The sequence below is a fragment of the Cupressus sempervirens genome, chromosome 2, assembly GCF_028749045.1.
Source record: "Cupressus sempervirens isolate cs-2001-9-10 chromosome 2, ASM2874904v1, whole genome shotgun sequence".
Lineage (NCBI taxonomy): Eukaryota > Viridiplantae > Streptophyta > Pinopsida > Cupressales > Cupressaceae > Cupressus > Cupressus sempervirens.
Window position 1 is genome coordinate 615,943,176 of NC_143119.1, and position 72,089 is coordinate 616,015,264.

Consider the following 72,089-nt stretch of genomic DNA (forward strand, 5'->3'; position numbering starts at 1 on the left):
AGGTTCATCCTCAAACCTACCAATTCTCAAATATGCAAACCTAGGGAACTATATAAAGTAGCTTTTGTATTACTAAATTAACCTTTGAGCTTCAAGGGATAGTATAGGCATGGGCACTTCCTTCAAAGACATATAAACCCTTTCTATTAGTAGGTCATGAACTTTCTTGAAATCTTCCAAGACTCTATCTTTCTGTAGTAGAGGGCAATACTGGAAAACTATCATTTCTTCACTCCACACTCCTTGAGGAAGAGGGGTAAGATCACAAGTACAGGAAATGTAATAAGTTAAATAGGAAGCCATATAAAAATCCTCTCAGAATTCCTTTGCATGTTTGAGTTGAGACCTCATTAAACTGGCAATAATATCTGCCCAGTCCATCCATTTTTCACCCTTCATAATGATTTCTATATACCTATACATCCATTCTTCAAAAAGAAGTACATGAGCTAAACCTTTTACCCTATGCAATAACACCACTAGATCATGAATATGGAGTTTTAGGTGATCTTTAGTGATGACCTTGGGTAGCCTGGAACCTCCACCATACATGGTTTCAATCCATTTCCTAGCCATGTTATTGTAGAATTAATTTGGGGTCTCTTGGTATTCGACTTGGGCTTGAACAAGGGAGAATGCAACATAGGTATTTTTTGGCAAACACAATATAGAGGCTATAGTGTCTCTTGAAATCATGAGTATCACGTTGCCATTTTTACTTACAATACTCTTTCTTTTAACATCATAGTGATCAATACAGATTTGTAAGAGTTCAAGACTCACAAAGGCTGAGGGGAAAGTGGCAGCCTCAACCAACCCACTAGTTAAGACTTCCATACATCCATTCACTTCATTAGCATATTCAAGAAAATTTACCTATAAATTCTCCAACTTCACCCCTTGCAAATTTGTATCATAGATGATTGGTTTTCTACATTCTAGGCTTGAGACATTACCGAAGAAATGTAATACTAACCTCATTCTCAACCAAACAACAAGGCTTTGAATAGATAAAGCTTGGAAAATATAAATATTTATAGAACAAAACAAGGATTGCTAAGTTCTCACCTTTATTTTGCTAAGAAATCAACAATTTTCTCTATCTCCCTTAACAGCTCCTTCTCCACACTTTCAATTCTTTGCATGATAATTAAAAAGGAAATTGAACTAGTTTTTCTAAAAAGAAATTGTTTACATGTGGAAGTATAGGATGATTATTAGGCATTAATAACACATCACCTCTTGTTAACCTTCACACATTCGAAAGCCTTGTTGCATGAATTTCTATTTAATGATTTCTTTTTTAGATTTATTGATAATGATTAGCTTAATGCGACATCCAATCACTTTTTTGGCTAAAGATTTCCCACTTTCTCAATAATGATGACTTCCTTCCTTGGAAATAGAAATGTCCTTTTTATCATTATTCTCTAACAAGATCATTAATTATCTCATGGGATGACAATGCATCATACTTTAGGATTTGAAATTGCCAAACACCTTCTCCATTGAACAACTTTGAACTACTTCGAACCAAGGTTTGAAGTGGTTCAAAGTGATTCAAGGGAAGGGACATGACCATAGGCACTAGTTACTTCAACCATTCACTTTGGGAGACGATGAATACATGGGCAACGAAAAAAGGACTTCAATAATCGAATGGGAAAACATTTGAAGGAAAAAACTTTGGAAATTTGTGACTCTATATGCAATAATAAAAGGTTACCCATAGCAAGAAGTAATAGACTATGATGAGACCTATGCTCTAGTGGCTAGAATAGAAGGAGTAAGATTATTCTTAGCCTATTCAACACAAAATAAATTCAAAGTGTATCAAACGGATGTCAAGTCATCATTTCTAAATGGAGAACTTGAAGAAGAAGTGTACATAGAATAACCTAAAGGTTGTCCTTTGACAAATGATAAGGATGTAGCATAACCTAGTATGCAAGGTTGGACAAGAATTTGACAATTAGGGGTTATAATTCCTACCAAATAAATAACTACAAATAAATATTTTTCCATCTAAATCTAGAGTATTTTATTGATGACATATGTATGTGGAACTATCAAAAAGAATTTTTCAAAAATATTGTATGTTTTGTCAATTATAGCTATTTAAAATTAAACTATTCATAATTTAATTTTTGTTCTCATTCCTACCATCTTTTCCCTAGTAAATCCACATTAACCATTACAAATAGTAATATGTATTGGAAAGAAATTGATGATGGTTTGATGACTTTGGTAATATTTGTTGATGATATCATTTTGGAGGAAATGATGAGGAAAGTAAGAAGTTTTTAGAAGAAATGAAGAAAGAATTTGAGATGAGTATGATAAGAGAAATGAAATATTTTCTAGGATTGTAGATTGTATAGAATAAAGAAGAAATCTTTATTTCTCAGAATAAGCATTTGAAGGATTTACTGAAAAGGCTTGGCTTGGAAACATGAAAACCTATTGGAACACCTATGGTAATTGGACATAAGTTATCTACAAAAGATGAGACACCTACTATTGAGTAGAAGAATTACAAATCTATGATCAAAGGATTGCAAGATCTGACTCACACAAGGCCAAATATAGAAAATGCTATTAGAATTGTTGCAAGATTCCAAGCTAATCCCATAGAAGCACATTATGCAGTAGTCAAAAGGATATTTAGATATCTAAAAGGAACATTTGAGTTAAGATTATGGTATGACAGATCTAATGATTTTACCCTAAGTGCTTATACTGATGTTGATTGGGTAGGTAGTATGGATGATAGAAAAAGAACTAGTGGTGGAGCCTTCTTTCTTGGAGGAATATCAATTTCTTGGCTAAGAAATAATTAGGATTGTACATAACAAAGTGCAACGAAGGTAGAATATGTTGCAACAACAAACAATTGCAATCAAGTTGTTTGGATGAAGTAGATGCTGAAGAATATAAGGATAGAAATTAGTGAACCTATTGTCATACATTGTGACAAGACAAGCATGGTAAATATGTCTAAGAATCTAGTATTGCATTGGAAGACTAAGCACATTTCTATTAACTATCACATGTTGGGAGAGAAAGTTGCATAAAAGGAAATTGGATTGGAGTATGTGAGCACAAAAGAGAAGATTGTAGATATATTCACTAAGCCTCTTACCAAAGAGACTTTTGAGTATTTTTTAGGTATGCTAGGTGTTATGCCCCTTCCTCAATCAGAGTAAGTGATGCAAGAGTGCATCAATCCATTTTAACAGAGCACCATTTTTTTCTGGACTAAATGTTGATGCTTCTTGTATGGGGGGTATCTATGATGGACACAGTCATCTAGGACTCTTGTCAGATGTTATATTGAAGAGTGTCTTTGGACACTTGAGCTAGCTAAAACCTTTGACATTGATGTTAATGGGGGAGAAGTTTGACATGAAAAAGATCATGAGAAGATCATGAGGAAGAACAACATGTTTGGAAGATGTATAGTATGGGATGACAGTTTAATAGAAAGCACGTTGAAGTATATTAATGGGGGAGAATGATTGATGAAGAGGATTTGAAAAGTAAGATGAATAGTCTTTTGTTGGTATTCTTGGAACTAGATGTTTTTCATCTATGTTGACATCAATGCCAAAGGGGGTGATTATTGAGAGATTTTTGAATGCATGAATGGTAATGATATTCCTATAGGTGAGTATTGTAGATATGTTACTATGATGATATGTTACATTCATGGCTAAGTTTTTCATTGATGTCAATATAGTAGTTTTCTATGGTATCTGACAAAAGAACAGTAGAAAGATCAAGTTGGCACGAATGGCTAGTTGAGTATTCTCACTATCCAAGGTTATGAGAGATACATCTAAGTATATAGTATATGCAATTAACATTAGAATAAGAAATGATAATTATTTATATAAGTTTTGGTGATGTCTATTCTAAGATAGAGTTTACAGAGGCATATTTTGGTTGCAATACCCCAAAATTGGCACATTGCCATATTAACCAACTTTGGTTTATTTTCTTACTCCTAAGTCCTATTTTACTAGGCAATTCTAATGTTGATAATCACTACTTGACCTAGGTGTCAAAATGTAGAAAACCCTGATCTGCATTAATCATATTACTTATTTAATTCCTAAGTATCAACTCAAATTAGCTACATAAACCTATTGATTTAATTTAGTTTAATTATAAGTGTTCTAATTTAATTTAATTAAAATTACCTTTTAAGATAATATACAAAGGAATTAAATATATTTGATTTAATAAGATATCTCCTCTTTTTAATTATTGAATTTAATTATTCAATTAATTAAAGTTTATCTATTTATGAGGTTATATTCTATTTTATTAAATTAAATGTTCTCTCCAAATCTTCTCTTCAATTCAGAAATGGAAAATTTGGGTGAACTAAAATTAAAAAAAAAGGAGTTAAATTAGTTAACTCCTTTTTCAACTCAAAATTAAATCAATCAACTCCTTTTTCCACTGAAAGGCAACCAGTTAACACCCTTTTCATGAGGAAGTTTCCTTATGACTAGCTCTCCTCTTCAATCTTGATTGTCCATTTTTATTAATCTCAACCATCGATCACCTCTTAGATTCTATAAAAGAAGCCTTCCATTCCTCATTACAAGGGGAAGAATTTTGGAATTTGCGTTGAACTTATGCTAGAATTCTTGCTCATCTTGCTCACATTGTCATAGCTTTATTTGATTTCATGTCTTCCTCTACACTTTCTCATACAAAGAAGTGCATAAAGGCATGTTTTCTCATGCAGTGTACCATGTTTCTTCATGTGGGTCTGTGTAAGATTTCACACAAAATTCTACAACAACATAGTTTCCCAGATTATAGTTAATGATGTTTGACTAACAGTTTTCATTTGAAGCATATCTTTTTTATTTCTATTTTTCTACAGCATAGTTGTGGTTTGTAGGATGCTTGACAAAGACATCTTTTTATCTAAAACATTTCAAACACATATTGAATATGTGAATGTAGGACACTTGTCAAAGACACACATGACAAAGACTTATTTCAAACACACATAAACATTGTGTCTTCTTTTATTGTTTTCCACACATAGTATAAATAGGGCTTGTGAACTTCATATGGTGCAAGATAGGGAAATAGGGGAGTATGCTCTTTAGCACTTGGAGGTCATGACCAAGGGTAAATTAGAAACCCAGAAGCCTCTAAAAGACAACATCCAAGGGAGGCAAGCAAGTTAGTGGTTCTCCCACATGAAGCCTTTAATGAAGAGATGATGATTTCCTTTTAGGGGATCAAAGTCTTGGAATAGGCCAAGGTCGGATCAATTAAACTAACTCGGTGATTAACATGTCTTACATGTTTGGGAAAGGAAATGAGGTAGAAGAGTATGCTCTTTCTCCTTGAGGGAAATAAAAAACTTTGACCCTTAGATCTGAACCACCGATTTGAGTCAACCTTTAGAGGGCCTACTGGAGTTATCCAACCTCTAGGAATGACCCAAGTGAGCACCCTCCTTTTGCTGGAGATTCCACCTCACTCTAATAAAGAAGCTTTGTTAAGAAAAAGACTCCAAAGCCATATTAATTCCCTCTTCTTCATTCTAATATCACATATTAAGAAGAGGCTCTGTAAACTGCACTAGTCGGCACCGACGCCAATCTTGCTTATCAAGTGTGTGCACTTACAAATGTTGGTATGGGCTATCGGTCTCAAATTTTCTTGTGAAGCCACAAGGGATTAGTATGAATGGAAGCCAAGTAAAAACTTCTTAGTTAGTTGCTACCTACTTCACCTCTAAAAGTAGGCATAATCTTTGTGCAAGGAGGGGGAAGAATCTCTCTTGTAGAACTCACCATAGGCATGTAACTAGGTGTTGGAAGGTGGCATACATGCCTGACCCCTACCACAAGGGTGTTCATTTAATGTATATATTACTGAGCCCTTTGAATACACCAAAAATATGGGCACCCTTTAGCGGGTGACATAGCTGTGTGAGGTGCACGCATTCACATAAGTTGTGGGACATAGGTTTTTCCTTATCTATCATTTTTTCCATTTTAGGGATAAAAGTGTGTTTGTTATTGAGTATTAAACTTATCCAAATCCATCAAAACAAACTAAATGTCAAGATTCCCCCACCCCTCCAAGTTTCTTTGTCCTTAGTTGGGTTGTTTGAGATTACTACTTGCTTCTCGTGTTTATCTAAAAAATAACCATTTTGTTCAAAACAACCAAAATGCTATCCAAAACTTGAAAATAGTCTTACTACTTGTCTAAAGTTTGTTCAAAACAACCAACAATCTATCTAGAATTATCTGAAACTTGCAAAAATCTTTTTGAGATTCAGTATCTTGTCAGTCTGGTCTCTATTTAAATGCCCATTTTTCCAAAATCTTGTGCAAAATTCTTTTGTTATGCATTTCTTTGCATGGCCCTACCTATGTTTTTACATGGTCCTATGAGGATCTCCACATGAGATCTTATAGATTTATCCTATTGTCAAAAACATGTATTACTATCAGCTTAGTACATCCTGCACAACTTTAAACAAGTCTTTGCATGAGAAACCTTTGCAAAATTTGTTGTTTTAAGTCCTCACTTGGTTCTTTGAACTTTCTCATGCGCATCCCTTGGAATATTCACACGTGATATTGCCTTAAAATTATCAAAACTATCTTTTAGAACTATTTGTGCTCTAAGTCTGGTCTATACCTACAACTTGTTACCTCTTTTCTAGCTACAAAGAATCTCAAATAGCGGCATCTCACTTAGCTAACCACTTGTGACCTACACTTAAACTGGTCTCATCTCTCAGTTATCTTGTTCTTGTCATTTAGTGCTTGTTATACTCTGTGTCATGATAGTCATAATCTTTGGTTGTTCTAGCCCTTACTTAGACTACTCATACCTTAGTATACAAAACTCTTATCTTGTTTCCTTGAGACTACATTACCACATTCTAAGCTTTTTCTTTTCATCATTATCTATGGCTATAAACATTATGCTATTCCTCTATCTATTATTGGCTTATGTTCCAAAACTTGATTGTCACTACTTGAAACATAGTACATCAAAATGGCTAGTAATAAATAAACTCAGTCTAACATTCTTAGTGAGGAAGAAGGGATTCTAATCACAAATATGAAGAAACAAGTCAAAACAATAAGTGCTCAGCTTAAAAGACTAAAAGAAGAGGAAAACGCATCATCAAACACTTACTCCTTGCAAGGTTATTCCAGTTCCTCTAATGATAATGAGCTGTCAAATTCTTACGATGTTGAAACCAAACCCTTAGAAAGTAGTGTACCCATGAAATCTAAAGGTATCTTTGAAAACAAAGTTTGGGAATTTAAACCAAAGTGTGATTTCACACCTTTGGGAAAATATTACGAATTAACCTTGGAAGAACTTCTTAAAGAAAAACTTGTTATTTTACCTAAGATTACATTGGCAGGAGTTTCCTTTATGATAACTATTGTGCCTATCATAGACATAACTTACATAAAACTTCACATCATAAGGAGCTAAAAAACATGATCCAAGATCTCTTTGATAATGGCATAATTCAAAAATCTAAGCTCTCATCTATTAGAGATTCTACTCTCAAGAAGGATCAACATCATGAAACCAAGTCTAGTAATGGTTCAAATGCAACTTTTATTTCTTCCAACATGCCATCACCTTCTAAGCATCTGAGCTTTCCAACATACCTCCACCACACAAAGCACCTACTACTTTTTCTATTGACTATGTGTACCCTCAAGTGTTGCCTCTAAAAGAAACTGTAACGCCCGCCAAGGGATCCAAAAGAATTAACCTAAAGTTTCACTAAGTTTGTTAAACATTTTTTTTTTTATAAAAAAAATAAGAAAGTATAACATACACATCAAACACATAGTAACGGAAGCAATAACATGTACTCATCAACAATCATACATCACAAGTTACACCTTAAGGATCCCAAGACGTTGAGTCACATTTAAATTTAATTAACTCTAAGTCTAACAACCACCACATACATATGAAAGAATAATTAGAAAACTCCAATGTCCATAATATACATTTTTTCCGAATGCTCCTTGGCAAATTAATTCAGAATGCTCAATCATCCATTGTACATGTCACAGGGTATGAAAGGCTTAAAAGAATATACATATGTAAAGATAAAGATAGATCATCCTCAAATCCATGATACAAAGTACAGTAAAATAAATGAAATCATCCACCATACATGATACATCAATACATCCATAATGATAAAACATCCATGTACAGAATGAAGGTAAATGCCAACCAAGAAAACTCCAGTCATGGTGACCACAAAACGAATCTCAATGGTAAGAGTAAAAAGCACTACCACCTGACCGCATGGAACCTAAATGGTCCACTCCCACCACACTGAGGAGATAGTCTCAAGTCCCAAATAGGATAATGAAACCTATAATCATAAATACTCTCTAAGTCCAAGAAATCCTATAAGTATGCTAACTCAAAGGTTCCTAAAAAGATCGACATCTAAACCCAGAGGCACCACAAAGACACGTAGGAAACCTACTATGCAAGCGGGAAAGTGTCATCGCAAAAGTCACGTTAGAAGTTACTCGAGAAATCCCTTAGGAATCTCGGGTCCCCTGTAATCCTGCGACCACTAGTATCCTCTCATACTGACGAGGCATACTACAAAATGCAAGGTCGTAACCAAGCATTCTCTCTACCCCATCCTAGTCTGTAGTAGCACTCAAGGCATGGGAGAGAACATACAATTATCTTATTAGGTTTATTTAAGTCAGTATTTAGGTGAGATGTTTTCACTTATTAAAAAAACTTATAATGGGTTACCCTGACAGCCACTTAGGGCCCCGACCCCCATTGCAAGCCACTTCCCGACACTACACATAGATAACCTACCCTAGGCTTATGAAATCACAAATCACAAATATCACCTCAGCCCTATACAAGCGACTGAAAAAATATCAAATGATAATCATAATGATCACAACAGTTCTCTATCAGCAACTGAAGGCATCAATAATAAATCACAATATCCCATGGTTCTCCAACGAGCAACCAGAAAGAATCCCAATAATAGAACACAAAACTGATCGAAGACTCCAAAAATGGTCAAGTCAGATAACTCAAATACGTACACCTCAACTTCACACAAGGAAATTGGAAAGCAATAACAAATAGTAAAACATCCATATCATAGAGCATACCATCACATTACCATGGTTGGGTAAAAAAGATCGAGATCCAATCATCATAACATCACATTCACAATCCCTAGCCTCTGGTACAACCTAAAACTGGTCAACACTCTAGGACCATCCAAAACCCCACAAGCATTAATAGTATAACAAAATAATATAGTTCATATTCTCACTGCTAGATTGATTTGAACATATTTAATCAGGTTAAGTGTAATATTTTTGTTTCTAGTTTAATGTATGTTCTCAAGAAAATAAGTTCACAGTTTAATCTACACGTTAACCCATTTGCCTCACAATTAACATATAAATATATCCCATATAAATATATTCAAATAAAACTGTATAGTTACTTCACTTATGACTCTAAGTCAATTAATCAATATAATTAAAGGGTAATTATTAAAATAATAACCTATATTTTTAAATAAGACATTTCAATTTAACTTAAATCAATGCTATATAAATCTTCAATTCTATTAACAATTCTCATTATTAATTAAGTTTAATTAAACTAATTTTAATTAAATTGATTAATAATTATCTCACTAAGCACTCCCTTTTATATCTTATTAACTATCAATTTATTAATGTTAAACAAAACTATTAATAAATTATTAATTTCAAATAACTATGCATTAATATTTAATTATTACATATTAATAAAAGTTATTATTAAAACATTATTAAATAAAATTTATTAAAAATTTATTAATTAAAATTTTAAATAATAATAAAAAAAAAATTTGTAAATAATACAATTTTTTTAAAAAATGAATTAAAACAATTATAAAAAAATGCATGTATTAACTAAGTCGTCGGCTTAGTACAGGCCTGCGGCCTGCCGCAATCTTGCAGTCGCAGGGCCTGCGACGGCAGGTACCCTGTACCTGACATCGCAGTACCTGCGACGCAGGTACTGTCGACAGAGCCGACAGTGGGGGTGGGTACAGGGTAATTCCCTCCCCCCCACTATTAACATATGTATATTTTTTTTTATAATAAATTTTTTTTGATATATAAATCTGTTTGAAGATATATATATATATAAATTTATAAATATGCTAAAATAATTCTTCTTAATATATATAATATATTGAAAAATTGTCTCCTTCTTTATATTGACAGAGAAAATATAGTCAACCATCCGAACTTCTAATTTAGAATTTCAGTCTTAGATTCAACCCTCCCCATTTAAATACTATGTATTTAGAAGTTAATTGACAAGCATTTGATAAATTCCAATATTGTAATGTTTAAACATTCATCATAGAGAATTCGGTTATACAATTCGTAGGCACGAAGAAGACAGGAAAGGATAATTGCATATTTAAATCGATGATCAAAACACAAGACCCAACCTGATCCTGATGCTAATATGCAATCCCCAGGAGCTGTAAGAGAATTCGCTCCTCTTCAATAATCTTCTTTCGAAAAACTTTCTTGGAATTAGCCTTCTGAAATTCGCTTCCAAAAGTTGTCTCCCAAAAATTCCCATCCAAATTCGTGTCCCCCCAAAAATGAACCCCCCAAAAGTTGTGATAAGAAGTTTTCTCCTCAAATCGGGGTACTAATTGTGCGTTCACCTGAGAAGACTCTTTGCACAACTAAGTTAACTCCCAATTAACCTTTATTATCTTTTCTTTTATTTTGCATTCATCTTTTCATGCACATTAAGTTGAATTATTAAATAACTTTATTTAATATTCCACTTGACTTCTATTTTAAATTAATTTATTACTTTAATCTCATGTGCACTTTATGAAATTAAAATAACATTATTATTTTCTATTATTTTATCTTTTAATTTATTTCTCATATTTAAACTCATGCTTAGATCATGAAATCTAGAATCCTTAATAATTTAATATCTTTCAACTTTTAATTTATTTTAGAAACTTAATTGATAACATATTTAATTAATTTAAATAACAATAATATTTAGCATTTATTTAAAAATGAACTCCAAATATATTATTATTAAATTAAATTAATATTATCATGTTCTAAATTTATCTTTGAACTTTTATCTCCAAATTTAATTCTTTTATTTAATTAATTTCTCAATTAATTAAATATTAAAGATATCATATTAATTCTCCATTAAATTAAATCATTAATTAATCTTTTTAATTAGACTTAATTAATAGAAAACACATCAAGGACTCATATAACAACATACGAAAACCCATCATAGAAAAATGCATACTAAATCAAACAAAAAGGGTTATAATCACGAATTTACATCCTTTGATGTATTCGGAGGGTACTTAACTTAGATACTTGCCCTAATTATCAATTAGGACAATTGGCTAAAGGGTTTAGGAATTGGACTTAAGAGTTTATCTCCCCTCTTACCATTGAGACAATGTGATAGGGTACGCTCATCTTGGCAATTCAGGGAAGTCGATACCCGGTACCTGCAACCTGCATAAAATCCACACATGTACAAACACAATATTCTAAGCTAAACAAACAATGGCAGGAAGTGGTGCATCGTGTAGATCCTGACTAGCAGGTGACTACGAGTCCCTTCCTTAACCACATCAAAAACACCATACATAAATAAAACAAACATGCACACCATACACATGCAGTATGGGGTAAGTATCCATAAGAAAGCACATGTGATAATAAACCATCTAACTAATCATCATTGATAACTAAAAACATTGAATAATCATCATACATGCATGAAATATAGAGTACCAAGTAATCTCATCATATAATAAACTGAGTGTAAAAAAACATCTGATAATCTCTACAATAATAATACTAATCATCAAACATAAATTGGCCTAAAAGAGTTTGGCAATGATATCAGGAATGCAACTAGAAAAATGTAAACTAGGGGCAGGCACTATAGAAACCCAAGCTAATCTTGACTTAGCTATAAACCTCTCCCATAATACTAAAACTAAAGATCCAAAACCTTCATTCACTTCTACTCCAATTATTCCCACTCCATCCCTGTACTATCTCTTCAAGAGCCTACCATGCAAACTCGACATTCTACCTCGTCCTTGAAAGTGGATCCATGTCAAGAAGATTTTAAAAAATCTAAAAATCAAGATCAAGAACCCTCGCATATCCCTCAAGATGTCATCCTTCCATGTCAAGAGCCACATAGTCCTCCATCTCCCATATCATGCCTCTCTACTAGGAAAGACCATGATATTCCTTCCACCATCCCTAATGATATTAGTGAAGATCATGAGAAAAATGCTTTTCCTATACTATCCAAAAATCCTTGTCGGGATCAAAATATCCCATCTTGTTCTACTTCTCCACATCCACTTCAAAATTATACTCAAGCTTTAAGTTCTCCTATCAAAGGTGTTGCTCCTATTAAAGTTATTCATGAGTCTCTTAATGGCCTAGGTCATGTTGCTCACTATAAGGATGTTGATATCCCTATCCACTATCCATTTGTATCTTCTAAATCTATTCTTGGTCCTTATCCATCTAAGCCTTCAAACCTTCCATCTATTTTGGGACCTTATGTTCCTCTATCTCCTACCCTACCTCAAGATCAACAAAGGCACAAATCCTTGAGTCCTTTGCATAAAGCTTTCCATCTAAACCTTCCATATCAACCTTCTTCATCCACAAGTCCCAAGCCTCTTGGAAGTAATTTGGATGATCAACTTTAAAATAAACATGAGAATCCATTTACAAATGATCACCATGTCTCCTCTAATTGATATGTGAATCCAAAAATAGAACTATTCAAGAGACCACAAAGGTCCACCAGCAAAAGAACAAAATTGAAGAAAATATGAGTTCCTAAATCCATCATTGAAAAAATATTCTCTAAAGCATCCAAGAGTGAAGAAAACTCTAAATCCATATGGATTCCCAAGTCTCTCTTGAAAGACCTGGATATTGAAAAAAAATAAAAGTTGACATTCCAACTTCCTAAGACTTTCACTTCATCTTCTTCTAGACATCTTTCTCAAAGGATTTTGAATCCTTCTACTCCATCTTCCTCCAAAAAAATTTCTACCACCTCATACATCTAAACCTCAAACTATTTCATCCATATTTCCGCCATCATTCCACTACCCTTCATGGTGTGTGTCAATGTTGATCTTGCCCACTTTTTCTTCTACCCTTGTGCATCCCTTTCAATATCCTATCCACTCCACCTATCCTCCCACATTTTATCCTTTCAACCCATTTATCTCATCCAAAGCCTAAAACCTTATCCTCTCATTTTCCTATCATTTCCCTTCCATTACCTTATTGGAATTTTTGAGCATACCTTGCTATGGCCTTGGCTTCTCATAACTTATCTTTCTTATAGGTGTGCTATCTAACTTGAGAAAGCTTGAGCTCTTTCCAAAAAAAAAGAAAAAGAAGAAGAAGAAAAAGTGCCTCAGTGAAAACCTGGAAATAGGCATCTTGGTAGAAAAAGTAAAGAAAAATAAATCCATCCTATGGTGAAAACCACTTCTTGTGTCACCTTGGATAAATACCATGATGAAAACTTGGTAAATAGGAACCATTTTTAATTCTTCCATTCATGGCATCCTATCATTATCTTGTTTATCCTTCAAATGTCCTCATTCCCAAAGTCATTCACCCATAACCTTCATAACAAACTTTGCTATCCTATTCAGTTAACCCTTTGGTCTTGATCAATGAAAGAAAGAAGAAAACTCAGTTCTTACCAATCTCTTGACATGGTCATTTTCTTGGATTACTTACATGACACTCTTCATTACACCATGAGCTTATATTGTTATATCTTTTTCCCTAGCTTGTGTAATCTTGTGAAGACTTTTCTTGAGGGTAACGTTCACTGCTTCATAATCCTTTTCTATCCATCTCCACTTATCCACCAACTTGCTACTATATCTCATCCTAAACCTTGCTAGACACTAGAACAAGATCAAGGTAATCCTTCTTGAGAGCTAGTAATCTCTAAAAAGGTTCTAAAATTTTGAAAATATCCTTAAAAAATCTAAAAATTTCAAAAAGACCTGAAAAAAATTATTATCTTGGTGAAAACCTAGCAATAGGTGCCTTGCTAATAACAAAAAATATAGAAAATTCCAAAAACATTTGAAAAATTCAAAAATACAAAAAAATTGAAAAATAGGAAAAAGTGTCATTCCTCTTGTAGAAGATCTCTTAATCTTCAGTCACCAGTATTTCTAATTGTGTCTGTCCATTATCGCTTACTTTTCTTTTGAGATTCCTCTCATGGAAGATCTCTTCTACAATAGTCACTAGTTGTTCTAACTACATCTTCTTATTGTCACTCAGTTTCCTACTAAGGATCTTCTTACTAAAGATTCCTCCTTAACTTCAGTCACTAGTTGTTCTAGCTGTGTTTGTATACTACTGTCACCCTACTAAAGAGATTTCTTTCAAACATATTCTAAACATTGACACTTGATATCGATCCTATAACACAAAAAATTGAACTCAAAATGATGAATTTGTTTGGATGTAATCAGTTTTTTCTTTTTTTGTTTTGATTTTTTTTTATCATGTCTCTTTGAGCAACTTGATGATGTCAGCTTTGATTAGAGAAGCGAGGACTAGAGTGAATAATCTTTTCTTTGCTTTATGTATGTGGTTTAGTTCTAATGATCTAAAGCAACCATATAAGAGGGTTGTCCACTATAAGAGCCTCCATCTCATATTGGATGGCCATGTGTACCTCGACTCCTCTTATATGGATAAATCAGAAAAGTTGGTTCTTCTCCTTGCTTGTTGGAGTGAACTTTTCATGCTATAGTAAATACTTGTACTTGTCCTACTAAGTGAACATACGAGTCATTGTGAGTACATACAAAAAACTTAAAGTCTTAGGTTACGGATGCAAGGGCCATTGTGAAACAAAATATTTACTAATTAATTAGCATAAGAAAGATCTCTCATGTGTCTGGTGTGTCTTCATGCAAGAAAATTTTTGGTCATCCTAGCATTTATTCTTTGATTCTTATGTTCACTTGCTATATTAAAAGGGACAAATGTTCTGGTCATTCTGGCTTCTTGTGCTCAAATGCTTACATTTAATCCTAAAAAAATAGAACATATGTCCTATTCATATTTCCATGATTGCAATGTCAGTGGAAATTGTATGACATATGGGGTTTCACTATATGATCAATGATGGAAATTTTTGAAGCTTGGTAACTAGACCTAGGGTCATGTCTAGTTTAAGAATGCATCTAGCATAGGATTGCATTGCATAGACACATGGTCTGATTGCACCTTTACTTACTTCCTTCATGATGAGGAATTATTGACTTCTTCAAAGTATCATGTTTCTACATGACTATACAAATGATCAATTAATCATCCTCTTGGCTAGTTTGGTTGCTCTAAACTCATTTTTGAGATTAGATTCGAAATCTAACATGCTTAAATAGCTCAAAATTGCATTTTAAAGTTTTGGGACCAATGTGATCGAACACTTGTGGAGTCAAAACTTTATGATACTTTGTGACTTACAATCTTTTCAAATCACAATTTTTTCACAATTTCAATAAATCTGTAAAATAAAGCCAACTCAAGTCAACTATGGTCAAATATGGTCAAACTTGGTCTTCTGGACCTCAAAATCACTCTGAATTGACTCCAAATTTTATTCTAATCATTTTGATCTTTTCTATATTCTTTTGAATAAAAAATTACTTCTATTTCTCTTGCTATACTATGCTATATCACATTTCTGGTGTGTCATCTTATTACTCGGGGCATCTCACTCCCCTCTATCTAGCATCTATGTCATTTATCTTATCTTTTGATCAGCTGATCACATCTTATAACATTTTTGGTCAAAGTTTGATGGACAAGTATGGAGATAGTCTAAACCCAATTTCTATGGATCAAGCCTCATTCTAGGGATCATTCTATGACTCATGATTAGATCTTACTATCTTTTGTGGACTACCATTCAAGTGTTCTACCTAGACTCTAGGGATTAAGCTTTGATCTGGAGATAATCCTAACTTTTGTTGAGAACTAAGCCTCATTCTGGGGATAATTCTATAAATCATCTTTAATCTTTTCATCTTTTAATGAACAAGTATCATGATAGTCTAAACCCTAACTCTTGAGAGTTGAGTCTCATTCTAAGAATAATTCTATGAAATCTGACAATCTTTGTGCTATCAACTTTGGTATCTAGGTCTTCTATCTAGATCCCTTAAGGTTAAGCTTCATTCTAGAGATAGCCTTTAAAAGCTTATCGATCTTGGTATCTAGGTGTTCTATCTAGATCTCCTAAGGTTAAGCTTCGTTCTAAAGATAACCTTCAAAATCTTATCAATTGGTCTCTGTATTATCAATTTTGGAACCAATTTCATTTCTTTATCTTTGCATCATAATTTTGATTTCTTTGAATCGAACATACTGCTCATACATTCATTCAAAAGAGGGGCAAATGTAATACCCCAAAATGAGCACATTTCCATATTAACCAACTTTGGTTTATTCGCTTACTCCTAAGTCATATTTTACTAGGAAATTCTAATGTTAATAATTGCTACTTGACCTAGGTGTCAAAATGTAGAAAACCCTAATTTGCATTAATCATATTACTTATGTAATTCCTAAGTATCAACTCAAATTATCTACATAAACCTATTGATTTAATTTAATTTAATTATAAGTAATCTACTATAATTAAATTAAAATGACCTCTTAAGCTAATTTACAAAGGAATTAAATATATTTGATTTAATAAGATATTTCCTCTTTTTAATTATTGAATTTAATTATTCAATTAATTAAATTTTATCCATTTATGAGGTCATATTCTATTTTATTAAATTAAATATTCCCTCCAAATCTTCTCTTCAATTCAAAAATGGAAACTCTAGGTGAACTAAAATTAGAAAATGAATTAAATCAGTTAACTTCTTTTTCAACTCAAAATTAAATCAATTAACTCCTTTTTCCACTCAAAGGAAACTAATTAACTCCCTTTTCATGAGGAAGTTTCCTTTATGACTGGCTCTCCTCTTGAATCTTGATTGTCCATTTTGATTAATCTTAGTTGTCGATCGCCTCTTAGATTCTATAAAAGAAGCCCTTCATTCCTCATTACAAGGGGGAGAATTTGTGTCAAACTTATGCTGGAATTCTTGCTCATCTTCCTCACATTTTCATAGCTTTATTTCTTGCATTGTAATATCATTTAGATTTTAAATATGCATCTATTTAGCATAGTATGTTATTTCATTTCTTAGATTAGTAATTGCACCTCTCATCTAGGTTAATTGCACTTTCATCTAGCTTCATAAATCCTTTGTTCTAGATGTTTGGTTGCCCACTTCTCATTCTAAGAGAAAAAGCATAATTTTTCTAGTTAGAAGGCAATAGGTCTCTTTGTTAGACTTTTCAGATAAAGAATACAATGTTTATTCTGGGATGATCTCGTAGGTAATGATCATGTTGAAGTGTGTGTGAGGATCTAAGAATCAAGGTTGAGGATGTGAACAAGGCATGTTGATGATGATGTGGCTAAGTTCACTCATCATAATATTATGTGTACACAAAGATATTCAAGTTGCAAGGCAGAAGATTAATGATATCACTAAGTGTAACATGTTTTTAATGTGGTCTTATAATGATTAATTGAGAAGGTCTAACAATCAACTTAGGGAATCATTTTATGGACTTGGTATAAAGGAAGGACATTTTAGTTTATCATGATATGGATATTAAGAAGTATTTTGTAAGTGCCACAAGAGTGGAATGTGAAGTTGAGAAGAGCAGAATGGAAGTAAAGGAAACTTCATTAGTGAGGTTTTGCTAAGTGATCCAAGGTTTTATATTTAGATCTGAGGTTCATGACCTAGTCTACAACATCTAATAGTGATGGGTTTTTTTAATAGAAAAAAGGAAAGAGGAACATAATAGTAAATTACTTGTTTGAGCAATGATTTCTTCTTGTAGTTGAAATTTCATGTTTGGATAGTGGGTTCATCTTTCATACATTGTACTACAACTCCTAATAGTGTTGGAATCTCCTAACAGGGATTCAATGTCTCCTAATAGGAACTCATATGTACTAAATATTTTAATAGACTCCTATTAGGGTTCATCCTCTAACAAGGAATATTTATATTAGTACATCATCTTGTGGGGATCATTCCTACCTAGGTTTTCCCTCTTATTGAGGGTTTCCCTAGTCAACACATCTGATGTAATTGTCTATGTGCATCTTTGTATAGTTGTTGTTTACTTTGGTAGAATCTTTAAGTTTTTTTAAAGAAGATAAATGTTTTAATTGTTGGATTACTGATTCACACCACCACCCCCAAATTATCCTTGTGCACTATTTTTTCTAAAACAACACACTTTTCCATTATCTGTAGAACATAAGATCTTTACTTATATCTTACACATTCATAAATTTTTTCTCAATTGGCTTCAAATAATATCCACATTGTCAATTTAACATGACTTAGTAATTATTTTGAATAAAAAATAATTCCTAAAGCCATACAGAATTGTTTTTTGCTATGCTTTGTTCTGCATTGTTAAATACCAACATAGTTAAATTTATTGTAACGTGCGTCATACTAACTATACACACATGAACATTTGTACACATTACCATGAAGGTATCATGAAGATTTCCTCAACTATGCATAAGAAAATTCTCTGTACATCATCCATATTGTTAAGATTTGTTCATTGTACCCTTGCAAAGTGTCTAATACTTCAAAAAAATTCTTTCTCTAAATGCATAAATGAGATGTTGAGTATACGTTTCCATAAATGACAGCTTGCATCAAGACATCTAACTGACCATATTTCCAATAATCTCCCCCTTTGGCATTGATGGAAAAGTTTGGAAAAATTGGATAAGTCCCAAAATGATGTCATACAAAAAAAAAAAACAACTATACAAAAATTGCCTTCAAAACATAACAATTTTATTCATGCTTTGATGGATTATTACATTCCTTATCACTCCTTTACATTGATACATACATAATATCCCCCTTACAGATACATTAATATCTATACAATTTTTCTCTATATAACAACACAATAGTCCCCCTTTGACATCAATGGAAAAGGTGTCAAAAACTATATCACAAAAAAATGTTGTCTTCTATTGATCAACTCATCATTCTGGATATGAAATCTACAAAATCAATCTTCAGTTTGTCAAAGTCCTTCCAATTGCCTTTGACTATATATGATATATTGATGAGTGTGAAAAGTGCATAGGATGTCACTTCAATTGTGCTCAAGTCAGTATAGGAAAATTTGTCATAGGATCTATTTGTTGAAAGACATTCCTCCAATTGCCTCTACAAAATTACAACCTTGGGTGCCAGATATTCTCTAAAAATAGAGAATCTTCTTATTACCTCCTCCTTGTAAAATTCAATGCTTCTGACAGCATTATGGATCTTGTCAATCTCATTCTTTGAATCTTCAATTTTGATCTTTGGTTGTTGTAATCTTGTAGTGAGTGATTGAAGTTCACTCATATGGTCTTTGATCTTTGCACCAAAACCAAAGAAGTATAGGACATTGTAGACTATCCATACAACTTCTTACCTTCAGCAATACATTGTCTCAATTTTTTGATGTTTCCATCAAGTGCCTTCAAATAATTATGCACAATAGTGCACACTATATATAATATGGTTGCATCATGATTATTTTGTGCTTGCACTACTGTTACTTCAGCCAAGGTTGTGAATTCCCCATCAAAGGTCTTCACCAACTCTTTTTCCTTGGCTTGCAAGTCTAGATTAGCTAAATTTATGGAAACTGTCTTCTACATGTTCTTTAAGACTTCAGTAAGAGTCTTCTCCAAAGACTTTACAAATGTGTTTTTCTCAAACAATTTGATCAAAGTTCCCTTAGCTCTTTCTGATCTTCATCATTAGATGAAATAGGTATTGATGTTCCAACTGCTAATACTAATGAAGATATAGTAGTCATTTTCATCTGTTCCTTTGCACTCTTCTTTTTCTTAGCCTCTTTCTTCTTCTTCCCTTCTTCTTCTATCCTTTTCTTTTCCTCTTCTTCTTTCTGATTCTTTTCCTATTCTTCTTTCCTCTTCTTTCCTTCATCTTTTCTTAATTTATTTTCTTCTTCTTCCTTCTTCTTTTTCTCTTCTTTTTCATCATTAAAACTAGTATAGGCCATGATATTTCCAACAATATTTTCCCCATATGCTACAAATGGATTCTCCTTTGTATCCATAGTTATGTGCATACTATCCACTTGCATGGATTCAATACCCATAACAATGTGAGGTGGAGATAGTGCTTGTTGTGTCCCTTCTACTTCTTCCTCTTCATTGGAAGGTGTATCTACCTGTACATATACTGGACTATCAACCTTTTCTTGTGCACTCTCCTTAGGTAATGAGGACATATATTTCACTATAGCCTTCTCTGTTTCTTGCCTTACCTCCTCATAATTGCCCCCCATCAAAAGAATTGCTCTTCTTTTGTTCCTTAGCAAGGTCTTAATACCCTTCAAGATTCTCAAGTTCCTCTTTTGATCCAACATCACATAACTTATTTATGGATGTGATCCTCATATTTAGGTCTTCTTCTACTACCCTTCTCTTTCTATTGATCAACCTATTATATAGGTCTTTAGGAATCTTATTGTAAACACTATCAAATCTCTTATTCCTCATAGTCATATTTCTTATTAAAAATTTCTCTAATTGCCTCCTATCCATGTTGGAATATTCAAATATGGAAAGAGTACTTATGAGAGGGGGGGGCGGGGGGGGGGTGAATCATAAGTATCATATTTTATCCAATCAAACTTTTAACTGAAAATAAATTGCATGCATGTAAATACATCAAGTAAACATGAAATTTAACACATGCATCAACAACTCATAACACTAGAATTTGGTAACCCAGAAACCCTCCAAGAATAAGAAGGTAAAACCGGGGTGGGGATGATACCCACAAAAATTATTGCAGCAATATTGTTCAACCACTTCTGATGGTCTACCCTGTTCAAGGCTTTACACTGTGTCAATAGTGACCTGGTTAGAGGATTTCAAACACTTAACATGAAGTGTCACATTGTTAAAGGATTTAGTCACCTAATTAAGGATTTGCAAAATAGTTGTTAAGCTAACCTATCACCATAGGATTTTCATTCTAATACAATTGCTAGAGAGTATTAGGTATCATGAACCTGATAGATTACAATCCTTGATTGCTGAATGCAGGCACCTGTTTCACTTTCTCTGATCTTGATCCTTTAGTGATCTGATAATCCTCACTTTTGAAAATAGAATTCCTTGTGCACCCTTGTATGTCTTTTTACACCTCTACTTTACAATGAAATTTTGTCTTCCTTATAAAGACATTTGAGAATTTAGGGTTAGGTATGGATCTACGATCCATATTCAATCTTCATTTTTTGCTTATTGTTTGCACTTCTTCTCTCGGTTGCATGCCTTCATCATTTTTCTTATTGGCTGCATGTAGATTGCATAGGTAAAATAAAAGATTTAATCTAATCATTAAATCCTTCAAGATTTACCTTATGTCAGCTACAAAAACTATTTACATCATAGTTTGTGCAATCACAAACTCTTATGCTGATATACTGAGTTACTCGGTTCATGAAGTATTGCTGATACTCGGCACTTGTTGTTTCCTGGATAGCTCGGCACCTAAAAAGAACTGTATCACTCGGCACCTTAAGTTACTTGGCACTTGTTAACACTCGGTACTTTGTGTTGCTTGGCACTTGTTAACACTTGACACTTGTGTTACTTGGTACTTATACTTCACTCGGTATCTGTTGTGCAGCTTGGCATGCATGGTGTACTTGATTCCAATGTGGAATGTGATTAAGTGTGTTGGCACTCAAGTGTCAAAAACCATTATGAGGTTAACAATCTCCCCCTTTGACATGAGTGAAAAAAACACTTAACTGACCTTATAAGTACATTTACTAATCTGATTGGTATGTACAGACTTTAAAGAAAACTTGATCAAAATTTTTAACTTACAATCTTACAATATATACCTCAAAATTTTTGTAACTCCCCCTGAGTTGATTGCGCCTTATTTTTATATCAAGCTCCTCCTTTGTATCTTTTCTCCCCCATTAATTCATCTTCTAATATCTATATCTCCCCTTATTATGTGTATTTTCTCCCCCTTTTTTTGACACTTATGTCAAAGAATGTTTAAGGGTTAAGACCATATTTAGCAAAAAATGTGTTGTTTACCTCCATAATCATCCTGAGAGCTACATCCCAATTGTTCAAAGAAATTTCCAGTGACTTATGCTGGATGGCAATCTCAGCAGCAAGATGAATAAGTCCATCTAATGTAGAAATATTTGAGTCTTTCTTGAGAATGGTTTCAGCATATACTTGCTTTTTATGGAGTATCTCTAAATGTGGGGTAATGGAGGACTGGAGCTGTATTAATTTGGCCTTGATATTAGCCTCATCTGCTATTAATATAGCTATTTCTTTGTGAGTGTGAAGCGATTGAGCAAAATGCTTCTCACCTTAAGCTGGATCATTTGGTAGTTGCATGCTTGAAATGTTTAAGTTTCTTTCCAGGCTAAGTATCTTTTGGCTTGTTTCTTGTGTGAAGTATGAAAAATCACACAACTTTTTGTACAGTGAGAATATATTCTCAAGTACCTTTTTCACTTTGTCAATAAGTTTTGCCAATTCAACTTGTGAAAGTGCAATTTGACTTGATATTTTCTCATTCACTTTCCCTTGAAATTTTCTTTCTGACCATTCCATAAGTTTTGCATTAGTTTCTAGGTCTTCATTTGTCACCTGGTCAACAATATCTATTAATTGCTTTGTGATATGCTTTGACTCATCTGGTGATTGCAAACTGAAGGCATCCATAAAGATGTCCTTAATCTCATATAGTGTTTGCTTATGTTTATACTCCTTCCTGAGTATTTCTTGTCTTTTCCTCCTATTCAGTGCATCTTGTACCTCATTGATTTGATCAATGGTTATTGATTTTGAGTCATAGCTCGGTATGACTATCTCCTCATCTAATTCAGGGTCTCCATAGTGAAGTACCCTTGCAACTTTGGTAGTACTAGATGATGGTACTGATATTTGCAATGGCTAGTGTGAAGGAGTTCCTGAGGTAGGCAAATTTATTAATGTTTGTATTGCCTCCTGTTCTTTAGGGGTTTTCACTATTTCCTCCTCCTTCTGTCTACCATGATCAATTATTGTAATTTGTGGAAGTGCACCTTGTGTTTGTGCTGTAGGATCAGATGTAATAGTCTGTTCTGTTTGTTCTATTCCTTTTTCTACAGTTGCACTTTGCTTCTGTCTTGCAGCATCAATTATGCTTGTTGGTATTTGGAATTGACTACTAGTAGTTGTAATAGAAGGTGGTTCTTGTGGATTCACCTTATCTTTGACTATATTTTCTACTAGTTTTTGCAATTCATCTATACTGACCAATACTGGATCTATACACAATATTGCTTGTTGTGTAGATTGATCAAGAATTCTTTTAAGATCTTCTATAGTTAATGGATTGATATTCTGACTAGAAGTATCAGGAACATCAGTAATAGTTACAGTGTCTGAAAGTGAGATGGATGCTTGAGTAGGGCTAGGGGGTGGTAATTGTGTGTCTTGCACACTCTAATCTGGTTGCTGCTCTTGCTCAGCTGTTGCCATTTTGTCCTATTTTTGTGTCTGTTCCTCCTCTCCATCTTTCTTTTCTTCTTTCTTCTTCTTTTCTTCTCTTTTCTTTTGTTCTTCTTCTTTCCTCTCTTCTTCTCTTTTCTTTTCTTCTTCTTCTTTGCTTTTTCTCCTCTCCTCTATTGGTATAGTAGCTTCTTCCTTGTATTCTTCCTCAAGAAAATCTTCAATCTTTTTGTACAAATTCTTCCATGATTTCATTGTTCTTTGAACAATCTCTTCCGTCCTATTTTGAAATATGAAGAATGCCCTGTATTTAGGTGTAAACCTATTATTATGCCTTTTGACTGCCTTCCTTACTTGTTCCTTGGTCAAATCTAGCAATAAACTTTCTAGGGTTGATTCTCTCATCTCCTTCTCCATTTTAAAGAAAAAATGCCATCTATCTTCTACAATTTTTGACAGTTCTTTTAGCAATTGTCCATCTAGTTCAAGTGGAGTGTACTTGAACTGTGCCATCATTCCATACACTATTTCTTCTATCTTATTTTGTTCTTCTTTTGTAAATTTACTAAAATCAACTTTATTTAAATGACTCAAGTCACCATTTCCAATGTTTTTACATAAGGTATCAATTGATGAATTTCTTGCCTTTTCAGATTGGTCTTCTTCATCAGTGTCAGGTTGAGCCACATACCTTCTTCTCTTCCTTGTCTCTTCCTATGTTTCCTTGACTTGTTTCTTCTTAGTAATTTCCTCTTTGGCCTTTTGAGCGGAGGCCCTTGTTGATGCTCGTGTCGTTGGCTTTTGAGGTGATGGTGTGGCATCTTTCTTTGGTCTGGGCTCAGCTGAAGGCTGTTCTGTTGCCTTTCTTTTCTTTGGCTTAACTTTAGTTAGTGCTTCCTTGGCTTCTTCTTCCTCTGCACCTTCCTCCTTGTCTTCTTCAAGACCTTGAGTTAGTTCCATTGGCCCTTGTTCTTGCTCATCTTCATCATCACTATCATCTTCTTCTTCTTCTGCTTTAGCCTCAATCTCTTTACCAAATTTCTTCTTAATCTTCTTTATTAATTTATCTTTCTTCTTCAATGTGGAAGTAGTTTTTAATTCCATGTTTATCTTTGATCTTACCACATCATAAGTGCCAAAATGTGGAGCACTTTTATTTGTTTCTTCTACCAATAATGCATTTATTGTTGTTGATGCCTCATCAATATTAATTTCATATCCAAATGGCCTTAGCCATCTTACCCTTGGTATAACTACTTGAATATAGGTAAAGTCAATTTCAACTAAGAAACATATATCATTAGTATGTTTTTCTACTAAGGAAGCTGGTATCCTTGATCTTTGCTTCATGGATTTCTTGAAATCCTCAAAATAGCTTGTCATCAAGGTATCAAAATTTTCTCCGATTTGTTCTATATATTCATTAATTTGTGCAATGATGGTTCTGTCATTCCTCCATGCTACTTTTCCAAAGGAAGGAAACTCATTCTAAACATAAAAGAATATGCAAACTAGGATTGCTCCAAATTTGTATTGAGTGCCCTTTGTTCTTCTTATGGCAGCTAGGTTTTTATTGATCTGTTGCAATTGCAGTTCTACAAGATCATAAGTATGATCCTTTTTCACCAATTTGTAACCTACATCTACTGCAATGCATGGTACACTATTGAGTCTACTGGATTGATAGAATTTATGGGCGATGACTCTAACAGCAAACTCAACTAGAGGATCCTATATGGTATGAATTTTCATTCCTCTTTTGTTCCATTGTGCACCAGTATTCTTTTCAATAACCTCATTTGATTCACTTCTCAGGGTTTTGTACCGATCTAGGGTTGGGTACCCTATTACTCTATGTATAATTTCCTTTGTCAATTTGATGGGAATATCTTCTAACCACAAATTTCCACCATGAATTCTGCTCAGTACAAGTCTAACCCATTCTGTTTTGAATACAGTGGGAAAACTTAAAACTCGGGTCAAACCATTTCTTTCTACGATTTTGAATTCTTCTTTCAAGACTCCATCTACACACAGTTTATCATATGCTTGTCTAATTTCCATGTCTCCTAGAGCTCCTATCTTGCAGTTGTAACATTTTCGCACATCTTGAACCATTACAACTTTTGGGGGAATATGGGAGAGAGCTCCGACTGGGTCATTTTTGTAGGCAGCTTCAGGAATAGGACAGAAATCAGGTTGCTTGACCTCATTTGAAACTAACTAGACTTCAAAAGACTCTTTTTCCTCTATTTTCTTTGAACTTGACACCATTTGTGCAAACTAGGGTTTTCACAACAAAAGGATATGAAACTACGTAGCTCAACACAAATGAAAATACCTTAAGATCAATGAAAAATGTTTGAATGAGGTTGCAATCTTCTTGAAACGTTGGATTCTTGCTATGAAGTCACTTAGCTCTCTTTCTTCTCCTTTGCTTCTTGATCACGATGAGTAAAACTGATTGAAATCGCGATAATATACCCTAATTCCATCACATTAAATGCTCAACTGCCAACTCGACTTTTGAAGAAATTTTAACCTAACTCAGCTTCCACTATTTCCATTTTACTTGGCTTCCATTGGAGTTAACCAACTCGACATCATTTATCAGCTCGGTCGTTGTTGGGAGCTTGGCATCTATTTTAACTCGGTATCCAAAGACAGCTCGACAACAACATTTAGTTTTTGTCTTGACATCTTGTTTCATGTAGATTTATACTTTTCTTAGCTTCTTTGTCTTGGGACTGATGTGTGATATAGGTTTGTATATCAGTCATGTGTACTTCTCATGCTTAGTTTGATGAAGTGTGATCACTTGACCCATTGGGTGAAGTGATCCCTCCACTTGATGTGTTGCACTCATCTTTCTTTTTCCAAGTTTTATTCATTTGCCCCCTTATCTTTTTGACATCAATCTTTTGTTTTCCTTTGTTTTCTTCAATCTTGGGTGCCTTTGATCTTGTAGGACAGTTTTTGCTGATATGACCAATTTTCAAACAACTGAAACATGTAGTTTGAGTCAACCATCTTTTGTAGTTCCCTTTGAAATGTGTTCTTATGAAGTTCTGTGGTATATGTCCATATTCTTGGCAATAATGACAACTGTACCTGGTGTTGTAATCCTAATGATAATGACTTTCATTCCCTTCTATTTTTGCTGGTTGATTTGATGTCCACATAGGTTTTGATCTACATTCAAATGCCCTTTTTCCATACCTTTTGCAATTGTAACAATGTCCATCAAATCTCTGAGTCCTTGTGACATTGGATCTGCAATTTTGTGTCATATGTCCTTGCATGTTGCACTTGTGACAGAAACTTTTGGGTATGTTTGATTGATTGAATCTTCTACTCCTGCACACATTAGCTGTATGTCCCTTCTTATTATAGTAATGACAAGTGGGTTTTGCATTCTTACCTTTATCACTTCTTTGTTTAGAACTTTTTGATGATTCCCCAACTTCAGTGCTATTGTATCCTAGTCCTGATGTATCATGGGCAGATTTTGGGGATTTCAGCAACTGTTCAAAATACTTGATGGCTTCACTTGATTTGTTGAGATTCTCTGCTACCTATTTTTCTCTATTCAATTCATTTTTCATCTTCAAAGTAGAGATTTCAATATCTTTCACATTGAGTTCATGATGAAGGTTCATCATTTGGGCAAGTGTATCCATCTGCAGTTTGAGATCCTTGTCAATTTGGTACATTTTTCTTCAAGTTTGTTTGCAAGATTTCTTTTGTCATTTTCCATCATGACCTTATCATCAACTGCTCTTTTCTTTTGTTCAGTAATTTCACATATCATTATGGCCTATGATTCATGTTTCATTTTGAGAGATCTTATCTCCTCTACTTGAATTTTATTTTTCTCCATCAATTCTACTATTGCTGCATCAAACTCTTTAGTGTCTCCGTTGGAAAATATGTTGGTGGTATCAATCTCCTTGTAGTGTATATCATTTTCAGCTATGGCTAAATCCTTCCTTTTTTTTAATGATTTTCTCAACTTGTTTCTAAATTCCTCCAAGCTATGCAGAGCAAGTTGCACATCTATCACCTGATTTTCAATGATCTTTCAAAGTTTGAAAGCTTCCATCTTTAGATCTTTTCCTCCAAGTTGTAAGGCTTTTCTTTGTGAGAACCTGGATTTTCTTTGATACCAATTGTTGGAATATTCAAATATGGAAAGAGTACTTGTGAGAGGGGGGGGGGGGGGAGTGAATCATAAGTATCATATTTTAGCCAATAAAACTTTTAACTAAAAATAAATTGCATGCATGTAAATACATCAAGTAAACATGAAATTTAACACATGCATCAACAACTCATAACACTGGAATTTGGTAACCAAGAAACCCTCCAGGAATAAGAACGTAAAACTAGGGTGGGGATGATACCCACAAAAATTATTGCAACAATATTGTTCAACCACTTCTGATGGTCTACCCTGTTAAAGGCCTACCTTGTTAAAGGCTTTACACTATGTCAATAGTGACCTAGTTAGAGGATTTCAAACACTTAACATGAAGTGTTACCCTGTTAAAGGATTTAGTCACCTAATTAAGGATTTGCAAAATAGCAGCTAAGCTAACCTATCACCATAGAATTTTCATTCTAATACAATTGCTAGAGAGTATTAGGTATCATGAACCTGATAGATTACAATCCTTGATTGTTGAATGCAAGCACCTGTTCCACTTTCTCTGATCTTGATCCTTTAGTGATCTAATAATCCTCGCTTCTAAAAATAGAATTCCTTGTGCACCCTTGTATGTCTTTTTACACCTCTACTTTACAATGAAATTTTGTCTTCCTTATAAAGACATTTGAGAATTTAGGGTTAGGTATGGATCTACGATCCATATTCAATCTTCATTTTCCACTTATTGTTTGCACTTCTTCTATTGGTTGCATGCCTTCATCATTTTTCTTATTGGCTGCATGTAGATTGCATAGGTAAAATAAAAGATTCGATCTCATCATTAAATCCTTCGAGATTAACCTTATGTCGGCTGCAAAAACTATTTACATCATAGTTTGTGCAATCACAAACTCTTATGCTGATATGATGAGTTACTTGATTCCTGAAGTATTGCTAATACCTGGCACTTGTTGTTTTCTGGATAGCTTGGCACCTAAACAAAAATGTATCACTCAACACCTTAAGTTACTCGGCACTTGTTAACACTCGGTACTTTGTGTTTCTTGGCACTTGTTAACACTCGGCACTTGTTAACACTCAGCACTTGTGTTACTCAGTACTTATACTTCACTCAGTATCTGATCTTCACTCGGTATCTAAAAACTACTCGGCACATGAAGATCACTCGGTATCTGTTGTGTAGCTTGGCATGCATGGTGTACTCGATTCCAATGTGGAATGTGATTAAGTGTGTTGGAACTCAAGTATCAAAAACCATTATGAGGTTAACAATCCAGACTACTATACATGCTATAAAATCTAATCAACTAAACAAAATTGTCATCATTTATAATCTGCATGTTTAGATTGTCTACCTTTGGTTTCCATGGCTTCTTGCCCATGGTTGTCTTTGCTTCCTACACATCTTTTTCAATAGGTTTATCTTCATCATCATCATCTAAGCTTTTAGAGCTACTCATTTACATGGTTTTCCTCCTTTTGTCATTCTCACTATTGATCTACTTTACTATTTTCTTTGCATGAGGTGTAAGTTCTTGCTTAACCTTCACAAGTCTCCCTGACTTCCTCTATATAGTAGGTTCTTCCACCTCTTAATGGCTCCTTGATTGCTCATAACTTTCTCTTATATGTTGCACTTGTGCAACTACTGCATATGGTACAATAGAAGCATGCACACATGGTAGTGCCATCATTACTCCTTCTAAATGTCCTACTAATACAATAGGTATGTTGCCAACACTTATGTCTTCCCACTAGCCTTCATCTTTAGTGCAATTTCCTTCATCTCATTGAATTTGTGCATAGTCATGCTAGATTCCTTAAGTATAGAATCTGTCTCTTTCTCTACTTTCTTCTTACTCTCCTTGTTGTGAAGCTTAGAATCAAAAATCCTTAATATTTCATCAAATATCCCCCATCTATGATATTTTTTGTCCTTCACAAACTTGAGTATGATCTGTGCATACCCTTCAATAAGTTTAGTACTCATCTCATAGCCCATAGGTTCAATGAACATCACTCTAGGTATCACTACTTCCATACATCTAGTGTCAGTTTCTACCATGAAGCACAAATCATCCTTAAACATGCCTACCATGGAGGGAGGTATCCTATACCTCATTTTCATCTCAAACTAAAAATTCTTCATCATCCTATTAATATTAATGTCTCTAACATTCTTAGGTTTAAATCTATAGCTTTGAGTTACAATATCCATTGTGCATTCATTGCTATCCCAATTAGTTACTCTAGGAAACTTATTTGTAACATAAAAGAACAAATAAGTCAATAGGGACACAAATCTAAATATTGTGCTCTTATTTTTCTTTATCTTTGTAATATTGTCCAAAAGCTACACTATGATAATGTTGCACAAATTTACTTTTTTTTTCCTTTCAATGACCACTATATATGTTGTATGAAAGAAACTAGATGGTATTGAGTTTACCCTTGATCCATGGTTCAACTTGCACCCTAAGATGTTGGTCAACAACTTGACTCCTTTATCTTGAATAGGATCAACCCTCATATTCCTTCTTTCAAACTTGGTTTTCAAGTTTGTCTCCACTATTTTCCTGATGCTTTTCTCATTAATAGGATTCTAACCTTCATTGATAAATCCTATGATCTTATGGATTAGGTTATTTTCAATGACAATCTATGCATCACCTAACCATAACATATCATCATGTATTATGCTCAATATAATTTGGGTCCACTTGTGATTGTCAAATTATGTGTAGAACATATACTTCACCAAATATAAATCTTCAAGGTGTGCATACTCAAACTTTACACATGACTCCTAAATCCTTGTAAATTTCCTCATCACCTATAATTTTAATTTTGCAATGTATATAATTCTTTATATCCTCTACATGTAACACATTTTCTGGAACTTGCAAAAATGCACCTACAAGATCATCTAATAAAGAAAAAAATGCATGTTTCTTGAACTCATACCTTGGTCTATCACTAACATTATACACTCTTTGACTAGCCATTCCTCAATAACTATAAATATGTCAAGAAACTAGATTCAATACTCCATAAGATACCTCAAATTCCCACTTCTAAGGCTTCTGCAACATTTTTCTTTAAAAACTTGCTTTTCACTTCAATTGTTTACAAATTGCTCTTCAATTTTCTCAAGACACTTCACATGAACAAATGGTACATCAAATCTTATTTGTGATCCTTAAATCATTTCAAATCACATTATGCAATAAATGTGTATCTACCACAAACTCAAAATATTCTATTGGTTTATCAGTGACCTTAATCTTACAATTCATACTTATTGTGATCACATCAAGACCTGTGCACTAAACCTTAGCTTTCTCTCTATGTCTTCTACCTTTTGTTAACTACACAATCTCTAACTCACTCTCTAGCATTAGTTCTCACCACTGATGCTCTACTTCTTTTGCAATGGCTTAATTTAGACAACTTGAGCCAAAAACAATATGTGACTTCAAATTTCCATTAGATGCATCAAAGAATTTCTCTTCCAATACTATATGTGAACTCTCTAGATTACAAGCCTTCACAAATGCTTCTTTGAATTCCTTAGCATGTACCTTGATTGCTTCTTTTTTACTAATGTTGCCTCCATTTTCATTACTTCTATCATTCATATTGTTGTTCCTTCTATGATTAGGGTTCTTCTTAAAGTTCCCTTTTTCCATTCTATAGAATCCTATTGTGTGTCTAAAGTTATTGTATAACTAACATACAGGTGCATTTCTTCTCTAATTATACTCATTCTGACTTTTAGATGCTCTGCAATTCCTTGCAATATGTATAGAGTTGTTACATTTGTAAAAAAACAAATTATTTTTTCTCACCATTAGGTTTCTCTCTATCATTAGATCTTCTATGTGATCTACTTCTTCCATTACCTGCAAGGTTAGTATTCCTAAACATTCTACTGTTCTTATTATCATCAACAAACTTAGGTTTCTTACATTCTACTACCTTATGTCCATAACCATGACAATTATAACAATAGAAATTAGTAATAGGTTAGAAGACTTACCTATACAATCTCTCTTCATTTGTCAAACTTCATTACATATATAGCATCTATCTCTGAATTCATGTATTACCTCTTTGAATGAATCATCTTTCTTAGGTTCTTCAACTTGCTCTATTGTTCTACGTTCATCAAATTTCTTTGTCAATTCATTTTTCTCAACTTCATTAGACCACTTGAACTTTTCTTTGGGGATTTTTTTTTGTAGAATCTAGTTCTATCCTAATCTCATCTTTCTTTTCTAACTTCTCTCCAAGAAGATATCTAAGGCCTATCTTGTCATAAGGTCTTTGATGAAATATTTGTTCATCAATTTTCTCAGAACTATGTAGATTTTTTCTAACTATTGTTTAGCTTGTGTAAGCTCTCCTTTCATGATGATGTCATATTTTTCCAACTTTGCATGCTCTATATTAATAGAATTTAATTCAAATGTCACTTGACTTAACTAGGATCTAAGGTCTACATTCTCAAAAATTTAGATCAAGTTCATTCTTATTGCCACTAATCTTGAGACTCAACTTTAGTTCAACAATTTTCAAATCATGTTTCAAAATATCATTCTCTTTCTTGAGATTTTCTATATCATCATTAACACTAATGTGTGCAAAAGTTTCCTTGCTAGATTTCATATCATCAATTTCATCTTTCATTTTTCCAATGTAAACTTTTGCATCTTTGTATCTATCCTTCAAGTTATCTCTCTCTCTCTCTCTCTCTCTCTCTCTCTCTCTCTCTCTCTCTCTCTTGGTAAGAAGGTCAATCAGTTCAAGAGCTTCTTCAAGATTCATCTTCAATTGTTCCCTATTCACTAGATCTTATTTAATTTGTTAAGCCTCTTCAAAGTAACTATTCTTTGATACCAATTGTTATAAATAGATAATACTAAGAGGGGGGTGAATCAATATTCTACAAACTTTTTCCCATAATTGAATATTATTGATTACTTTATGACTTGCATATTGAAGTAAACCAATAATGTTGAATAGTAAATATAACCATACACATAGAGAACTCATAACACCATTATTTTTAAACTATGGAAACCCTAGCCAAGGGAAAACTTTGGTGAGGATGATACCCACTAGATGATTCACTAAACAATAGGATCTGATTAAGGATATTAACCCTGTTAGGAGTCTATGAAGTACATATAGTGTCTCAAGTCCTTGTTAGAGGACTAGGCCTTGTGAGAAACCTCAACCCTATTAGGAGTTACTAAAACCTTATTAGGAGTTGGTAGATCAATTTCAATGTATGCAAGAAGAGCCACTAGCCTAACATGCAATTATGCAATTTAGTTCTTTCACAAAATAGATATACTTACAATGCTTGCTTGCTAATGTAACTCGCACTTTCTTTGATCGTACATCATATTTTACATCACATAGGGTTTTTAGATGGTTCTTATAATAGTTCTCATGTCACATCTAATCATGCAACTTCCACAATATCTGTGCATTACTCACGTTCACTATTTGACACAATTTTCCATTATCTGCGCAATATAAGATCTTTACTTATATCTTGTGCATTCACAAATTGTTACTCAGTCAACTTCCATGTCTTTACACAATTGACAAAATATAAAATAATATCCAAATAGTTAGCTTAACATGACTTAGTAATTATTTTGAAACCAAAATAATTTCTAAATCTGTACAACACTATTTTCTGCTATGCTCTATTATGCACTATTAAATACTAGCATAGTTAAACTTACTGTAACTAGTGTCATATTGATTGTACACAAATGTGCATTGGTACACATTACCATGAATTTATCATGGAGCTTTCCTCAAATATGCATAAGCTAATTCTTTGGGCATTGTCTGTACTATTAAGATCTATTCACTATACCCCTACAAATCTTCTAATACTTAGAAAATTTTATGTCTCTGAATGCATAAATGAAATGCTAAGTATATGTTGCCATAAATGACAACCATCAAGAAATATAACTAACCACATTGCCAAAAAGGTAGGGGTAGTCTTCTGAAATATAATCTATTCTAATTCATCTTCATCATTTCCAAGTTTCAGTTTCTTCCTTGATTTTGTTGCTCTTCTAGTGAACACAACAGGGGATGATTTTGTAGGTTTGGTTATAATTGAATTCCCTTTCTTCTTGGTAATCTCTTCCTCTTTAGGTTCATCTTCCTATTCTTATTATTCCTCACCTTCTTCTTCTTCAAAGTCATCACCTTTTCCTATTTAGCATGAGAGGCAAACTTGATGATTTGGTGTTCTTTAATATTTTCTCTACCTTCTTCCTTCCTCTCTTCACTACTTAAGGTAACTTGATTTCAAGTTCAATTTTTTCCTTAACCTCCTCATAGGTGCCAAAATAAGGCCTTGGGGTCTATTTTCTCATTAAGGAGAGCCTCAATGATGTCATTGGTTTCATCTATGTTAACATCATATCCCATAGGTTTAACCCATGCCACCCTTGGCCTTACTGCCTAGATATAGACCTTGTCACAATCAACTAGAAAATAGGTGTCCTACTCATAGTCTTCTACCAACTTCCTTGGTATTCTGAATCTATTTTTCATTTTCTCTTTGAAGGTCTCAAAGTATTTATCCATTATACTTTCAAAATTTTCACCCATCTCTACTATAAACTCATTGATTTGATATAACATTGGTATATCCTTTTTCCATACCACAATTCCTTTTGAAGGGAAAAAAAAATTTAGATAGAAGAATAAACATGTCAAAAAAGAAAAAAAAGTTACATGATTTGTTCTTTGAGACACGGATCCTCTCCATGTTCTTGTTGAACTAGTTTAGCATTAGCTCAAGAAGGTCAAAAGATAGGTTATTCTTCACCATCTCTAGCACTAGGTCAATAGATTTTCATGATACATTGTTCAAACAGATTGAGATGTATATCTTGTGTTCTATCACATGGATTACAAACTTCAGCTCCATATCTATAACACCATTCAACTTCATTCCTCTACCATCCCATTCAGTAAGAGTTCTTTTATCTAGTTCAACTTGACCTAGGGTTTTCGTGGTATTTTCCTTGTTTAACATTGGCAACCTGATTATCCTATGGATCATCTTCTTTGTAATCTAGATAGGGTATTCCAATCATAAATGCTTTTTTTGGACTTAGCTTAGGATGAATCTAATCTAGTTTCCTTTGAAATCCCTTCATATATGTAGAATATGCATCAAACCCTTCATCTCCAAATGTTTATGCTCATGTTTTAAAACACCATCCACACATAGCTCATTGTATGGTTGGTTCATCTCCAAGTTTTCTAGTTATTGAATTGAGTAGTGATAAAATGACCTAATGTCATGAATGAGAAGTACATTTGGTGGGATTTGAGATTGTGCTCAAGTAGAGTAAAATGCCTCTGCAACTACTAGACTCAACTTGAATGTGGGAGCCTTACAATCAACTCCACAAACCAACATCTTGGAACCCTTTTTCACCTTGTTGTTGGAAGATTCCATTCTACTCAGTTAAACTTTGCAACATGGGAGAAATCTTCAACAAAAACTAGTTGAATCTCTTAGGGGCTCCAAAATATCTTTTTTCTCTAAGCTCTGAAAATTCGCGGTGAAACAATAGATTTACTTTCCTCTATAAAAAATTTAGTCTTTACCATTGCCATTAATTCCTCATACAAATGTTTTCTCAGTGAGAGGTTTTCCTCCACTTGGTTTGGTCTTTATTGCTTGGAAGACACCTTCAACTCAATAAAGTCTCTTGGCTTAGTAGGAACTTCCAACTCAAAGAGAAATTCTAACTTGATAAGGTTACCACCACTCAGTCTAAACTTGGCACTTGGTAGAGTCACCAACTTAGCATCTACATCAAGAACTTTTATGGTTATGCATCTTGACTTTGCTCAGTAAGGCCTTGTGACTTGAGCTTTCTTGGTAAGGTCTTCATCTTCCATCTCCCCTTAGTGATTCTTGTGCATCTTGAATGTTGATATGGATCTTATGCTTGCTAACTAGAGCTAGTATGGGATGTGTTCTTTTGGATCTCAATCCTAGTAATCTCCATATAGAACTAGGTTGAAATGGTTGAGTCATCCAACTCATTGACTTGGGTGTCAACACTTTCATGACTTTAGCTTGCATTCTTTGGAGATTTTTTCACCCATTGTTGCCTCATTCATTTTCTTATATTGTCAGTTTTAGCTTTCTTTTCATCTTCAGCTCTTTCTCTGTTCATACAATTCTTATCAAGATGTCCAATTTTTGTACATACAAAAAATCTCTTTGTAGTATCTCTCTTCATTGTGTGATGTTTTATGTAGTTTTCTCCAATGTGCCAAAATTCACCACAATAGTAACATCTACACCATATATTGCAATCCCAACTAAATATAGCTTTGACAATTTATTTTTTGCAAGGTTCCATTTCTTGGTCTTGTACTCTAAAGATTTGTGTCCTTGTTTTTTGTAGTTGTGACACTTCCCTTCAAACTTAGGTTTCTATATACATTCACTTGCTCTATGTCCTAGTTTGTTGCAACTGTAACACTTTCCACTAAACTTTAATTTACCATTTCTCCAAGACTTATTTGATGTATGAACTATTTTCCCACAATGACTACATGTAGGCATTTTGTTCTTTTGAGCTTAACTCATGCTTTCCTGTGAATTCATTATCCTCTCATTGGTCTACTTCTCTATGCTGAGATCATTCTTAAATCTTTCATTTTCTATCCTCAACTTGATAATATCTTGATTTGCATAATTTAGTTGATCAATCAGATAGTTGATTATTTTCATTGTACTTTTCTTCCATTTATTCTTTGGTTTTGTCTTATTGTTCCATGACTTCACATTATCTGATTGATTAAATCTCATGTTCTCTTTTTAGCTTTTTGACTTCTTCATGAAGAGTAAGATTCTTTTCAAGTAGATATATGATTGTTGCATCATCTTTATCTAAATTTCTTTCTTGATAAATGTCTTCAATTCTTTCTTCAGTGTAGAGATTTTCATTCATCTATGCTGCAAGATCCTTCTTCTTTTTTAGGGATTGAGATATTTGCTCCTTTTCTTTCTTGAGTTGATCCATGGCTAATTACAAATCCAATTTTTTATTTTCAAGAGCTTTCTCCACTCTATAGACTTCCATTATCTCTGATATTTTTTCAAGCTACTAAACTTCTAATGTGAGAACCAAATGCTTTGATACCAATTGTTGGAAATGTAATATAGACTAGTTTATTGAGAGGGGAGGGATGAATTAGGAACTGATAAAACTTTTTACTTAATTCACCAACTAAACCATCACCACATGATTTGATCTAGTTGGATGCATGAAAGAACGAAAGTAATAAAACATTCACAACACTTTGACACAATATTGGTAACCAGGATCATTCCAAAATAGAAAGTAAAAATGGGGTGGGGATGATACCCATAGGCTTTATGAATACAATATAAAATTTTCATGTTAAGGCTTACAATTGGTCACTTCTGATGACCTTCCTAGTTAGGAGCAATAAGGACTATTAGGTCCACCTTGTGAAAGAATTTAAAACATACAATGAAGTATGCACTCTATTAGGAGATTTGGAATAAGACTATTAAGTCCACCTTGTGAGAGGATTTGACTGATGCACCTGTTAGGATGAATCGATGATTGATCTTTGATCTGTAACTTTGATTTGTTGAATGAGATTCCTTGAATTATAGTGATCACCTAACTATGATAGATAAGTCTTTGTGTTTTCTTATACTTCTTATAGCCTTCTTCAATTTGGACTCATCTACTTCTTACTTGTTCACATACTTGTTACTTGTATTTGGATATGACAAAATGTATTAAGTATATACAAATACACTTAATTACCTTCTAGAGTTGGCTACAATACCAAATTGATCGTAATTCACAAAGTTGGACCATTATTGTAACTCAAGTTCTAAAGACAACTCACTCATGTTCTAACACTCAGAAAAGACTATCAACACTCAGCATACTATGGCACTTTACTGATGTTGAAGCTTGGTCCTTACTGATCACTTCAAGTAGAAGGAAATTTGTCATCACTATATGACTTGATGAACATTGAGAAACTTTGTAGATACTAAATCACTTGATTGCACTGCATGGCTTAGTCAACATTGAATTCACTTTGATAACACTATGAACTTGGTAGACACTAATATACTTGGTTAATACTATAGAGAGTGATTAACACTAAGATCTTCATCACTTATACTAGAAATCTTGGTAGACTCTACTACATATAGGAAACACTATGAATGGTCTCAAATGCTTGATAGATACTATGAAGCTCATCATGAACTATAGTCTAGTTGATTAGATTAGTAGTAACTGAAGCTAACTGACTAAGTGTTAAGTTACTAGTATAAAAATTAACCTTAATGTAAACAACTAGATCTATAATTTCTTATTTTATACCTTTCAGTAATTGCTTTATCCACATAATTTTTGACATGCTTAGCTTTAGTATTTGATTAGGAAATAAAATTATATTTCTTTCTTATTCATGACACCAATCTCTTTCCTAGAAAGAATGCACCTCCACTAGTGATTTTTCTATCGTCAATATTTCCTTCATAATCTGTGTCAATGAATACCTTTAGTTCAAATCTATCACTTCTTTTTCACTATAGTCCATAGTCCTCTATGCCTTTTAGATATCTCATTAACCTTTTTATAGTCATCATGTGAATTTCCTTAGGATTCACAAAAAATATAGAAACTATCCCAACTACTAATGCAATATCTGGTTTGCTATGAACAACATATTGCAACTTTCCAATCATGGATCTATATAAGATTTGGTTCACATCAATAGATTCATCATTCTTAGATAGTTTATGTCCTATTGACATAGCTATGCTCACTAGTCTTGAATATTCCATACCAAAATTCTTTAGTATCTCCTTGATGTATTTGGATTTTGTAATCAAAATACTATACTTCATCTAACATACTTGTAATCGAACAAAGAATTTGATTTCATCAAATATAGACATTTCAAATTCATTCTCCATTTCATTAGTAAATAATTTGCATAATGCTTCTCTTCTTTCAAATATAATGTCATCAACAAATATTTTAGATAGAAGCAGTTCATTGTTCTTCCCATTCTTCAAATATAGATTATTGGTATTATTTGTTCTTTCAAAACCAATCTTCATCAAGCAATTATGCAATCTTTCATACTATGCTCTTGGGGCTTGTTTCAATCTATAGAGGGCTTTTTTTAGTTTACATACCATGTTCTTCTTGTCTAGATTTATAAATCCTTTAGGTTGATCATGTATGCACTTTAAAATGGTCACCTAGACTATGGGACCCCATTATTCAATTTATCAAATTTCTTGAATCAATGGATTGTAATATTTTATTAAATCAATTCAAATCAATTTCTTTGATCGAATTGTAATTAATTCAATTATTTAAACATTTCCTAAGGTTTAATCATTTTATCCTAAGTCTTATTTAATTAAAAGAAAACATCTTTTTTAATTAAATAATTAATCCACATTTAGTTAATTAAGAGAAAAAACCCTCTTTTAATTTAATTAAATTTTCCTAATTAATTAAATGAACTTGTTCCCTTTTAATTAAATAAAATCCCACATGAAAAAGAAAATTAAATAAATAAAAATTAAATCCACTTGAAAAAGTAAATAAATTAAATAAAATTAAATAAATAGATCTTTTTTTCTCTACACTTGAATGCACATATCTCTAACTCATTAGTGGAATTTTGTCTCACATGGATCAAACTCTATTATCCCATATTGGTTGTGAGAAGCCTCTCCCCTCCACATTTTCCTTCATAAGGAGCCCTCTCCTTCTCATTTTGATATAGAGCAAGAGAGAGAGATATAGAGAAAATTATAGAGAAGACTATATAGAAATATATAGAGAGAGATATAGAGCAATAGAGAGAGAGATAGAGAGAAAATAGTTTGTTGCTATAGTATTGTTATGCTACATGTTTAGAAAGTGATTTTGGAGAAGGAATTTGAGCCTTGGGGTTTGGACATTGGAGTTTCATTGCAACTTCTCTCTTCTTGTCTTATTCTCTCTTGCATCCATGGCTTCAATCATTAGGTTTCATCCTTGCACTTTCATATTATCTTAGAGCCAAATTTGTTTTCATAGATTAATATTGTATTGTTATTTCCTTTCATAGCTAATCTTGCATTTCTTTATATTGTTATCATTCCAATTAGTTTGTATCCTCATTTGCATTCATATTTTTATCCTTGAGTCTCTCATTTCATGGTTTACTTGCATGGGTACAAACTAGGTCAAATAGAGGACCTCTATCACAAACTCTTGTACTCCATTAATAGAGAGCTATGAGCTGCCATTCAAGACCTCATTCTTGAGCAATCTTGGATATAATGACTCATAGAATTGTGCTCACATTTTAGGCATACATCTTTGGCACCCACCATGGGGCAACCCACCTTTACTTGTTGGTTTTAGATATTTTTGGAGTTAACCCCCTTGTGCAAATTTGTTTAGAGACAGAAAAAAACTCTAGATCTAAAAGATTTGATCATAACTCCCAAACAGCTTAATTTTTTGGTCTAAATGTTTTTTTGTAGGATAGCAACATATTAGACAAGCTTCAGTCCAATTTTTAGATTTTCTTGAGTTATTTTCAATTTTTTATAAATTTTTCTTGATTTTTAATGAAAAAATCATTTTAGGGTGCAAATTAACAAATTTTTTAGAAAAGTCTACATTTTTGGAAAGCTCTCAAAATTCTAAATAGATTTGGTTTTTTTTATTTTGATTTTAAAGATCATATTACAGCTCAATAATTGGATTTCCAAAAATTGGTCTATTTTGACTAAGTGGCTCTCTAGGGCACATATGAAAAGATCTTTTCAAAATTCTAACATTTTTGGAAAGCTCTCTAATTTTTTATAGGGTTGATCTGAATTTATATCATATTGGTCCAATCTTGTTGACTAGGTCAAAAATCAATATTCAAAAAAGGGCATTTAATGAATAGCATTTAAAAGGGCATTCAAAAATCCAATTTTCAGATTTTCTTGAGTTATTTTCAATTTTTTATAATTTTTTCTCTATTTTTCATGAAAATCATTTTAAGGTGCAAATTAACAATTTTTTTTAGAAAAGTCTACATTTTTTAAAAGCTCTCAAAATTCTAAATAGATTTGGTTATTTTTATTTTGATTTTAGAGATCATATTAGAGCTCAATAATCGGATTTCCAAAAATTGGTCTATTTTGACTAAATGGCTCTCTAGTTCACAAATGAAAAGATCTTTTCAAAATTTTGACATGTTTGGAAAGCTCTCTAATTTTTTATAGGGTTCCCTTTTCTACATTTATGGTTTTGGATCCAAATTTATATCATATAGGTCCAATCTTGTTGACTAGGTCAAAAATTAATATTCAAAAAAGGAAATTTAATGAATAGCTTACATTTAATTTTCATATGGATCAATGCATGATGTGAGCTTTTATTTGGGTTATTTTCTAGTTATTATCACCCTTAAAAATTATATTTTCAGATCTAACCCTAGTTTTTCATAAGTTGGATATATATTGCATATCTTTTGTTGGCTTGTTTTACTTGTTGCTTTGTTCATTGTGAGTGAGCATTCAAGTGTAAAAAAAAGGTACAATAGAGAAAAGATGTGTTGCAAGGATTCCTAGGTATTTTTTTGGATCTTTATAATATTTGGATTTGGAAATAAAATGAACCTTCTCATGTGTTTGGCTTAAGTTCTTTTACATGCTTTCATAGATTTACACTTCATTTGGTGCTCTAAAATTGGATCTAAATTTACTTTCACGCATATGCGTTTCACATAGTAATTAGGCCCTATGAACATTATTTGTGGAGCTCTTGAGGGAATGTTCTTTATTCTCTTGCCTTACATGTGAAGCTCTTATTGATGATAGATCCCCTTGTAGGTAGGGAAGGATATTTGTTATTATCTTACTATTCTGCTTGGATTTGTTCTCAAGATCCATTAGTACTTTCTATTTTTCAAAAAATTAGTGAGGTAATTTCAAATTAGCATGTCAAAAAATTTTGTTTGCTATGTTTGGGTAAGGTGAAGAGGCTAGAGGAGTATGCTCTATTCCCTTTTGGGTACATCAAAAACTTGGAACCTTTGAATTCAAACCAAGTCCCCATGTGGTACAACTTTGTGAGTCTTCCTTGATTAGAGAGGGTTAACCATAGTGGCCATTCCCTTTGTTGGGTCAGCCACATGGATAGAACCTTAAGAAGTAATAGCCATTTTTGACATGGTAGTAGCAACTACTATATAAATGTCTTTGTGGGGGAAAATCCTCATGGGTGTAGTCTTTTTTGGGTTGTTAGATCTCCTCAGTATCTCTGATTGATTAAATTCTTAGAATATGTCAAAATCTTTGTGCAATAGGATTGGATTTTTCCCACTTTAGATTGCAAAAGCTACAGAGTTAAACATTACACAATATTTTGAAAATATTTTGAGAACATACACAATAGTGGTTTTAGGGATTAGACTAATACTATGACACTATTCTTGTTTATGTGCAAGGTTGCTTTGCCCTTTACTAATTGTTTGAAGATGTTTACATGAAATCCCTGATTGTTGTCTTGTGTGCTTGGCTTATGATTCAAAATTTGTCACACCTAATTGGATATTTGAAACAAATAAAATTAAAGTTCTTGAATTGAGACTTTATGATCAAATTTCTTTGCTATCTTGTTATTTCCAGTCTCCCTAGGTTGATCCAGTTCAGATTAGGCTACTTACCCCATTGTTAGAAACTTTTTTGAACCTTGGGTTATTGTGCTTTGACCCCTTGAATTAGTAATCTTTGATTTCACAAGTGACCTTGTTTGGAGTCAGTGAGTTAGAGATAGTCCTTGTTGAGAAAGATATATCTTTGGATTGTTTGATATTGTGCTTGGAGAGTCTTAGTAATTTTTTGTCCATCCACTTTCATAAACATTCAATTTTAATTATTTATAATTTGGGTAAATCATCCTCCTGGTCCATATGTGCTAGGGTATTCACCCAATGTTGTGGGCACCTCTATGTAGTGTTGGTTTATGCCTGTTGCAAAATTCTATCTCATCACATCTCTTTTGGAAAAGTGAGTTATTTTACTATCGTAGTTTTGTAGAAACATTTATTAGGGTTATCCTATCACCTAGTACCTTTTCTTTCATGCTGGTTACAACAATATATCAAGTAGGTCAAGGAAAGTGACCTCAAGTCATCTTTAAACAATTACCTTTAGTTCAAACTAGTCAAAGACATAATGAAAAATAACCTATGTTTTTTTAGTCACTTGAGAATATTCTAGAAGCTTTGTTTAACCCTAGCAGTGACCTTATTGAGTTGAGTACACCCTTAGCATCACCTCACTTGGATATGGATATGGATTTTACAATGGCTCCACAAAAGAAGAATCAAAGTGGTGAATACTATGTTGACTTCTTGAGTGGTGGTCTTGCTCATAAAAGTAGACCATCCTCACCCCATATTGAGGATAGATATTTGGATGCATACCAAAGGGTTGTGAAAGGTAAGCATTATGCATATCAAGAAGAGAAATCACAATATGATGATTGAATGAGTGAGCCTTCTATCACTCATGTGAATGAAACATCTACTGGTAACTAGTTTAGACACTCAAGACCATGTACATTACTCGTGACACCTTTAGGTTATGTGAGTGGAAGACTCAAATTACTTGAGCATAACAAAAAAGCACTTCTAGAAGACAATCTAAGAAGGAAGAACAATTTATATGCCTAGAGGAATAAAGGAAATTTATTATTGAGATGGAAAGGAAATCACATCAAGAAGCACAAGACCTTCTTATGGCTTTGAAACTTGACAATAAATTCAACAATGTGCACCTTGGTGGTGGAAACAACTCTCCTCCATTTACCTCTTCTAAGACTCCACAAAGTGGAAGACACTCAAGAACATCTTCCCAATCTCCTAGCCCTAGAGAAAGGAGAGCTTTAAGACATGATTATTACAGGAGATCAACACCTCCTATATTTTCAAGAAAAACTTCACAACAAGATCATCATGGTTCATAATATAGAGGTGGCAGCTCAAAGTTTGACTATTACGTTTATGATTTCTTGGCTATGCAACTAGACCCACATTTTTATCAACATATGGAAGCATATATGTACCAAAATAGAGATGCATGCTTTCAATGTTTAATCAACAAAGGTGCTAAGGTCCCTTACAATATTGATGTAGACAAAAAGATTCATAAGCATGATCCCTCTATGAAAGAAGAAATTGATCAATTGAAGAAACAACTAAAGAAAATATCGGCACCCAAGAGTCCCTTTTTACTTGATGCTATAGATGCTCCAAAATGGTTTGCATCTGCAATTTCATCACATTTTCATACTAATTTATTCCATTTTCTCATTCCACTAAGCCTAATATTTTAGCCAAATTGATCATATCTCAATAGTGTTTGTCTTAATTCATACCATCTTTTACATCAATTTTGTATCATTTCGAAACCATTTCAAATCAACTTGAAATCATATCAAATCAACTCAGAATAACCCCAAATCAACCTAAAATCACCCAAAATCAGTCTTAATCGACCCAAAACATGTCAAACATACAAAATCTATCATCATTTATCCAATCCTAGGAATTGATATGGCTTTTAGTGCCTTGGAAACCTATCAATCTATCAAATCTTATCAATCTAACCTTAGTACTTCATGACTCTTAGTACTAGGTCAAACTATCATTCACATCATATGATCTTTGATATTGTTGAGTCTCTTAGTGTCAAATCATGGCATTATCAACCATTTAATAACATTGACAGTGTCCACTAATGTTATTATGATCAACACTATCAACCAATCTTGATCTTATAGCATTTTACAATGTCAGTTAAATGTTACATATCCTTAATTCGTGTCATGCATCCTTGGCATGTTATGAATTTCAATCAATCAATCAATTTGAACATGGCTTTGGTCTATACATCATCATCCTAGTCAATTTCCATTATCGTCACGTTTCATCAAAGGATACTACCACATGTATTTAAATCAAATTGGCCAATCATCTACTAATTTTCTCTATAGGATTAAATAATCCTTTATTTAATCCTATGTCATTTCACTAATTATTCTTCTTAACTAACCTTCTTAATTAATTAATTTTATTAATTAATTGATTCATCATTCAAAAACCATGGAAATTCTCAATTTTCTAAGTCATATTTTCCACCATTAATTCCATTTTCACTAATTTCTATTTGTGTGAAATAATGGATTTTTAGTTATAATATTGGCATCATCATGACACATGGGCATGACACATCATGGATTCTCCATTTACACTTGGCTAAGATATGTCATAATTCATATATTCTTATTACTTACACACATCCATATTTGGCTTCCATTGTCATAGATTCTTGGCTTAAAGTGGGTTTGAGGAGTCATGATGTGTCATAGATCCTCTTCCATTTACAGCCACGTTTGACTTCCAAAGTATCATACAATCCTACATTTGGCATCTTGTGTCATATGTGTCATGGATTCTCAAAGGAATCTCTTGCCAAGTCATATATCCAAGGTGACAATTCTAATGCTCTCATCTTGCAAATTGATTCTAAAATGAACATTCTTCCTCTCATTTTTGGTCCCTAAATATTGAGTCTTTGAGCCCCTAGCTTCTTAGTACTTTTTCTCTCTCTCAAGCTAAAATCACATCTTCTAGCATTCCCGTAGCATTATCACTATCTTAGGTTTTTTCTTCCTAATTGTGTGCATTATAGACAATTTGGAGCTACATCATATGGAGAAGAAAGAAGGACATGGGAGTTACAAATGAAAGAGGGGTTTTTTAAATTGTGTTTCTTCTTTTTGTTTATTTGGATTTCATGGTAGACTAGAGGGTGTCAATGTATGCTTATTGAGTTTGTGATTTTCTCATAGTATGTTAGACATTAGCTCATTTTTTGGTCCTACAATTGGTGAACCCGACATGAACATGCTTAACTAACTTGGGTTTCTTGTGTTTGTGCTTGTAGGTAAAAGGAAGGAGCTCACTTGGAGGGGTATAATGCTTATTCTCTCTCCTTTATCAAACCAAGTCTAATTAAGGGGCCTAGTAATATGTTTTTATGCTCTCATTTATACATTCTATTAGCTTGTTGTCCTAGGGTACACTCTATTCTTTCAAGCTGCACTTGGGACCCCTAAGAAGCAATTTTAGGAGCTTAGGAGCCAACATAACCCCCATCTACTATTTCTAGCTTACCAACTATGCTTAGAAACCAAAAACTATGCCCTTCTCAGCCCTAACTACACCATGGGCCCATTCTACACTATTTGAGTGCAGTTGGGAGGGTAGATTTTAGAATTTTACTTTCTAGGTATTATTTAGGGCCAATTTCCCCACACTTTGCAACTGGTCTCCCAATTGCACCCAAAAAATACCAACTATGCTCTTTTGGGCCCCAAGTGCACCACGAGCATAGCTAGTACTATTTGAGCACACTTGGGGGCATCCTGAGCCATTTTGGCCTTCTAGGGCACAGTTTTCTCTGTCAGAGCACACTTAGTTCATAGAAAGCACATACATAACTCAAAATCTACATTTAGGGTTTCTATTTCTTTCTAGGACCTAGAGTAGATGTTTTTGTGTTATTGATGCTCTATTTGCAACATGTGGTGATTTTTGAATGAAGACTAATCATTAAAAAACTACTAATTCTTGTTTGCAAGATGTTATCAAAGACCCTATAACCATGTGTGTGGATTTCCTAGATTAAGTAACACTTTGTTTGGTGAATAAAATGAAATTTTTCTTTTTTTCTTGGCATTTCAATGGTGTTTAAAACCCTGGGGTTTACATGGATTTATCCTCTCCCCTCGCCATTCATGGATCTTGGGTGTAAGAGAAATTTGTGTGACTTCTATAGGAAGCCTTCCTTGAACCAAGATACCTGATATTAGGTGTGCTAGGGGATAACTTCAGAGTGGTAATGGCCCGTAAGCCAAGTCAAAATTCTAGGAACTATATAAAACTTGATTATGGTGAAAGCTATGTTGGTAGTATTTTTTCATGATATCTCTCCTCTGGTACCCTTGTGGTGCATCAAACCCTAGTTCTCGAGGCTAGGAGACCTTTTGAGGAAGTTTATCATTCACTTGTCAAATAAAATGCCCTTACTAAAAACCTTGTTTTAGTGGCTAGAATCCTTTCTATCTAATGGCTAAAGGGGTCACCCATGCCCGTGAAGACATCCTACATTCTTGCAGTCCTTAGTAGAGACAATAGTCCATTGGGAAGTCATGCCCTTGGGAAACGGATCTTGGTAGCCCTGAGAAGTGAGTGTTCTATAAGGGGGAGCCTGTGGTTCCAAGATCTTAAGTTATCCACTCTAGATAAGCATGACTAAACTTTGGTTCAAGTAGGAATTCAGTGGATACAATCCTAAAGCCTAGGTTTTGGTGTGTTTTTTCACATTTAACAACTATTCTTATCTTATTGTGTCTTGCATGTGTGTAAAACATTAATCAAGATAAAAGCCAACTTTCAAATTTACACATTGGATATCATTTGAACCTTGTCAAAGCATTACAACCTTTGTGAAAATTTTGCAAACTTTTGTCCAATACATTCAAGACTTGGAAAACATGGTAACTTGTGACCCTAAATGTGCTTGGCATAACATAGATTTCATCCTTGCATAGAACCCACTTGAATTCACCCTAGTTTGAGACTCATACTTGCATCATATAGGCTTCATCTTGGATCTATTATTACTCACTTAGTATCCCTCATTTTTCATATTGCATTCATTAGGGTTTAGTGTGCATCCCTTAGTCTTTGCATTTCAACCTCAAAATTTGTAGCTTAAATCTCCCATTTGCATTTTTGCATTACTCAACCTTCATCTTACACACTTTAACCATCATTCTAGGTGTCTTAACCTTCATTCTACATCTTCATCCTGGTCTTAGTATTGTTCTTTTCTATTTAGCTCACTGTGGCATCAATCTAGAAACCCTAGCACTTAAAATTGCCTTAGTTTTAGCCCAATTTACCAACTGTGCCAAACTACCAACTGCACCCAAACTAGCCCCAAGTGCACCATAGGCATATTTGGTACTATCTAAGCAGACTTTGTGGTCTAAGGACCTATTTTGGGCTTCTAAACAACATTCAGAGACTTCGGAGGTGTCCTTAGGTACCTAGATATGTCCCCCTATATTAACATGCCCTAATCTACATTCTACACCTCCTAACCTTCATTATCTTCACTTAGGAAATCATTCCTTAGGTCATAACATTAATTCTACATCTTCTATCCCATCATAACATCAACCCTATCATCTTGGCTCTCTGGTAGAACAACTTAGCAATCACCCAACTTAGAATCAACAACCATTCAACCCAGCCTCCCAACTGTGCCATGAAACTAACAACTACACCCAAACTACTCCCAACTAGACCATAGGTGTAGTTGTTATTTTTGGAGTGCATTTGGTGCTATTAGAGTGCAGTTGGGTACCTATATGACCATTTTGGGCCTCCAAACTGCATTTTGGGACCCTAAAATTGCATTTAAAAGCTTCTGTGGGTCCTCATTCTACATTTGACCCAAAACAACATTCTAAACCCAAAAATTCATTTTTCCACATAGGATCTTTGAATATTATGTATCCAAGCAGCATAACCAGCATTTTTACCATCCTAAACATCATTTTAAACCCAAAACCTTTGAATTTAGTCAAAAATCTGAACAAAGTATGAGTCTTAGAGTATCTTCTAGTATTGATGGATTTTAAGTAGTCCTTTGGTCCTTTTTATCATTTTCTTTGGTCAAAATCTATCTATGTCTTGATAGATTTGACCTTGTCATCTTTATCAACTTGATCTTTTTGTCTTTTATCACTTTTTGGTTGAGATCCAAAGCCCATCTTCACAAGGTTAAACTCTTAGACAAAATACTTTCCAAAGATTTCACCTAAGTTCAAAAACCTTGCACATACCCTTATTATTAGGATCATCACATTCTTAGTCTCCTTAAACATCATTTTGACTTACCTTAGTGGTACATCCCCTTCATCTTACATTGTTAAAAACCCTAGCATCATTTTCACAAGCAAACCTTATCAACTTGTCTATCAACCAACTTGTCTCCTTGGTCACTTATCTTCATTTTTCACATCCCAAACATCATTATCAAACCTAACACATCATCCCTTGCATAATACACCTTGCATACATCAAACTCTAGAATCATTACTAGGCCCAAAGTCTAACCCTAATCATCATTTTGCATGCCATAGAGTCATTTTCATCTCCTGTAGTCAAATTCCAAAAATGCCACTTTGCATTTGTATTTGCATAGTATCCCTATGACATTCACAATTTGTGGATCAAAAAATGGTTCATTTAGCACTTTCCTAGGTTTCATAATATCTCTAAACACTAAAAATCCAAAAAACACTCATATCTTGCATACCCACATCCTAACTATCAAATTTTAACCTATTTTACCAACTGCACACTTTAGGTGCATAGTTGGTAGTTTCAGTGTGCACTTGGTAATTAGGTATTTCATCTTAGGTTCCAAAACCCAAATCTATACTTCCATAGCCTTCATTATATCCCAAAACCTTGGAAAACACTCAAAATCACTCAAATCATTCATATTCTACATTTTAGTCACCCTAGCACCTCTGTTTACCAACCGCTTACCTTCAGGGCCCCAAGCCACCAAGGGCACACTTTGTACTATTTGAGTGCAATTGGTAGTTTAGTTGTGCACTTGGTAGGTAGGGAGTCCATTTAGGTTTTCCTCCATTGCATCTACATCCTTAGGTATCATGCCAGCACTCACTAGGACACAATTAGCTGAGAGACTGAAGAACTTTACCAACCCTTGTTTTTTGAGGTGCCAACACAACCAAAACCTCATCCAAGAAAAAAGAACAACAAGAAAACTCAACAAACATTTAACAAAGACCAAATTGAAGCATCACAACTATTACTTATAGACCCCTTAACTATGTATCTACAAGATCACCATAATCAAGAGATGATACAACAAACCCTAAGCAATGCACCTATTATGAGGTTTCCTTCAAACACTTCCCCTACACATGGGATTGTTCAATGGAGTCCTAACTTTGAACCTATATTTGTGCTGATACTAGCCGAAGGTGGAAGTGTACCAACCACACTTGAGGATGAACAAACACACTCCTTTGAATTCAGCAAACCCAACACAAGTACCTTCAACTCCAATACATCAAACACACAACAAGGTAAAATACACCTAAGTGATGACTCTGACATTGATTATGGCATCACTGATGAATAAATGGCCAAGGCATGTTAAGACAAAAATTTCCACAAAAACTTCAAACTTTTGGTAGCCCAAGAAATTGTCAAATTCAACCCAAACTTGGAGGGACCTAAGTCCAAACATCAAACCAACACAACAATTGAAAAAATACAACCCATGATCAATTTGGACTTAGAAAAGGGAAAACAACATTTAAAATTCTCAAATACAATAATGGCACCTATAAGGTCCCATCAAGAATCAACCATCAAAATCCTCCAAAGTAGATTTGAACACATCAACATTAATCCCTTGTTTGATGAACCACAACCAATGAAGGGAAACAAGACTCTTGCTAAGTATCCCAAAAGGACATTAAGACTTGATCTCATTCACATGATGCACCAAAAAGATGTACCTGAGGGGACTTGTACTCTATGGATGCCAAAAGTACCTCCTTTGGAGGAAAATCAACAAAGCACATCTTTGCTCCTAACCCAACCAAATGTTATGACATCAAATGTTGTGGAGCCTCCCATGAGTACAGTATATGTGAAACATCAATTGCAACAATCCCTATTGACATACAAAGGAAAATTCTTACTGACATTATGCCCATTCCCAAAAGGAACATGCCACATTGTCAAGTCAACATGATGTCCCAAGGAGGAACCTCTAACACACAAAGGTGCCAAAAAAATAACCCAAACATAATGATCAATTCTCAAGGACATAACCAACTTACCCAACAACATGAACCTAAAGTAGTCCAAGGACTTAATATTTCCAACACACATTCAACATATAATAGAAACATCAACCCCAACAACAACAACCTCAAGTGGTGAAAGCATCCAACATCACTAACACAAAATCTAATGTAAACCCACTTGACTTACACGTAATGTACCAATAACAATTCCAAAAACAACAAGCCATGTTTGCTAAACAACTAGAGCAACTCAAACAATAGTTAGAATATGAAAGGTACCTTGAGCAAAAAATTTTCTATTGTTGAGATGTCATTTTACACGATGCTAAATGGTAGGAATTCTTGTGAATTCCTCTCTTGAAAAGCTATTTTTTTGAATCAACTCCAAGGTTTCAGGTGATCTTGCAACCTAGTAGAATCTACTCAATTGAAGATAAATGTGAATTTTCATGAGGAGGCCTTTTCTAGTTCATTTTGATCTCAAATGAGATGAAGAATTTTCACACAGCTTCAAAAATAACACTAAAAAAGAGAACTATGTTTTTGTATTTTTTTATGTTTTTTTATGAATGCAATCTAACTATGTAGCTAGTATGAAATCCTATTCTAACAAGGGGTTAATAAAGAAAATAAAAAGAACTTTAAACAAATAACATGAAATTCAAATCAAATGACGTGAAATTGAAATCCTAATAGACATAAGCTTTAGAAAATAACACATTCGCGAGTTAAGCTTTTAAAGAAATTGGTAGGTAACCAATGAAAGTAGGAGCAACGCTTCCTCAATTCCACAAATGCAATCGTCAATGAGAAACTTTAATGAAAATATGAAATTTCACCCTTCATCAAAATGCAAGGCCATGGAAAGTGTGCTCAAGTGACATGAAAATTTATGCAGGTGCAATTCGATGATTTCTTCTCAAGCTCATTATGTCAATGGAATTCATTAAACCATAGCAAACACCAGAACTAATGAATTGCACAACTAGAAACAAAGCAATAAACCTTTGGCTCAATCACAATTCCATGAATAAAATTCACAAAAAATATGACACATTCAGGAAAGAATCACTACACTCCAAATGTGAGCACCAAAAGCATAATTTTATTGCAAAATAACGACGACCCCAATTACATATTACAATGGAGTATTTATAAGAAATTGTCTCCTCAATTTGTGTTGAGAGTGAGAGATATCTTCATGCAATAATATACTTTTAATTTAATAAAAAAAACTAATCATATACAAACTAACCATCTAATTGGTGCTTAGTAGGACTCCATCCATTTTATATCCTTAATTAGATGCATGAGCCTTTACATGTCTTAGAACAAATAATACATGAGAAAATAAGAAGAAGAAAGCCTCTAGTTGATGTAGGAGTGTTTTGAAGTATCAAAAATAGAAGCTCAACCTTCACTGGGTGTCAGTTGGAGTTAGGCTACCATCAGAATGCATTTTCAATGCATAGAAAGCTCTATTTTTGCAACTAGTAGTTAACTATTGGCACACCTCTCCAAAAGTGCACTTGTTGAAAGTGTGGACCTACTAAAAGTGCACACCTACTGAAAATGTGCACCTATTGAAAATGTATGCTTTCTCAAAATGCACACCTGCAGAAACTATGCACCTACTCAAAATGCGCACCTGCGCACCTTAGAAGAAATTTGTGCGAGGTGCTCAATTTCACAAAAAAATCAAAGTGCTCAATTTTGAAAATGGTTTCTGGGTTTTTCTCAACTGGAGTTTTAGATCACTTTTCTATACTTACTTTGATACTTTTGATATTTATACTCTCTTTATAGCCAAACACTTTCATACATCTGAACTCCTTTTGTCTCTAAAAGCCTAAGGCACTTGAGCTAAATCTTGTCATTAATGGTTGCATAAGATCAAGAACCTATTCTAGTTCATATGTCTAAAATCTATATATTTGATATTTTCTTCTCTCCAACTATCTTATCCTTTTGGGATAGAGACCAAGTGATCCGAATTGTCGAAAATAATCAAATGTTTGGAACTTTTCATACTTTTTTACAAGTTTTTCTAGGTCTTTTTAACTGGATTTTTCGAAGGTCTTCTGCTAAAAATTCCAAGTCAAAACTTTCATCGATCCCTAAAATTAGGCAGCCAAAGGCTTGCTATTTTAGGGAATGAAATTAGACTTCTAGCTCCTCTTTCCAATGGTGTAAACAGTTTTGAGTTCTAAGCTCTAGATCAAAAGTTATAACCCCGACAAGTTGAGGATGCCCTTTTATTTGCACAAAAATGCAAACATTAATCTAGAGAGTTCAAAATACTTAATTAAGAAAAATCCTAATAATGACAAGAAACAACCCAAAAACTCTAAGTGTCAATAGCACCTTAAGAACCTAATTTGACCCCTAGAGTGTATAAAAAGGATGCACCTAACACACTTGACAAGTGCGCCTGGTGCATCTTTCATCAAATTTTAACATATGGGTGCACAACAGTTCACCTCATGGGGTACATTGATGCATACCCCATGTTGACTTAAGTGCATTTAAACTAAAAAAAATGAATACTAATATGCACAGCAAGTGCACCTCATTAGGTGCACTACTGCGCACCTTAACTCAAAGTTTTAACATTGTTACATTGCTTGAGTGCAAGTAGGGGAGGTGGTGATGGGGTGGTGCGCACCTCTTTTGGTGCAATGATGCAATGAGGAGAGCCATTGGAAGCAAGAATAACAAGTGGGAAAGTGAGGGGGGTGCACAGCTACACTACTATGCACTTACCTATAATGAGTGCCCTTTTATGTGCTTTGGCACACTAGTGCACTTAGGTAGGTGTATTGGTGCATCTTTTTGCTTTGCAAAAAGACTTATCTCCTCTGATGATGAAATCTAGACTTTGGATTTTTCGAACCGGGACTAGGATCTAACCAAAAATACTAGAAAAAGACTCAGACCTTAGACTAGGGATTAGAAAAACCAAAAAATTGTACTAGGGGGTCCCTATTTCTAGGCAAAATGGGGTGTGCATTGTGAAACCACAAAAAATATCCCCAACAAAAAGGAATAAATGACAAATGCATTTCTTCATTAGAAAACATTCTTTTTGGTATGCATTGAACACCAACTAAATCTTGAAAATTCCAGGCATATTTTGAGTCCTTTTATAGTCAAAATCTCAAAATCTTGAATCTCCAAGTTTAGTGTGTGTCTAGTGTATCCATTTCCTCCAACACCTTAGAATGTAGTCTATCAAAACTTCTGACAACTTGGAAACAATCTTCCACCCCATCTGATCCATTCATTAGGAATCTTTAGAAAAGTTGTTTATCAATCCTTTGTCCAACTAGATAAGAGAATCAGTTTCAAGGGCTCTTAACGGGTTGTAACTTCACATTTGAAGTCTTGGTTAATCTTTTGAATAGTAGCTTCTCATAGCTCGCAATTTTTCCATTTTGATTCTTCAATGAAGCAATTGTTTTGAAACTGGGTAGCTTATTTGGAATGCATATCCCTATAATTAGATTACCATTCTTAGACTTTGTAGAATCTTTCATTATTAACACCTTTATTTCTTTTTCTTTTCTCTTCTTTTTAAGTTTTTATTTATTTTCTTTTGTATCCTGAATACGCTTAGACTGTGTAGCCAAGACACCAGCATCATTTCTTGGATTCGATCCTTTGGTGAACATCCCTTGTGTTCCTCTTTTAGAACTTTTTAGAAACTCTCATGCCAAACAATGATCTTGGCAATCCTTTCAGAAGATCCTTCTATTTGAACCAATTGGGGTTTGGATCATCCCTTGTTGCTTTCAACCTTGGTTTGACAACACCTGAGATGATTGATTTAAATTTGTAAAGTGTTGAAAGCTTGTTGACTTGTGATTCTAAATTTAAGATTGAAAGTCCCTATTACTGCAAGTAACATCCATTCCTCGGTATAAGAAACAAAATCATTAAAAAAATTTGACAAAGAAATAACTCTTCCTAAAAGTCAAAACTTCAAGGAGTGATTTATGAAATGCATAAAAAATGAGTCTTAATTGCACCCAACCCTTAGAATGACACAACTAAAAGAGAAAAAGAAACAAGAAGAAATGAAATTCAAACAAAAAGGCTCAACTCAATGAAAACTAACACCTTACTAGAAAGACTAAGAAAGACTAATAAAAAAAAAAAAAAAAGACAAAAAACCAAAGCAAAAACTTATCTATAGAAAATCTTGAATGATAAGAATGTCGAGTGGTTGTTAGTAGATTTCTCATTATGTGCAATAGTAATGAACCACCCCATATAGTCCTAAGAAAAGCTGATTTGTCTTTGTACTTAGAAGAATAAAATTTGGACAATCTTGGTTCAAATTTTGAAGCACAAATCACACAAAATTAGGAGATGTGGTAACTCTTTATGACCATGATTAATCCACAAACAAGTTTTCTTACCTTTAGCATCATATTCAAATTGAAAATCATCAAACTGAGAGGGATAATGGAAAAATACCACTTGATCTAGTGAGTTCTGCACCATAGGGGTACACTCACACATTGTAATCTCTCCTTCTGGTGGTCTTATCTCATGGTAGACAACTACACACACGCATGGAAACACTTTAGGTTCATTTGAACTAGAAAAATCAATCACTAGCCTTCTTTTCAAATTATAAGATTCATTTCTATCATCGATCAAAATGTTTTCTCCCTCATGTCCCAAAGAAGCCTATTCAAAATCATACTTTCCCTCCATTGCAATCTCCCAAGCTAAATAGAAATCAGGACAACTTTCTTCTGAATGGAACCCAAATGGATGGATTCTACATGACTTAGTTATTGCATGGTTTGATATATGTGTAGAATACCCACAAATAGCCATTTTCTTGGTCAAGCATTACACCAAATTGAGCACTCTATCCATCTCTTCTAATGAAAAATCTTGTTTTGAGGGAGGTATCTTATCATTATTCAATGAGGAATCAATAACATAGTAGGAAGAATTGTTATCTTCTTCTCGATGACTTTCTGATTCAAAATTCTCACCAACCTCAGGATCTTCTGCATTTCCATCACTTTTTGCAACTTCATGGAGTTTTGGAACTTCAAAATTTTCTACGTCTTCAAAATTTCTTGACATATCCACACTTATTGAAACATCAACACTTGGAAGAATTTCTTCATTGAATGGGAACACAAACTCCTCTTGGTCTTCTTCATCATTTTGTCCTCCATAGATTTATCATATGATTCAAACGTCATTGCACTAAATTGTAAAGGTTGTTCCTCCATGATTTGGGGAGGCTGATCCAAAACATCATTGTGCACATATCCATTTTCACTTGGACTCATGCCTGTAATACCATTATTCTCATTGTTGATGTTATCATAGGGGCCATATTGTTTTTTGCTTTGATTTTGAGAATAATTGTCCTTGGCAACACATTGTCTTGGATGATTGCCTTGATTTATTGAGGAATTCAACTTTATTCTTAGAAGTTCATTAGATAAAAGAGACATCACCTCCTTCATGGCCTTAAACTCTCTAGCCATTTTGTGACTCATACCCTAAATATGTAATTGTTGACATTGGAGTAGCAGTAACCTAATTCATGAATGTAACAACCTCTTTGAAGACCTTTTCAATGGTATCAATGTCTTTGGGTGGGAGTCTTCCTAGAAAAATAGAATTTAATGAATCCATTATTCCAAAATTGATTTGGATGGTAGCCTCTTATGGTATAGTATATGGAAACTTCATTCTTTGATACATCCCATAGAAGCGATGATTAAACTATGAAATAGTCTCATGGGGATCCCTCTTAATTGAGATGAATTCATGATATAGGATACCTGGATCAATATAGATCTTGAATAGTTCTAGAAACCAACTTTGAAAAGAGTTCCAATCCCTTATTGATGTAGATCATAGATTGAGGTACCAATTGAATGCCATTTCTCCCAAAGTGTAAGGAAAAAGGCAACATACCACATCCATATGTTGAATCTAGTTTTGATTACAAATTTCCTTGAAAATGTTAATATGATCTTCTATTGTTCGTGATTCTCCACAAATGAACTATGGGAAAAACCTTTTAGGATTTTTGGGTAATTCATGTAATGGTCCAGTTAGTTTCAAAGGTTAACTTTGGGCATTGAAGAAAGACATGGTGCATAGTGATGGGAATGTGTGAAGTAGAATGTAAAGCAAACGATGATGTAAAGTGAGTGAGTTCTAGGAACTTGTGTTTATTCTAGAAAAGTGCACCTCTGAAGAAGAACACTGTCTCAAAATAGTGCACCTTTCACACCTATGCACCTTGGTGACAAGACCCAAAAATCCACAGATTCTTCTAAGTGACAAATTTCCAAAGTTAGAATTTTTCTTCAACTTCAAAATTTTCCAAAGTTAGATTTATTTTTTCAACTTCAGAATCTTCCAGAGTTAGATTTTTTTTCAACTTTAGAATTTTCTAGAGTTAGATTTTTTTTTCTAACTTTAGAATTTTCAAGAGTTGGACTTTTTTTTTTCTAACTTTAGAATTTTCTAGAGTTAGACTATTTTTTTCCAACTTTAGAATTTTTCAGAGTTAGTTGTTTTTTCCAACTTTAGAATTTTCCAGAGTTAGTTTTTTTTTCCAACTTCAAAATTTTCTAGAGTTAGATTTTTGTTTTTTTCAGCTTTAGAATTTTCCAAAGTTAGATTTTTTTCCAACTTCAGAATTTTCTAGAGTTAGATTTTTTTCAACTTTTTTTTAATTTTATTTTTTGAAAATTGTAGAATTTTCATACAACTTGGGTTTTTTGAGCCGAATGACTTTTAGACCCTCCTAGTACCACCTCTATTGAGCTGTCATTTTACACGATGCTAAATGGCAGGAATTCTTGCAAATTCCTCTCTTGAAAATTTGATTTTGTGAACCAACTCCAAGTTTCCAGGTGATCTCATGACCTACTAGAATCCACTCAATTGAAGATAATGTAAATGTTCATGACGACACCTTTATTGGTTCATTTTGATCTCGGATGAGATAACAAATCTACACATAGCTTCAAAATTAACACTTAAAAAAAGAACTATGTTTTTTGTATTTTTATGTTTTTTTATGAATGCAATCTAACTATGCAGCTAGTTTGAAATCCTATTCTAAGTGAATAACATGAAATTGAAATCCTAATAGACATAAGCTATAGAAAACAACACATTTGTGAGTTAAGCTTTCAAAAAAATTGGTGGGTAACCAATGAAAGTAGGAGCAATGCTTCCTCAATTCCACTGATGTAATCATCAATGAGAAACTTTAATGATCATATTGTTGGAATAATGATACATTTTTCATTAGTTACAACACTTATTTGATTCTGAATGCTTACCGAGTTCATCACTCAGTTTACAGTTCATACCGAGCATTCGTTGGTTACCAAGTATGTTCAGCAGTGTTTACCAAGTCAAGAAGGTAAAAAAAGGTTCTAGTGTTTACCGAGTCAGAAAGGTAAACGAAGGTTTTGGTGTTTACCGAGTCAGGAAGGTAAATAAAGGTTTTAGTGTTTACTGAGTCAGAAAGGTAAACAAAGGTTTTAGTGTTTACCGAGTCAGAAAGGTAAATGAAGGATTTAGTGTTTACCGAGTCAGGAAGGCAAACGAAGGATTTAGTATTTACCGAGTCAGGAAGGTAAATGAAGGTTTTAGTGATTACCAAGACAGAAAGGTAAAAGAAGTATTCAGTGCTTACCAAGTGAATAGAAGGAGTTAGTTTCTACCGAGTGACACAATGTTTACCGAGTCACCAGTGGTTACCAAGTTCCAAGCTACTCAGAGTGATTAGTATGGACTGAGCCCCTACCTCTACTGAGTGCATGATGATGCCATGTAATGTAGTGGATGTCAAGTGTCAAAAGGTCACCGAGTGAGTTTGAGGAACCTGAGTTTTCTACTATCTGGCTGACTCAGTAACGTTTTGTCCACTTGTGTTTGGCCGACCTTGTTGCTATAAATTTTGGAATGGTATATATGTAATGTATTGTGCCATTTGCAAAATAGAAAATGATGAAGAGAAGTAACAGTGAAGTAAGAGCAAATTGAAAGAGAATCAGCAGCGGAGTATTCAACAAGGTTATCAAGGAGCAGCAAAGATATATCCATCACATCAAGTGATCAGTACATAAGATCTAATCAGCAAACCAGTTGCAAGTAGATCCACTGCTTCATCCTAACAGGTGAATCAGTTTTGTAAATCCTTTAACAGGGTAGACTTAACAGTCTTTTGTAAATCTCCTAACAGAGTGCATACTTCATTGTATGTTTGTAAATCCTCTAACAAGGTGGATCTAGCAGTCCTACATGCTCCTGACAGGGCAGATCACTAGAAGTGATCATTGTAAGCCTTAACTGGCCAACTTTATACTACAGTATTGAAGTTTCATGGGCATCGTCCCCACCCCAGTTTTACTTTCAATTTGAAAGGTTTCTGGGTCACCAAATCAGTGTGTTAATCTTTTCATGCATACAGTAAAATAGATGAATGAATGGTGAATTTGTTATTATGCTGAATTGGTTTAAATTTTAAAGTTTACTAATTCACCCCTCCCCTCTCAGTAACCTTGTTAGTCCTAAATATTTCCAACAATTGGTATCAGAGCTTTGTGGTTCTCAGGACAGAGCTTGACAGCTTGAGCAAAGATTAAGGACAATGGAGATATTTAGACTTGACAAAACTATTGAGAATGAGAAGCTAGATTTGGAGATGGCCATGGTTCAACTCAAAGAAGTAAAGGAACATCTTTCTCAATCCCTAAAAAGAAGAAAGGAACTTGCAAGACAAATAAATGACCATTTTTATGTTGAAGAAAGGATTGAAGATTTTTTACCATCAAGTAATTCAGAAGAAGCTGACAAAGCAATCAAAGAACTTTTAGAAAAGAATGGATCTCTGCAAGAAGAGGTAAGAAAGCTTAAAAGAGAGCAAGAAATACAGTCAATCAGGCTATGTGAAGTTTTGGAACAAAGAAACAAAGCGCAAGAAGAATTGGACGATAGAAGTCATGAAACTCAAAATCAATCCCTTGAACATGAAGATCTAGCAGAGCAACTATCCAATGCAAATGAAGAAATCAGGATTCTCAGAGCACAAAATGAAAATCTACAGAATGACTTAAGAACTAAGAGACAAATCAATGAAAGCTTGGAAAATGATCTAAATATTGAAAAACAAGTCAATGAAAGGATGATGAAATCTCAAGCAGACATGAGTCAATTGAATAAGCAAAATGAGCAAAATTTTTATAAGAAAAAGGGTAAAGCTGGTCTTGGATACAAGGAAAAAGGTGAATCTTCTGAACAAGGTACCCAAAGGAATCAAAGACCCACTTGTAATCATTGTGGCAAGATAGGTCATACATCTAACAAATGTTGGAGTAATGGTAAAGGTAAATTCAATGGCAAATGTTTCAATTGCAATCAGCATGGTCACAAAGCCAATGAATGCAAGGAGAAACCAAAGTTTGAAGGCAAGTGTCACAAATGCAAGAAACAAGGACATAAGGCATCTGAATGTAGATCAAAATCACTCAATCCAGCAGAACAAATTGTCAAAGAAATATTTGGTTGGGATTACAATACTTGGTGTAGATGTCACTATTGTGGAGAATATAGACACATAGGAACAAACTGTAGAAGCCATCACCTAAGGAAGAAAGATACAACCATAAGATGCTATACTTGTACTAAACTTGGTCATATAGCCAAGAATTGTATGAATATAGGAAAGGTTGAAGATGAAAAGAAAACTAGAGTAGATAATATTCGAAAGCAAATGAAACAACAGTGGATTCCTAAGTCTACTGAGCAAGAAAATTCAAATGATGGAAATGTCACTCTAGAAATGGGTGACTACACCATATCTAATTAAGACTTATCAAGAAGGATAAGGGACTGCATCTTCAAGCCATATCCTAAGCAGTTCCAGAAAGAAGGAGTGGAAATGATAAATCAGTATTGCAGATACAAGTCATAATTCACAGTGTCGCATCTACCGAGTAAGGTTGATTTTTAGACTTTGCCGAGATTGGTCGGGAAAATAAGAAAGGTTTTGTGTGTTCACTAAGTTGCAAGGTTTACCGAGTAAGTCAATGACTATTTATAAAACCCTAATTCTTAGCTACCTTCATACCCGAGCATTAATGACAAGATTTTGATCAAAAAGGCAGAATTTGATCTCATTCTTCACCACGGATTCAGAGTTCACAGAGAAAATATATTTTCAAGTGCATCCAAGCGAGTTCAAGTGATTTGAGGTGATTTTTCAGCAAAGAATTTGTGTTACGAAATCATTCTCTCACCGAGCAGCAATGGCATTCGCAAGCACCAGTGGCAGTAAGGCAAAGAGAGGTCCTGAAATGCTTGTGAAGGGAGTCGAATGGGAGGTGCCCAATTTCAAAATTGTTCCTGCCATCACTGAATCACTCGACCCGCATGGAGCTCAATCGTAGATCCCTCCAAAGGTACTTCTTATCAATGATATTCGTACTCATTTCAAGTCTACTATGCAAGAAATAGGGACACTAGATATGGATAGTACTATAGCTGAGTTATGCATGGATGGAACCCTAAAACTTGATTTAAACATTTGGAAACCAAAGGTTTAACCCATATCCCACATCTACCAAGAAGTTTCCAAGTAAAATGGGTGAGGTATATCTTAAGCCATGTGCATAATGGACAATTATGGTTAGAGCAACCCATCCTCATAACAAAGAAGATGATCCACAAGATCACGGGTTTACCAATGTTGACCAAAGCCAAAACCACCAAAACCCTAGGTCGAGATGAACTTCAGAAATTAACCCAAGCTGAATGGGATGGCAGAGGTTTAAAGCTCAACAATGTTTCAGATATAGAACTGAAATTTGGTATTTGTGTTATTGCATACAAACTGTATAGTTCTAGCAGGTTCAATAGTGTACCGTATGAGGCTGTAGATTTGGCATATAAAATTGTAAAGAAAAATATGGAGTTTGACCTAGCTGATGTGCTATTAAAAAAATTCAATAAAAACATGGATAGCATAAGGACTGCAAAGACAAACCCTTGTAAATTTGGTTCTTTGCTAGTTTGTTTATTTTTCTATGTACAGAAATTCTTTCCATCTAAGGGTGCAGTTGTATGGAGGAAAGATACTCCAATTTTGTATCAAATAAATGAATTCATAGCAGAAATGGGTATGAATTTTGATAAGGTAATGGATAATTATTTTGAAGATTTCAAGGAAAGGATGAACAACAGGTTCAGGATACCTCCAAAACTTGTTGAAGAGTATAAGGATGATGTCTGTTTCATGGTTGACTGTGACAGAGTCTACATCCAGGCAGTCAAACCCTGAGTGGCATGGGTAAAACCATTGCCCTATGAGCTAAATATTGATGATGCCAGAGATATCATTGAGGCACTGGTAAATGAACCAGTGGATCCCAAGTTTCTTGCATTTGGAACCTATGAAGAGGCAAAGGTTAGAATAGAGCTTGAAATCAAGCTTCCTCAAGCAATCTCTAAAGGAAAGAGAAAGATAGAAAAGCTAAAAGTTGATACTGGACCTCTCATGATAACAGAAGGGAGAGGAGAAGATGAAGAAAAGGAAGAAGAAGAAGAAGAGCCTCAACGAAAGAAAGGTAAGGTGACTATCACCAAACCTACAAAGCAAACCACTATAGTATTCTCCAGGAGAACAAGATAGGGAAAGAAGGAACCTGTATTTGTTAAGCCTCCACTCACCTTTGAACCAAGACTAAAGCAATTAGATGAAGGAGGTAGCTTCACAAACTTAAAAGCATTAAAGTTTGAAACCAAAACAGAATAGGAGAAAATGCAGATTGAGGATCTGGTACTGAACAAAATGGGTAAATGGAAATACTCCCCGAACCAGATAGCCTCTCAGATCTCCAAAGAGCTATTGGAAAGATTGCAACCAAAATGGGAAGCTGCAACCAAGACTGTCAAAGACATTTATGAGCAGACCCTGAGGAATCTCCTGCCAAGTCTCTCTAATGTTGAAGTGAAGAAATCACTGAAAGATCACGAAGGTAATATGATGATCAGATTCCACACTTGTTTGATACTTGTCAAAGACATTGAGCATGTAGTAAATGATGCAACAAACATGTGCAAAAATATCTATCATCTACACAAACCCAGTGAGGATACTGTTGAAATCACGAACAATGACAGCAGTGATGATAATGATGATGATGATATTGAAGATATTCCAGGGGATCTCCATTCAATAATGTTAGAAGTTGAAGAAGAAGCTAGAAAAGAAATTGAGGAAGAAGAAGCTAAAAAAGAAATGGAGGAAGAAGAAGAAGATGAACAAGACAAAGAGGAAGAAGATCCAGTAAAAATTGTAGCTGATGTCATTGCCTCCCTTCCTCACTCTCCACCAAAGACTGTAAAATCTACTATGGAGATAGGATCTTCAAGCAAGATTGTGAGCACAACAGAGACATCCATTTCTCAAATTCCTCCAGTCTCCTCTCAGCTCTAGGTTTCTGCAATGCAAGTGCCAAGCACTTCATCAACCGAGCTAGCAGTCACTTCTTCAATTACCAAGCTTCCAAGCACATCATCATCCACTGAGTCATCCACTACAGCAATGACTTCACCGAGTATATCTCTCCCACCTGCAGCTTGTACAGTAAGTCTTCCCAGTTTCTTACCAATTTTGTCTTCCTTAGCCACATTAGCCCCAATTTTTGCTCCAGTCAGTTCTCCAATTGTAAATATACCAGTATGTACATCATTTTTTACTAGTACATCATTTTTGGGAAGTATATCAAGTTTTGATACAGCCAACACTTCTCTTAGTTTACCTTTAGTTGGTCCCATTCCAGTTTTGACAGCCAGTTTAGCATCATCAACTATTGTTTCAATTTCAAAGGGCAAAGGTGCAGTCACTGCAAAAAAACCAAAGAGATACATGTTTTCTAGTAAGGTAGTAGATGAAGAAATAGATCTGGATAAGGACATTGTCATTCCTAAGATAGATCTAGATACTGCATCAGTTGATGAAATGGGAATGATCAGTCAGCTATTAGAGCAAAAGGCACGGCAAAAATAGCTCAGGCATGAAAGAGACCAGGAATATAGCATTATTGAAAGTGCTAAAAATATAATAACAGAGGCTATAGGTGTTGAAGTAGATTCTACTCAACACATTTTGATTTAGTTGGAAGAGGCTATATATAAATTCAATGAGGATACCTCCGGCCAAGAAAAATTGATTGAAAAGGCAGAGAAGAAATTTGACAATAAGGTGCTTGAGCACATTGCTCAACATATTGCATTAAAACAGGTAGAATTGTCTACAATTATGAGTAATTTTGAGAATTCTTTTAATAATGTAACTTCACTTTTTGGCAAACTTTGTGATGTTACCGAGTGTACCAAAGAAATCAAAAAAAAGTTGAATAAAATTGATGAGGACATAAAGGTCAGTGCCCAAATGTTGCAATCTGACCATAGTGCAAGTTCATCCCATCATCATAAAATAAGATTTTTGTTAGAGAAATAGGCAGAATTGCTAAGAGAGGAAGCAAGGATTAGGGCTACTCTGATTGACATCCAGAATATGATCCTTCCTATCATGAACACAATGCAGAAGCACATTGCATATTCAAAAAAATTGATCCATGACAATAATTTCTCTGTTGCAGACCATGTGATTGAACTTTTTGCAGAAGTTCAAGTAGCTCTCTCCACATGTAAAATCCTGCAAGACAATTGGGATAAAACTCTGTAACTAATTCTTCAGGTACATTCTGAGTTTATCACACATTTTGGTGTCTCCATATAAATACATTCTTTATTCTTTGGCATTATTGTCAAAAAGGGGGAGAAAGCAATATATAGAGGAAAATCAAAAAATCAGACACAAAAGGGGAGAAGGTAATAAAGTAATAAAGAATAAAGTCATATAACTCATGTAAAAACCTTGTGTATATTGTATGGGGAAGTTATATGTAAGGTAGCCCATGTATATTCAGCACACAACACAGTAGAATCAAATTAGTTTTGTCAGATCTTGTATATAAATTTTGGCTCATAAGTGTTTTTGTCACTAATGCCAAAGGGGGAGATTGTTGGAATAATGATACATTTGTCATTAGTTACAACACTTATTTGATTCTGAATGCTTACCGAGTTCATCACTCAGTTTACAGTTCATACCGAGCATTCGTTGGTTACCAAGTATGTTCAGTAGTGTTTACCGAGTTAGGAAGGTAAACAAAAGTTCTAGTGTTTACCAAGTCAAAAAGGTAAACAAAGGTTTTGGTGTTTACCGAGTCAGGAAGGTAAACAAAGGTTTTAGTGTTTACCGAGTCAGAAAGGTAAACAAAGGTTTTAGTGTTTATTGAGTCAAAAAGGTAAACGAAGGATTTAGTGTTTATTGAGTCAGGAAGGTAAATGAAGGATTTAGTATCTACCGAGTCAGGAAGGTAAATGAAGGTTTCAGTGATTACCAAGACAGAAAGGTAAAAGAAGTATTCAGTGCTTACCAAGTGAATCGAAGGAGTTAGTTTCTACCGAGTGACACAATGTTTACCGAGTCACCAATGGTTACCAAGTTCCAAGCTACTCAGAGTGATTAGTATGGACCAAGCCCCTACCTCTACCGAGTGCATGATGATGCCATGTAATGTAGTGGATGTCGAGTGTCAGAAGGTCACCGAATGAGTTTGAGGAACCTAATTTTTCTACTATCTGGCCGACTCAGTAATGTTTTGTGCACTTGTGTTTGGCCAACCTTCTTGCTGTAAATTTTGGAATGGTATATATGTAATGTATTGTGCCATTTGCAAAATAGAAAATGATGAAGAGAAGTAACAGTGAAGTAAGAGCGAATTGAAAGAGAATCAGTAGCGGAGTATTCAACAAGGTTATCAAGGAGCAGCAAAGATATATCCATCACATCAAGTGATCAGTACATAAAATCTAATCAGTAAACTAGTTGCAAGCAGATCCATTGCTTCATCCTAACAGGTGAATCAATTTTGTAAATCCTTTAACAGGGTAGACTTAATAGTCTTTTGTAAATCTCCTAACAGAGTACATACTTCATTGTATGTTTGTAAATCCTCTAACAAGGTGGATCTAGCAGTCCTACTTGCTCCTAACAGGGCAGATCACCAGAAGTGATCATTGTAAGCCTTAACCGACCAACTTTATATTGCAGTATTGAAGTTTCATGGGCATCGTCCCCACCCTAGTTTTACTTTCAATTTGAAAGGTTTCTGGGTCACCAAATCAGTGTGTTAATCTTTTCATGCATACAATAAAATAGATGAATGAATGGTGAATTTGTTATTATGCTGGATTGGTTTAAATTTTAAAGATTACTGATTCACCCCTCCCCTCTCAGTAACCTTGTTAGTCCTGAATATTTCCAACACATATGATATTTTACCCTTCATCAAATCACAAGGCCATAAAAAGTGTACCCATGTGAGACAAAAATTTATGTAGGTGCAATTCGATGATTTCTTCTCAAGCTCGTTATGTTAGAAAAATTTGTTAAACCATAGCAAACACCAGAACTAATGAATCACACAACCAGAAACAAAGAAATAAACCTTTGGCTCAATCAAAATTTCATGAACAAAATTCACAAAAAATATGACACATTCAGGCAAGAATCACTACAGTCCAAATGCGAGCACCAAAAGCATAATTTTATTGCAAAATAGTGGCAACCCCAATTACATATTACAATGGAGTATTTATATGAAATCATCTCCTCAATTTGTTTTGAGAGTGAGATATATCTTCATGTAATAATATGCTTTTAATTTAATAAAGCAAACTAATCATATACAAACTAACCATCTAACTAGTGCTTAGTAGGACTCAATCCATTTTATATCATTAATTGGATGCATGAGCCTTTACATGTCTTAGAAAAAAGATTACATGATAAAATAATAAGAAGAAAGCCTCTAGTTGATGTAGGAGTGTTTGTAAGTGTCAAAAATAGAAGCTCAACCTTCATTGGGCATCTGTCAGAGTTAGATTGTTGTCAGAATGCATTTTTAATGCATGGAAAGCTCTATTTTTGCAACTAGTAGTTAACTATTAGTGTACCTCTGGAAAAGTGCACCTCAAAAGGAGCACACCTACTAAAAGTGTGCACCTACTGAAAGTGTGCACCTGCTCAAAATGTGCACCTGCTCAAAATGTGCACCTGCTCAAAATGCGCACCTGCTCAAAATGCATGCCTCCTCAAAATGTGCACCTACTCAAAATGTACACCTACTCAAAATGAAAACCTACTCAAAATGAGCACCTACACACCTCAGAAGAAATTTGTGTGAGGTGCTCAATTTTGCCAAAAAATCAAAGTTCTCAGTTTTGAAAATGATTTTTGGGTTTTTCTCAAATGGGGTTTTAGATCACTTTTTTTCACCTACTTTGATACTTTTGATGATTTATACTTTCTTTATAGCCAAACACTTTCATACATCTAAACTTCTGCCTCTAAAAGCCTAAGGCACCTGAGCTAAATCTTGTCATTAATGGTTACATAAGATGAAGAACCTATTCTAGTTCATATGTCTAAACTCTATATCTTTAATCTTTTCTTGTTTCCAACTATTTGATCCTTCTAGGTCAAAGACCAAGTGATCCGAATTGTCCAAAATGATCAAATGTTTGGAACTTTTCATACTTTTTTACAAATTTTTCTAGGTCCTTTTAACTGGCTTTTTCGAAGGTCTGTTTCTCAAAATTTCAAGTTGAAACTTTCATCGGTCCCTAAAATTGGGCAGCCGAAGGCTCACTATCTTAGGGACTAAAATTAGACTTCTAGCTCCTCTTTCCAATAGTGTAAATGGTGTTGAGTTTTAAGCTCTAGGTCAAAATTTATAACCCCAACAAGTTGGATGCCCTTTTATCTACACAAAAATGCAAACATTAATCCAGAGAGTTGAAAATACTTAATTAAGACAAATCCTACTAACAACAAGAAACAACCCAAAAACCCTAAGTGTCAAGACCTTAAGAACCTAATTTTACCCCTAGAATGCATTAAAAGGATGCACCTAGAACACCTAATAGGTGAGCCTAGTGCACCTTTCATCAAATTTTAACATATGAATGTGCAGCAGTGCACCTCATGGGGTGTGTTGATGTGCACCCTATGTTGACTTAAGTGCATTTAAACCAAAAAAATGAACACTAAAGTACATACTAGGTGCACCTCATTAGGTGTGCTACTATGCAACTTAACTCAAAGTTTTAACATTATTCCATTGCTTGAGTGTAGATAGGGGAGGTAGCGATGAGGTGTTGTGCACCTATTCTAGAGTGATGATGTAATGAGGAGAGCTAGAGGAAGCAAGAATAATAAGTGGGGGAGTGAGGGGGGTGCATAGTTGTGTTGTTGTGCACTTACCTATAATGAGTGCCCTTTTATGTGCTTTGGTGCATTAGCACACCTAGGTAGGTGCATTGGTGTGCCTTTTTTCTTTGCAAAAAGACTTATCTCCTTTAATGATGAAATTTGGACTTTGGGTTTTTTGAACCGAGACCAAGATCTAACCAAAAATGCTAGAAAAAGACTCAGACCCCAAACTAGGGATCTAAAAAGCCAAAAAATTATACTAGGGGGTCCCCATTTCTAGGAAAAATGGGGTGTGCATTGCGAAACCACAACACCTATCAACAACACTTGTTGCAACAAAAAAATGTGCCACAACAACCTCAACAGATACCTCTACAACAATAATCAAATACATGGTCTCACATGCAACCAATAGAGGTATCCCAACAACAACCACAAAAAATGGCACTACAAAGACCACAACAAATGGCACAATAACAACACATGGTACAACAATCACAGTCGATACTACAACAAGTACCACAAAAAGTACCCCAACACCTATCACAATAGAGACCCTTTTGTCTTTGAGGTACTAACATACCTCCACCACCTAGTGACACATCACCAAACTCATTAGACATAGAAATTTCAGAACTAAGTAGACATAGTTCTTGCCTTAGGAAATGATGTACTCATAGATAGAAAGGACTTGAAGGGAAGACTATCATGCAAAACTATAATAAAGAATTACTACAACAATTCAAAAAACTATCCAAATAAGTTGAAGCATTGGGAATCCAAAAGAAATAGACTCTATATACAAAAAGGGACCTACATCCTAATCCATTTGATAAAAGTCTATATATGCCTCCATTCCCAAAACACTTTGAGGCTCCAAGATTTGAAAAATATCAATGAAAAGGAAACCATGTCAATCACATCTCAGAATATTGTGCCTCTTGTATCAAACTTAGTGATGAGCCCACCTACCTCATGAGATTTTTTTGTCATTCTCTAGGTGGGCCCGCACTTGAATGGTACTCCAAACTTCATAGTACTATCAAATCTTAGTCAAAACTTGCTGACAAGTTCATCTTCCACTTTGCCTTTAATTTTACAAATGAGGTGACACTCTCCAATTTGTGCTCAACTAAACAAAAGACAAGAGAACCATTTATCACATTCTTGCTATGTTGGAGAAGCTTTGTCAGTCAATGCTCACTAGACATTCCTAAAGAACAACAAGTTAACCTATGCATTGAAAACCTATTCCCCTACTTAATGTATGAACTAAAAATAAAAAATCCAAGCAACATTTCTAAACTGATGAAAAAAGGGGCTAGTATTGAAGATCCTCTTATCTGTAAGGGAATCCTCAAGATGAACAAGGAAAACACAAACACCAACTCATCTAATGACAATGTGAAATTTTTCTCCAAAAACAAGAATGTGACTAATGATGGCATTGTGGATGCATGCATGATTAGCACAACACAACCTCAACTAACTTTGAAAGGTGCAATACCCTTCAAATTCACAAAATCCCAATCAAACATCACCTTGACAACAAAAAATTGAGACTTCCACATAGGATGGACCTCAAAGACATCCTAGAACCAAAGATAGAAAATTCACACCATTGGGGATAACTCTTGAGGCAACACTTCAACAATTACTCATTAATAACTTCCTATAATTACCTCTAATCAAAGATGAGCCACTAACTATAGCTTCTTGGTGGGATGACAAAAAATTATGTGATTACCACCACACTAAAGGACACAAGACTTCATCATGTTTCCAACTAAAGCATGCAATACAAGACCTTATTGATGGTGGTGTAATCGCATTCAATCCATCGCTACTAGCATCCAGCTCTAATCACACTATCTTCAAAGATCATTTGGGTAATCACGACAAAGAGAAACCCTCTAGCTCAAACTCAAACTCACAAGCTAATGTGAAAATTACACACACAAGGGATATGACTACAGCATCAACTATTTCAATGAGTCTGATTCCTGCATATCCATATTCACCTGAAAGGATGAAGACCCTCGTTGCACTATCACTACATGCCAAACCAATATCATCCTACCTAGAGCTCCATCTAGGCCTACTGCTTCTACTAGACCTACACCCCCTAGTAGACCTATTCCTAGAAAATATCAAAAAATGGCAAAATATCCTTGAAAATAGAAAAATGTCATGAAAAATGGATGCCTTGATGAAAACCTGTTAGACATACATTTTGGCATGAAAATTTGAGTTAAGAGAAAAAAATTGTCCAAAAGTGAAAACCTGGCAAATAGGTGCTTTGGGCAAGTACCATGGTGAAAACCTGGGAAACATGCACCATGTGTAATCAATTGTCGCTCCTCTATCTATCAGGATTCCATTTGGTTTTTTCTCCCTTTTGTCATTCCTTGATCATATCCTTCATATTGCAAGACATCCCTAGTCTTGATCATGGTCCATGAACTAGTTAATGTCCATTGTTATCTTACCTAAAGCATCACCAGTCTGTACATACTCTATCTTTGGCCTTTGTACAAAGTTTGTGCCTTGTTCAGGGGCATATTACCTACATGGTGCATGAGTTTGAAGTTGAATTGGGGTCATATTCATAAAAACTTTTTATCCATTGGACTAATCACATAAAAAATTGGAGCTAACACTTGTATATGCTTTTACAATCTTGAAAAAATCCTAAAAATTAAAATTCAATCTTGAAAAATTCACTAAAAATCACAAAATGTCCTGAAATAATCATTAAAAATCATAAAATGTCCAGAGAAAATCACTAAAAATCATAAAATGGCCTGAAAAAAATTACTAAAACTCATATAATGTCCTACAAAAATCACTAAAAATCATAAAATGTCCTGAATAAATTAGTAAAAATTGCAAAATGTCTTGAAGAAACTAGTAACACAAAAACATCAAATATCCTCAAAAAATTCTAAAAATCACAAAACCCATCAAAAATTTATAAATAACCTTCTATATAATCATCCCTTTTGCATAAACACTCACACTTTCATAGACTAAAACTGAAAGCACTGCACTTCATTGACAATCACACTATCTAAACAATTGGAACCAAAAATCAATCCAAAGTATCACTATGAACCTATCAACTAAATCCATAAATAGAACTATCACATAATCAACTTGTCAACCACTATCTAAAGACCTAAAATACTAAATGGAAATTAATAACAAGAATAGTTTTTGGCTCACGATGTGTAGTCAGTGATTTATTTTTTGCTTTTCTTTTCTTTGATCATGTTCCTATGCCACTTGGTGATATAAATTGACTTATGAGAGTGGCCAAGATTGTTCATGGTCATCTTTTATTTTCTATCTGTTACAATGTACCTTTGAGAGCCTGGGGCATTTATATATACCTTAAGAAGGACAAGGTCATTTGTTTTCTACATCGTGCTTACTTACACAAAAGGTTTGCATTAGCGCTCTAGCCCTTTATGTCATGATGCATTGTATTCTATTTGTCATATCAAAATAAAGCTCTAATAACATATAGTGCACTTTCTAAAAGGAAAATTCTTCACCTCATTCTAATTGGTCCTCATCTTGTCTCCACAATCTTTTATCATTCATGTCTTCATCCAACACCATGATCATGTATTCTGATACACCAAATCATCTTCATCTTGCATTCCTACATTCTTGCATAATCATACATTGT